Source organism: Neodiprion virginianus, chromosome 7 (genome assembly GCF_021901495.1).
Source record: "Neodiprion virginianus isolate iyNeoVirg1 chromosome 7, iyNeoVirg1.1, whole genome shotgun sequence".
Classification (NCBI taxonomy): domain Eukaryota; kingdom Metazoa; phylum Arthropoda; class Insecta; order Hymenoptera; family Diprionidae; genus Neodiprion; species Neodiprion virginianus.
The window spans coordinates 2,747,064-2,818,820 of NC_060883.1; the positions used below are offsets into that span (position 1 = coordinate 2,747,064).

At 38.3% G+C, this 71,757-nt stretch overlaps 4 protein-coding genes across 4 annotated transcripts; all 4 read right to left on the reverse strand.

Moving 5' to 3' along the window:
- Positions 1-28,104: 28,104 nt before the first annotated feature.
- Positions 28,105-31,396, reverse strand: LOC124309513 (UDP-glycosyltransferase UGT5-like). The gene is made up of 5 exons (XM_046773185.1): positions 30,779-31,396; positions 30,294-30,664; positions 29,989-30,211; positions 29,662-29,881; positions 28,105-29,571 (listed from the first exon to the last, which is right to left on the reverse strand). Exons 1-5 carry the CDS (start codon positions 31,254-31,256, stop codon positions 29,271-29,273), a joined length of 1,593 nt encoding a protein of 530 aa, XP_046629141.1. The 5' UTR covers positions 31,257-31,396; the 3' UTR covers positions 28,105-29,270.
- A 1,179-nt stretch (positions 31,397-32,575) lies between these two features.
- Positions 32,576-35,584, reverse strand: LOC124309512 (UDP-glucosyltransferase 2-like). The gene is made up of 5 exons (XM_046773184.1): positions 34,908-35,584; positions 34,445-34,815; positions 34,159-34,381; positions 33,237-33,456; positions 32,576-33,137 (listed from the first exon to the last, which is right to left on the reverse strand). Exons 1-5 carry the CDS (start codon positions 35,407-35,409, stop codon positions 32,840-32,842), a joined length of 1,614 nt encoding a protein of 537 aa, XP_046629140.1. The 5' UTR covers positions 35,410-35,584; the 3' UTR covers positions 32,576-32,839.
- A 391-nt stretch (positions 35,585-35,975) lies between these two features.
- Positions 35,976-48,061, reverse strand: LOC124309014 (uncharacterized). The gene is made up of 17 exons (XM_046772231.1): positions 47,505-48,061; positions 47,067-47,437; positions 46,753-46,975; positions 46,426-46,645; positions 46,059-46,355; positions 43,445-43,926; positions 42,752-43,125; positions 42,440-42,662; positions 42,152-42,371; positions 41,875-42,063; positions 41,783-41,817; positions 41,020-41,111; positions 38,787-39,297; positions 38,333-38,706; positions 38,021-38,243; positions 37,733-37,952; positions 35,976-37,644 (listed from the first exon to the last, which is right to left on the reverse strand). The coding sequence occupies exons 1-17, from the start codon at positions 47,980-47,982 to the stop codon at positions 37,347-37,349; spliced, it is 4,830 nt and encodes a 1,609-aa protein (XP_046628187.1). The 5' UTR covers positions 47,983-48,061; the 3' UTR covers positions 35,976-37,346.
- On the reverse strand, positions 41,191-44,071 carry LOC124309514 (UDP-glycosyltransferase UGT5-like). The gene is made up of 5 exons (XM_046773186.1): positions 43,445-44,071; positions 42,752-43,125; positions 42,440-42,662; positions 42,152-42,371; positions 41,191-42,063 (listed from the first exon to the last, which is right to left on the reverse strand). Exons 1-5 carry the CDS (start codon positions 43,917-43,919, stop codon positions 41,766-41,768), a joined length of 1,590 nt encoding a protein of 529 aa, XP_046629142.1. The 5' UTR covers positions 43,920-44,071; the 3' UTR covers positions 41,191-41,765.
- Positions 48,062-71,757: the final 23,696 nt, after the last annotated feature.

Here is a 71,757-nt window from a genome sequence, read left to right on the forward strand (position 1 = left end):
ACAGTCGATTTGGCGAAATCCTCACGTAAGGAGGAATAAACATGGAATGTAGTAGATGCATTATGGAAAGAGGATAAGAAGATCGAGAAAAATCTCTTGGAGGAATATTTTCTCGGGGACAACGTCTCAAGATTTCGAGACGATCGATCAATCTTGGTACACGTTGACGTAGTGTTGCTGCTTTCAGTGTTGCTACAGGACAGATTTACGCGAGTTTGAAGGATGAGGCAATGATAATGGCATACCAATTTGTTTATCGATACTATTTTGCATCCTCCTTTTCTCCGTAAATTTTGCCATAACGATGAAATTAAAGGGGAAAAAAGAAAAATTGAGAAAACAGAACAGCGAATGCCATTTTTTTTTTTATTTTTCTTATTTTGGATGATCGAGTACGAGGGTTTTAAAAATTCACGATTCTCCTCAAGTTTTTTTTTTTTTTTTTGACCGATTTCGAAAATCGGTTGTACAAATTTTAGTTTTTAACGTTTACTTTTATTTGATTATCTCTTACCTCAATTTCTCACTGCAGTTTCCAATATAATCATAAAGACAAATGAAAGATCTGAAAAAGATTGAGGTAAAGAGTTGCAGAGAAAAAACAACCCACGATAGAAACACGTGGGCTTTGTGACAGTAATGCCACGAAACTTCTTCGTAATCAGATAAAAATTGCCGTCTACGTCACGTGACTGTTAAAGATTTATCGATTGTACAGTCCAGTCGAAAGATTGCTTTTAGGCTAAAACAACAAACGCAGAAACGAATGTTGAAACATAGAAATCTAACGTCATCGAGTTGAACTTTATTTTTCCTGACCTTTGGTGGAAGAGAAAATAAAATGAAAATGCAAAATTAAAGTAAAGATATTTGAGGCTATCAAGATTTTGCGAAAACAAAATCGCATCGTTTTGTTTTGTTTTCGCAATATCAAGAATCCTGATATTTTTATATAATGCGATTTTACGAAAATTTACGAACAAAATTTATTCACGTATTTTAGTTAAAAATTTTGCTGAACCGCCAAGAATTTCTTTGTCGATTCTAATAAAAGCTTCCGAGCTTCTCTTTCATAACTTTTCGTTTGTTTCAGGTATTTTAACCATGACTGTACCGAAGACGCATCCTTAAAACAACGAAAGGAAACGAAAATGTGCGGCTATCGGGATTCTTTGTCGTCGATCGGTGCTCCAGGATCCATTTGCAATTATAAGAACGGTACGTGGCATCAACTCCCAGCCGGTCTGACCTCTCGAAGCATCATGCAAGTATAATGTCTCTATTATCGCGATTTGTCATGGGAACGCCGAACTGACTCGACCGTCTCCGGATTATCTCTTCTTTTATGCTCCCTTTTTTTTCGTTCTTCCTCTTCTTTTTCTTATCATACTGTTTTTCCTCTTCAGACGGCTGTCTCTGTTTTTTCTCTCACACACCCGTACTTCAATCGCCTATCAGGCCGTGTATTATTCATTTTATTCCTCGTTGAAGCAAGGCGATGAACATTTATCGATACAGAAAATTGCGTTCTTTGCGTCGTAATTCAAAGGTGACATTTTTATTCCATTTTTCGTACGTCACATTTCTCTTTGTTTTACCGAAGATTCTAAAATCATCGATATGTTTTACATGTACCAATTTATGTGCATGTATAATTTAGTCGTATTGTAATACTTTTAATTATCTTTCATCGAATCGATGGATATATATTTTTTTTTTCGCGTGCGCAGAGCGGAGGAGAAAATTTATACTGGTGATGAAAAAATTAATTAATTAATCGTCCGTCTTCTTATATCACAGAATCGGACCGACGAATTGTATTTCTCCTCTTCTCGTTCGAATTCTTCGAATAATTCACACCCGACGTTATTTTTCCACTCTCTGTGTTGATTTCCGTACAACAAACCCCAGGAACGATAAGAAATAGAAATAAAAAAATTCGCTTGTTGTTTTTAATTACGGATTTTTTTCAATCTGTTTCGCGAAACGAAGGAAAACGTGAAAGGTTTCAGGGAATCAGGTTTTTCCTCCGTCCTAGATCCCGGAGAATAACTGGATTTCCGTGTATATCCCACGCGCCGTTTCTGACGTATTTGCAGGATAAAAACCGAGTCGCGAGAAGCCGCTCAGAGAGCTACGGGATTTTATTAAAAATGGTTATATCTCAGCTTCGTCCCCGTTTTGAGTTGATGCTCGCCTGGCTCGCTTCTAGCCACTATCCGACTGCAATAAAGCCTGTAGCTTCAACTTTTCCATGCCGCACAGAGTTGTTATATGGGTATTAAATGTTACAGGGTGCAGGTTTGCCATGCGAACTTATCAAAGAGACGATTTCATTTTATTTCTGAACACGACGAATCTAGCCAAGGAAGAATATGTTCTTTGTACTCGTAAACGAGAAATGAACTGGTTGACAAGCCTTTGATGGCTTCTCGTAATTTTTGAAAAAGAGGATTTATACCGGAGAAGTATGGAGGAAATCTAGAATTGATTAACTGTTTTTTTTTTTTCTTTTTTTCGTGTGCGTGATCGGGGATTTGAAATGCGTTGAATTTGCTACGAAAATAACGTACAAACGTTGATAAGATAAGATGCTACATTTTATTTCAGCTGCGGTGACGATTCTAAGAAGTGACTGAAAATTTTGAATTTTAGTGTCGAGTTGAACTGTTCAAAAATGCAATGACGTAAATTCGCGACTCTTTTTAATCAGGACGAGTTGGATTAAGTTATGAACAAGCCGGAAAAACAGTTCTTGCAAAGGTGTTGAAAAGTAATTACGATAAAAATTCGAAGAAACGTTAATTTCTGGTTTGGGAAAATTTAAAAGCTGGCAAGCTCGAATCATTTCGAAAAAGAATCGAGCATTCAAAATTCACGCGTAGAATGTTATGGTTTTTTTTTTTCTTTTTACAAACTATAAGAGAGAGAAACAACGTGCTCGCAGAATCCGTGAATTGAAAATCGAATCGACGAATGGAAGTTGTCGAAATACGTTTCGAAGAAAAGAGAAAATGAATAAATAAATAACGGTCTTGTAATCTCGACTTGGAGAACGTTTCTTACAGTTGTTAGACATTCCGTGAACTCGGTACGTAATATATACCAGCCGTTAGCAATTTTCTATTTGACTTTCTCGTATTAAAGTATTAAACTGGGTAAATCGCTGGAGGCGGGAAGAGGGAGATTCTGTACCTGCTCAACGAAAAGCCGAGCTTACTGCGTATCTCAAGTTAGTTTCATTTGTATACACGAATAAATCCACCTCCGCGTCTCAAAAAGCTCGATTATTCGTTAGAAAATTAACTTTCTCTTTGATTATTAAAGTCTAAAACGAAGATACTTGGTTCTCTTTTCTTTTCTTTTTTTTTTCTCCCGCTAGCAACGATGAATTTTAAATTCCTCCGAAATTATCAAATCGATTCGGATAAAAATTCTGTACCTACAAAATTCTACAACAAGCAACGGAATTTTTGTCGATACCACGGATTTAGATCAGAATCTTGACTTCAGTAATTATTGGAATTTTTTCAAATCAATCGCTTCAAGGGTACGATGCGAGATATTTTTTATTCACTCGTTTCCAAATGTTTCAGTCACTTTTGAGATAGTAAAAACTTTCTAAATGTTTTGTTGAATCAACAGGTGATTTCTTTTCGCGGAATTTGTAATGTTTTTAATTTTTTGTTGCTGAATTCGTGACACAGCGGTGGCGGCGGCGAGATATCTTTGTATTATAGAGATAAATATACTAGAAAATGCTCTACAAACAATCGACGTGACGAGAGTTTTATTTTCAAAAAAAAAAAAAGGCTGAGAGTGTTTCTCGGGCGGATAAGTATGCGAGGTTTTTAGGAAACTCCGAGGTCCGCGAAAGCGCTGCAAGTTTTAAATCTCTGCAAGCTTTAAGCCCCGAGCGAAGTCCGCGTGCCGTCCCAGGCAGGTTCTTTGTTCGCCCTTCGTCCCCCCCTTTCCCCTTGAGGATTGGTGAAAAATGTACATTTATTTGATAAAAAAAAGTCTACCGCTAAATCTTGTTTAAGCCTTGTTAACTCGAGCCGCGTGGCACGGGATTTTTCCTCCCCCTCCCTCCCTTCCCGCCTCTTCGTTTCTCGTCCGTGAATTTTCGCCCTTTGGTTAAGCGAGGAATCAAAGTTTTTCGCCACAAATTAAACGCCGCACGTTTCGGATTCCGCGGGGTGAAAAAAAAAATTTGAAAAATAAAAAACAAGACAAGGCAAACCCGATTAAAAAAAAAAAAGTTGCGACGGAATTCATGCTGGCATCTTATCGGAAGACGAGAGGCGAGGGCAGCTTTCAAATCGTTGAGGATACCGAGGAAGCTGCCCGAGGATCGATGCCCACGCGGTGTAATTGAATTGTTCCCACTCTGCAGTTCGAATATCCGATAATTAAAAACTTTGTATACAATATTCTACCTTTACATGTATATATATATATATTATAGAAAGCTGTAACTAAACTCTCCGCGATATAATTCCGCGGACAAAAAGATTCACCCTTTTCTTTTCACTTTTTCTTCTTTTTATTCTCAATCTCTTGCCGGTACCGGGGTATAGAAATTAAATTAAACAAAAATGCGGGGAAAAAGAAAATCTGGGGGGGGGGGAGGGGTAAAAAACTAAAGATACCTTTGTACAATATATTCTTCAACTTCAACTTCAAATTCTTTGAAGATTTCACGCAGATGGTTGGCAGGACTCAGGTGAAACTTCGTTTTAAATTTTTGTAAAATATACATTTTTTGACTATCACTCAACGAATTTCTTCTCATCACTCGTCTAACCGAACCGTCGCGAATATCATCTGAATATAATTCTTTGGTCTGTTTGTTGGCGATCGTGTACCAGCTATAAATATATATACATATGTAAATATACATAAGGCATTCCGTGTCAACTCACTTTTTTGTTTCGGCATACGTTCTTGGAATTTCCGAAAGATGAATAATAATAGGAAATACGTATCTTCGGACAAGAATGTCAGTTTTAAAGGGTGTACAATTCGCTCAGACGGCCCGGCACGATGATGATATTAATTTTTTTTCCCAGATAGTATCACCAATAATCCAATAAAATCTTGCAATGACAAATTACTATTTTTAATTTTTTTTTTTCAAAATTATTACGCTTACAATAAAATATATGCAATCCTCTTTTTTACAGGCAAGGGATTAGAGTTGAGATAAAAATTTGAAAAAATTATGGAATTGTTGTTTGATTACTTAGAGCCGATTTTGTGGGGTAAGGGGGATGATAAAAAAAAAAAAAAAACTCGTCTCGTTTATATATATATATAAACATATTATTATAGAGCTTAGGGCGTTAAATTCCGAACCGCCAAAGCCGCGCGTCGACCGTGTATTAGATTAAGTTTTAATCAGAATTTTTCCCTCGCTAGCTCGTTGGCTCGTTTCACCCCCTTCGCCATCTCGTCCTCGTCATTCTCGACCTCCTCCTCGTCCTCGTTCTCGACGTCGTCGTATCCAGTAACGAAGTTAAGGGTTTAATTCCTTAATTTCTTCCTACTCCGGCAAAAGTCCGGGGGTTAAAGAGGGTGGGGGGAGAGGGGGTTACACTGCAACGTGGCAGTCATGGGTCGAGTAATAAAGTAACCCAATTTTATTCCGACTGTCTGCTTGATTCTGCGATGAACCCCGTTTCGTGGTTATAAATATGTATATTTTATACACGTATAAATATTTTTCACTGTCTAACTTTTATATGTACGATTATAAAAATTTTACGATTATATCGGGAAGATTGACGATTTTTCTTTTTTCTGTCACGTTTGATGTGTAATTAATGTACATCATGATATTTTCCAATTTTTATTCGGTAATCAACGTGTGTTTGCAAAAAAAAAAATTTTATCGAATTTTTACTACGGCTTATACGGATTTTATTGTATAATAAAATTATTAGACATTTGAGACTTTCAAATCGGATGAAACGAGGGTGAAATACATACCAGCATGGTCGATTTTAGGTACCTAGTGGACTTTTATATTTTATCAATGGTATCATTGTTATTACTTGGAAGAAAATTTTTTAATACAGAAATGGCGATCCCTTCGAAAATCTTATATTTTATACACAATTTAACGTGCTCAGAGAAAATTGAATTTAAAGTTACGATTATTTTGAACGTGTGAAGATTAAAAGCTTGAAATCTCGAGTATATATTTTTTTTTAAATTATGACGAGTAAAGAATGAAAAGATGTAATGAAAAAAGTAGAAAAAAAAAAAATAATAATAACTGTACGCATTTCGATAACACGAATACTGATAATAATTATTACACAAACTCTGTATGTAACAGATGATGTTAGAAAATGAATTTTCATGAGCGTAAGGTTTCAGTTGATAAAGTAAAGTTTTCGGTATCAGTGAAAAAGCCTCCGGTTGCTGGGATGAAGAGAATAGCCTCGAGTTACAACGCTTCGTGGATAATTATTTCCAAACCCTGGTTCAAATATTTTTCTTTACCTAAATCCGACGCTGGAGGGTGATTTTGGGAGGGAATTTGTACAGCCGATAATTAACCTCGTATAAAAACGGTGATTAATCACGCCCCGATTCCCCAACACCAACGAAATTATGTCTCGAGTCAGTCGCTCTCTCTTTTTCTCTCTCTCGCTGTCTATCTTGCTCTTTTCGCTGGCTTACTTTTCCAAATTTTATTTATTTTTCTTCAACAATGAAGGAGAAAAAACAAGAACAAAACTTAAAATGAAAAGAAATTATAACAATTTCGGCTTTCCAAAATCCCCGAGCCTTTCAGCTTTTATAAAGTATTTTTATTTCTAGGTATGTTTTTTATTGTTGTTTATTTTCACGTTTCACATGACATGAAATCTCCGCAAAATCAGCCGTTTCTTTTTTTTTTTGCCGTGGATAATTTAAATTGAAACAGAACCGGAAGAAAAAAGAGATTGGAAATAGCGGGAGTGAAAATTGAGAAAATTAATGAGGAGAGAAGAAGAAAATTTTTTTTTTACCTGGTTAGATTTTCCACCATTTGGAAGTGATATACTTCAGTCAATTTCTCGACGTATCATTCAATCATTTAGGTGTAATAATCGGTTATGGGTGTAAAATTTATAACTTAAATATTAAAATTATACCCTAATTTATACTATAAACGATTGTTGTACGGTTTCGTAAATTTTACTTTTACCCTGAACTTGACTCACCGGAATAAATTCGTAAATCGAATGAACAATGTTAACAATTTTATGTCTCTTACATCTTATTCTTGCAATATACGTACTAGAGAAATCGATCGATCGATTTCTGCATTATATTTTCAACGAAAGGTTTTGTTTTCTCTGAACACTTGCGTCAACTCTGCTGCTATGTGGAAACGGGCGAGAAATTTCTAGATAATCGGTTTTTGTTCCAAGTCGGTACTGAACCTCCGACGTCGAAGCTTCTTCCTCGAGCGTGGGAAGTTGGGAATATTATACCTACCTGTCTACACGCACAGACGTACGTGTGTATATGGAAGAGGCGTTATACGTGCAATATTCAGAAACTAACAGAATAGGTCAGCCACGCATAATGGGCATAGCCAGCGGCGGCTCTTCGAGCTGGGGTAAAAAATAAGCCGAAGTCGAGGAGAAAAAGAAAATTCCCCAAAATCCTGCCGTTGAAAGAATTCGAAAGTGGCCTCCGGTTTTTTCTATTATTTTGAATTATTACGCACACTTTTGGCAAGTGCCGTCATTCGGACTTGAAAGTATATCCAGAGAAAGAGGAAGAACGAATAATTAATTGTCGAACAATTTTCAAGGTGTTGTAGTTTGATATTTTATTTTTTATTTTTCTTTCTTTCCCCGCTTCCGAAAATTTTTTTGAGCTCTTCTTTTTATTTTTATTTTATTTTAATATACGGATCATTCCTAATCATGCTAAAGTTCAGCGAGAGAACCGTAATACGATTAGCACGATGTAATAAAATTGAGTAACGATGACGATGCCTGAAAGAAACGTGAATGTCGAAAAAGAGGGGGAAAAAACCGTAATAGAACTGAAAAAAATATATAATGAAAAAAAGGATAACGAAAGGGAGAAAGAATGGCAGACAGTTTGGATATTGCAATAATATGTGAAAAGGTAAGACTGAGAGGCGTGAGTGAAAAATGCGTGAAACTTGGAGCCATTATTTCTACGTCTTGATGGGGGGCCTGGACGCGTGGTCAAAGAGACCGTCTCTATTTTTTGCGTACCTCGTAGGAAAATAAAAAGTCGAAAAGTTTACGTGACGTTGAACAGGCGAATTAACGACGAAGGTTCGCGGCGAAATGGAATTTGTTCGAAATAGGAGGAGAGGAATGAAGTAAAGGGCCGCGGTTAGTTTCGCACAAGCAGTTCGTCCGTTGTTCCGATTTCGGAGAATATATAGCTGGAGGCATGGAAGCCTACTTTTAGGATTTTTTGTTTTTAAATAAAATGAAAGCACTTGGAGCAATTTGAGATTTATGGCTTTATTATTTATTATTTCAAGAACATTTTAGAATGGTTTTTTTTTTTTTTTTTACGAAAGTGGCATTTTTTTTTTTTTTTTGCGAATTTTGGCGTATCAATTTTTGAAGAAATCGAAAAATTATAGATTTGGCAGCTGAAAACATGAAAGATTGACCGAAGGAAAAATTCATTGGGTAAATGAAGAAATAATAATAAAAATAAAAATAAAAAGAAAAACAATCAAATTTCATACGTAGGTTTCGTAAGGTTTTACGTTAGATTTATTTTCTAGTTATTCGTCGAGTTTTAACTTTAAACTCTGGCTATTTCTGGGCTTCCTTATTCCGGCATGGATTTGAATCGAGTTTCTATATGACTGCGTCGTCATCCACATGCCGGAAATAGAACGTACCTACCTACAGGATTTAATCTGACCCTCGACGTTTGTCCAGCAGTCATGTATACATATGTAAGAAATCCCGAATATATGTCCTAGAAGCGTTCTGAAATGCGGGAGAATCTTTCCCTACAGATGTTTCCATCCTTCTTACCTTTAAAAATAAGAATAAGAAGTCGGAAGATGAGTGACACTATCTCGGTTCCTTCGTGCACAGACGTCGCGACGCTTATCGCTGTCGATATTGAAGAGGAGAATTGAAAAAGCTTAAAAGTACCGTTTTCAAAAAATTCTGTCGGCGCCATTTTCAAAAAAGTGTCCGCTTTTTGAAGAAAAGACAGAATATGAGTGACATCATTTCGATTCCTTTGTGCACGGACGTCGCGACGTTTGTCACTGTCGAAATTGAAAAGGACAATTAAAAGGGCTTCAAGTACCATTTATTTTTTCGAGAAAAAATGGCACGATTCAGCTTTGATTCAATTATTTCAATTGAATAGGAGAATCAAAATGGCCGCAAAGTACCATTTTTTCATTGAATAGAAAAAAAAAGAAAAAATGGCACCGACAGTCTTTTTTAATTTATAATAATTCAAAAGTAGAATCAAAAAAGACTGTAAGTGTCCATTTTTCTTTTCTTTTTTTTTTTCTTGTAAATGGCATGGACGTAACAATTTTTTCATTTCCCTCTACAACTATCCGCCCTTTTATCCGATTTTGAGTCAACGTTGCAACGATCGTGAGTAAGATAAAAATTCAAAATAATGAAGAAAAAAACGAGTAAAAAAAAAAAAAGAAAAGAAAAAAAAAATGGATAGAAGAAATGACCGCACGCAAGAGTGAAATATTTTCTTGGTGGCCCTCGGGGCGATCCATCTTGGCCTACCCGCGAAACAGAGACTCTGCACCGGGGGAACTTTTTTCTTTTTTTTTTTTTTCTTTCCCTTTTTTTTCCAAATCGGTACCACACCGACGCTCCGAAGACGCCCTCCACCCCTCTTGCAGCCGACCGGCCGCCGCCGCCGCCCCCGAAACCCACATAAATCATATCCGTGGTACTTACGCCTCCCGATCTCTCTAATCTCGGATTCCAATCCCGCATCCCCGCACATTATACGGATTCGCTCCCTCTTTTCAGCTCCACCCTGACTTTCAGAGCTTGCAGGCGTCCTATCTGCACCTGCCCAGGTCGTTAAAAAAAAAAACTGCCCCTCGCGAGGTCTGGGCAAAGAAAAGTAAAGATGACAAAAAAAAAAAAAAAATTCTAAAAAATTCTCAATTATTTGAATTTTTAAGTACAAAATGTCTACGGTAAAAATTATTTACAGAATTTGGAGAAGTCTGTTGGTTTTTTTTTTTTTTTTCATCAGTGAAATCCGTTGTACGGAAAACTTGAAAGCAGCGAAAAAAAAGTATGAAAGTTTTGGAGAATTCTAAAACACTCCGAATGTGTTTTTTTTTTTTTTTTGGGTTTAATTTCACTTTTGACGAAGTGGTTTGGTTACCATTTCAAAAAAAAAGGCTAATTTCACAATGTGAAACTTAAAGAGCGTAGCAATAAAAATTGTTTTTTCGGCTTGTTCAACATACCTATTTCATAACTTCTGTCACCGCAGTAAAATCGCGTTTAACTCGATACTTATATCCCGACAATCTATGACCGTAAACACTCGATGCGTACAAATTTCCGTCTAATTTCGCTCTCCGTCTTCCTCACATTTCTTTCGACCCGTTCCATCGGGCGTTTTGTTAATTTTCATAAACAGCGCAGTCCGGCGGTGCGTCTCAACAAAAACGTCGTCATCTCTCTAAGGGGGGTTTACTTGCATACGCGGCGGACTGGTTCGTAAATCCATCATTTTATGGACTATGAACAATCGTTTGTGCCGGGGAATCGGGCGATGAAAGCCGGCCGTTTGCTCGTAACCACTGCGGGGACTCCGTGGACCAGATGAAAGAGGCCCAGTCTGTCCCCCAAGGGGAACGGTGAACGGAAATAGACGAGCCTCATCGTCGTCTTCGGAGAGTCCTCCTCGGAAATGAACCGAAACCAAAGTACGAGAAGTGGGGAAGAGAGAAGCGAAAAGAGAACAGCGGCTCTATTTTTCTCATTCTCTCTCCTCTCTTTCCATCTCGTGTATTGTTCCTTCATCCAATTCCCTCGACTATTGTCGTACTTCGCAGTATCCCCGTGTCCTGCACCATATATATTTCACAGACACACAGACGCACATAGAATCTTGCCAACTGTAGTAATAAACTATAAACGCCGCTGTGCAGCGTGCGAGCTGCATGCGAGCGGTTATACCTACGGCTATAAACGGGACTAAGGGCAAAAATTTCTGTTCCCGTTTCCTCTCACGCTATTTTTTATTGTCCGCGTTATTTTTCTCAGTTAGTGTGTACATGTGTGTGCGGTTTTTTTTTCTTTTTTTTTTTTTTTTTTTTTAACTATTATTCTTGGTTTTTTTTTTACTTTGTCTCGCTTCTGCCTTCATATTTGATCTTTTATTATACCCACTCATGTATTACATATTTCGCGCGAAGTTCGCCGCTCGTTTTATATCGCTGTGTGTGTTGCATTTTATACGTGTATGTTATGTAAGTATAGACGTGTACTTGTTGGAAAAAAATCTTTATTTAATTACACGTCTTTGCGAGCAGATGCGTCAGATAATTGCTACAGTAATAAATTTTGATGAATAGAATTATAGATTCTTTTTTTTCAATCTTTTCTTCACGAATACGTATTTTACTGATTCTGCAGTTGGAAATTATTGACAAATTCATCGACAAGAATAACACACAGTTATAATCGTTGCACCTGTGACTTCTTCTATTACCTATTTCTTCTTTTGAATTTTACTATTTAATTCAAACAAATATATCATTATTATCCTCATCAGTTGCGAATTGAATAACGATCCTGGATTTTTTTTTTTTTTTTTTTATCTCGACCAACATCCGATCCACACAATTTCCGATTTTGTTTAAAATATTTCACGGAATTGTCCCAACTCTAAAACACTACCCCACATTTTTTTCAGATTTACAATTTAACTGTTCAATTGTTTATGAGTATTTAAACGGATTTTGGAAAGGGCCTTTTTAACATTCTCGAAAAAATTCTCAGAAACTGTATTTTTTTTTTAAACCATTTCAAAACTGGGACCATGATGAGCCGTTTTTTTCCATTTTGTACTTTCACACCTTCAATTTTTTTTTGTGTAGTTAAAACATTATTTAAACGGTCTGAAAATTCCTGGAAAATTCTGGAAATTTGTATTTTTCACTTAGAACATTTCTAGACTTGTTCTATTATGGCACGATTAATGTGAACCGATCTATAAATGTTACAAGCGACAATTAGAAGCTTTGAGAATTATTTGAGAATTTTCAGACCGTTTAAGCAATGTTTGAGTTGATGAAAAAAATCAAAGGTGCTAAAAAAAAGAGAGAAAATAAATGCAGTATGCTCGAGTTCAGTTTTTCGATGTAGGGGGGGGGGGGGGGATTTTTGAAAAAGCACCGACAGGATCCAAATTATTTATTTCACATTTCTGCTTTTCTCCAAATGTAGCGTCATCATTTCCGCGGAGTTTGGCACTGTTTTCAACCTCTGTAAAACGCCCTCGTTTCCTTCCAGTCTCATCCCCCAGTCGCGTCGACCGGCAAGGGTTGCAAGATCGCGTTCCGAGTATCCGCATAATGTGTCTGCCTTTTCACGTGCAGTTCAGCGATAGTCGAGTGTCTCGAGGTGTAGCGAAAACGCGGACTTTACAACCCCCGTAGTAAAATGCTTATTGCCCGTGGAGCAATGGAACCTCTTTCTTATTTCAGTACGAGATACGGACGTGCACGTATTATAAGCCAACCTCTCCCTCGGTCTGCCTTTGCTCGGTTAAATTCAAATTTAAGTCACCTGTGCATGCGGTAAGGGTGGTTTTTTTTTTTTTTCATTGTTATCCCTTCTCTTACCGTACTTTTCAACCTCTCTCGCTTTCACTTTTTACTCTTTTGCGTTTTCTTATTGCCAGGAAATTTCTTTCATCTTGAAACTCGGATTCTGTCAATTTGATTTCTCGCGTCAATGCTGTTTGCGAGCGAGAAATTGTTTGATTTTTTGAATTGCCGTTACAGGCTGCGTTGGGAATATTGTACTCGTGTACCTACTTTGATTTTTTATATTCTTCGGGTGCCTTGCAAATATTATATTTCTGATTATCAATCTCCGATCAATCGTTTCCTTTAAGGGGGAATTCTACTGTGAAATTATGTTCAATACCGAGTTTTTTGTTTTCGAAATCACAAAAAAAAAAGATTTAATCGTAAATTCCTGTTGCAAAACATTTTGTATTATGGTAGTACGTGTCCTAAATAAAAAAAAATAAATAAAATAAAACGTTAAGTCAAGATATTGATAATTGAAAAGAGAAAAATAAAATTGCTCGTCAATACGATCGTTTAAGATGATAATAAATTGTAGTGCTTCTCGGCCAATTCATTTTTCTCGTGGATCAGATTTCCACAAATTTTCTAAAAACATTCAAGTAATTTAACACTGTGATACAAGTCATGAGATTCATTCGATTTAATTAGCTGAAAAATATTCGCGAGTAAATTATTTTTCGTTTATACGTAAGTGTTTCACTTTTTTCTATTTTTTTTTTTTTTTTCTTTTTTTTTCACATAAAACTTCTTCCGTTTTCCGATTTCTTACTAATAATTCTTGTTGCTTGTTTTATTAGTTTTTGTTTCTTGTTCGATTTTCTGCTCCCATCATCCCCGTCCCTTGTTTCCTTCATCTTCGGCTCCCCCCCTTTAGAGCCGAGGACATTACAGGGGATGTGAAAAATCGCGAACTAAGACAAATTGCCAACAGAGAAGCGGGATACTTGAACTATCTACCTACCCCGCATTCTGCCATAACTCCCATCCAGCCGACGCGACGTACATCCCCACCCTTCGTCTTCTTCATCTTCTTCTTCTTCTTCTTCTTCTTCTACTTTCTCTTCCCCGACATTACCCACCTATTTCTCGTCCCGGCAAAGGCGAGAGGGTGCATTATGCAACGGCAGATGGTATAAAACTGAGCATATAAGCCACACACCACTCGTAAGCCCCGCGTTCTCTCTTCTTCGCAATCTCATATAACACACACACACATATATATATATATATGTACACCTATACCGGCCGCATATAAAAGGTCTCAGTACTAAAGTTTTCTCGAGATCTCGCACACGTATGTCGGGTGCAAAGAGGCGCTGAAGATGCACCACGTAACACGCGGAGAAGGCGTCGCTGCACTCGTAACTTCGCCCCCCTTCCTTCAAACCACTCACTTCATCTCGCCATTTACCCGATTTCGGATCTTCTTACTCTCTTTCTCTCTCTTTTCTTTTTTATTTTTTTTGTTTATTTTACTTTTTACTCTTACATGTGTATACGAGTCAATTTTTTCAATACGAATTTTTATTAAAAAGTTCACCGTGTCTTTGAGCTTTCAGTTCAAAATACACTCAAATCACTAAAATATCCGCTATGTGTAATTTTTAAAAATTTTTAAACTCAGTTTTTTAGTTGTGCCGTTCTTTGGTTGTTTTATTTATTTACTTTTTTTTTTGACAAGGGTTTCGAAATTATTTTTGAAAATTGTGTCGTTCTTGTAAACTGGGATTAGAGGAAGATTGTTCATTTAAAAATACGTGTTCTTTTCCTTTGAACACAAATCTTAGCCTTACATTTACAATATCGACAACGATTCGTTGAATATAATGCTAAAAAGGCTACCCGTTGAAACAATGAAATAGTATCCGAAAATCTATTTCTTTTTTCGCATATAATGCAGATACAAAACGCTAATATTAAAGTCGACATTCTTCCCGGATTAGTCAACATTTTATAAGCATCACACGAAACTTTTCACACGCTTCAAAATTGAACGAATTGAATTATTCTACCGATCATGATTACGATTGTTATTATAAAAAGTATCAGGGTTAGAAAATTAATTTTGAGAACGCAATCATAATACTTGTTTGGATTGGTTAATCAGAATTTGATGGTATATTCCACCCTTATTACTTCCATCGTTATGGGAACGACGTGAATCTCTTCAATATTTCATCCCTCTGGAATGATTTTTTTTTTCTTTTACGCTAATAGGGCGAGACAGAGAGATGGTATAAAATGGGTAAGGGAGAGAAAGAAAATTGGGTATAAGATACTTAAACAAGAAGCGTGGGGCCCCAGGGATCGTGCTAAGGGGGGTGGTCGGGGGGGGGGGGGGGTTCGAAAGCGTTTAATCGGCAAACCGAGCGACTTCTTCTTTGCCCTTCTTTTAAGGGACGAGAAGCTGGAGGCAAAGAGAAAAAGAAAACGAAAAAGGCAGGAAAAAGAAGAAACTCGGTTAAACAGAGGCTGCGGGAAATCCGGATCTGCGAAAAAAAAGAGACAGATTACTTTCGGCGAGGCAACGGTCACGGGGTTGCAAACAGAGACGCAAACGTCCCCCTCTCACCCCCTGATATTTTTTCGAGAAGCCAAATCTTCTCTCTGTCAGGCCGCGAGTTGAGAGCTTGAAACTTGTCGACCTTCGGCGAACGGACGTTTTATTTTTGTGAGAATTTCAACCCCTAAAAAACCGGTTTTTCAAACCTGACTTTACTATTAATTTTCCTCACTGTTCCGGGCGATGAAATAAAGATCGTTGCGATATCATTTTTCCTTTTTTTTTTCATTTATTTATTTCTACTTTTACAACAATTTTCGGTAGTTACTTTATTATTCGATTGAAAGAACCGAGTGAAATATTTATCGCTACAATATTATAACGGTTTGAATATTGTTGAGATTGTTGACAAAAGTTACGGTAGAATTGGTAAAAGTTTTCAGTATATTGTGCAGTTTCTAATTGTTGAAACATTGATTTTGTTCAGAGATCACCGGGTTTCTTCAGTTTTAAATAAGGTCTCGATATCGATTTAATATTTACGAGTGATTATAATTAACGAAAAAAAAAGTAAAAAATAGTCACACGTTACAGATTTTATAATTACAGTTACAGCACTGATTTTGATTTTCTACATAATTTCACTTTTCGCCCTAACCGAAAACCGCAGTTCCGAATACAAAATGAAAATTAGTTTTGTATCCGTTACCGTTATTGTTTTCGATGACGCTCGCTCTTGCTATGTTTTCTCGTAAAAATGAGGATAATTTAATGTTGGTAGAAGAATAAATCAATGTCAAGACTTTGCTTGGCGAGAAAAAATAAAATGGATATCGTAAACCGAAATGAAATGATTTTATTTTCGGAAGATTAACTATACATTTTCGAGTATAATGGTAAAAAATAGTTACCCGTGCCTCTAATTTTCTTGTTACAACGTTAAACAAATCGTTGTAACTATGCCCAATTTAATAAAAATTTTCCGGCATCAGTAAAGAGTGAAGTTCTCTTCCCGGTCTTAATTTTATGCAGCGTACGGTGAACGATGCACAGATTGTATGGGTGTTCGGGTTTAAAAGCGGTGCAAATCAACAAACACGTGAATCATATTGTATATAGTGGGCTGGCTGCTGCTGCTGCTGCTGCACCATGCAGCGGTTGAGAAGGAGGCTGTGTAAACGCTCGTAGAGGCGAGATCAAGGAGAGTGCATGGAGAGAGAGAGAGAGAGAGAGAGAGAGGGAGGGGGGGGGGTCTCTCCCAGTCCCCCGGCGTCATTTTTTCCCCCGTGTTCTTCTACGCGTGCATCTGATTTCGAAGAATCAGCTGCGCCTTCGTGACGCGGAAGGGTTTACAGAACGTAATGCGCTGCGTTTCGTTTCGTTTCGTTTCGTTTTGTTGCGTTTCGACGAGGGTGGGCCTTTTCACGTCCCGCGGCGACCGACCCCGAGGTTAATATATGTTATTTCGGCGTTTCACCGAAAAGAGAGATGTAAACCGTTTTTTCATGTAAACCAGAGTGTCACTTAGCCGCGAGCCTCGTGTAAATATTTATATTCATCCTTTCCCCCAACCCTCCGCCCCGCCCTCCCCCGGGAGGAGTGGGGGACGAGACAGAAGCAGAGAAGAAAAGAAAATTAAAACAATAATAGAATCAGAGTAAGAAAATGAAATTAAAAATTTGAAGAAAAAATTTGTACGAAAGAGAAACCAAGAAAATGATAAGAAAAAAAAAACAGAAAACTCGTTAAACAGGCGTAACTTTCTCACGTGTGATACCTTCTCAATTCTCTTTCAGCTTCCTTTTCAACTTTTTTTCTCCTCTTTTTTTTCCGAAATTCGGTCTTATTTAATTGGAAATAATATCACGTAGAGAAAGAGAGAGAAGGAGAGATGCGATGAGGACCAAAAAAAAAAAAACAAAAAAGTAGTGAGGAATTATAACCGATTGAACGTTTTGTGCACTTTTTTTTTTTTTTTATTTGTCATCCTTTCGCAAATAAAGGAGACGGAGGAAAAAACAAACGGTGTAGAAGAAATTTTGAATCAATCGGGGAGGCAAAATTCATACAGGAATTTTCGAACTGCGTTGGTCACGTCCGAATTTTTTTTTTTTTTTGTCGCTTCTGTCCCTGTTATTTTTTTATTTATGTACACCGAACGTGACATATAACGATAATGATGATAATAATGATATTCTGTCGGGAAGTCGGTAAATTGTGGACTCGGTTTGGTATCAGGATTAAAAAAGTGTATTTTTCGATCTCCTTTTTCTTTCATCTTCCGCTTCGATACGGTATCAAATTAGGTGAAATATTGTACACAGAACGTGGATAATGATGTTATATCAAGCGATATTCGACGAACCGAAGCTAATATTCCAATTACCAAGAGCTGCGTATTATGGTCGCTGTGAAGAGGAGAGAGGAGAGAAGGGGAGAGAAACAGCGGGTGGAATATAGCTTGGGAGCATTAGGCCATCGAGATTAAGAAGAGAGTGGGTAGCCGGATAGCGAGGAGAAGGACGAGGCGAAGCGAGAGGGAAAAATGGGACACGTTGGACCTTCTCAGAGCCCTAATTTCATTAGAATTTCCCTTGTCGTCTTAAACCGTACCCTCGGAGGGTTAATATCGCAACCGGATGAAAAATGAAGGAGTTATGTGGGGAGGAGGAAGAAGAGGAAGAGGATAAATACGAGAAAAGGCTGTAAAGTCAGGATTCAGGATACGGGATACAGGAAAATGTCACGGCATTGTCGAACGATCTTTTTAGAAAATTTCTGTACAAGTTGTAACGTTTTTCTCTTTTTTTTGTTTGTTATTTTGACAAACTTGATCGTTACACTTTTTTCGACTATCGATCAATTTACTCGGAAAAAGAATTCAGATGTTATTCTCTCGATTCTAGAATATTCGGAATACCTTGACACTATTTTTAATTAACTTCGCGATGTTTTGTACGATTTTCGAATCTTCTCAGATTTTTTCCTCGAACCGTTAATTTCGTATGATTATTAAGACTCATCTCAAATCGGCCTTTTTTTAAAGATTTCAACAAAATTCTCGAAAATTTTATGTTTCATTTACACAATCGTAACACCCTCTCTCATGATGAGACGATTTCTTTTTTCTACTTCGTTTTAGCACTTGGAAAATTTTGAACAAACAAAACACTGTGCTTCAATGTATCAAAAATTCTCATAGAACTAACGACAGTTCTATCTTATCGCGTCAAAAGATTCAGAATTAGAGTGCTTCTGTGTGATCAGAGAATCGAACAAAGGATCAATTTCCGTCTCCCAGCGACTTTTCAAAAGCCGATTATTAAGAGTGTGTGTTTTAGCAGGGAATAAAGATATTTCAGATTTTCAATGACTGGAAAAAAAAATAAATAAAAATTAATAATACTGACTTTCATTTTTAACATATGATTATAATAAAGGCCGAAAAATATCTATTCAAAGAGATATTGCAATGAGACTTTTTACGTTCATTCTTATGTCAAAAATGCAATCCAATAATAAGAATAATAATTTTTTTTTCTACATTTTTCTTATTTATCTTTTGGAGTTATGAGATCTCCATCTTTTAATACGTGTCAAAAATTTTATTATACTTTATAAGATTTTTAAAATTCTTTTCAGATCTTAGGAAGTGCGGTTTTTTTTCAAGTTTTTAAATCATACTTCCGATACTTTGTGTCGAAAAATTGTGAAAAAAAAATTCCAGTCGCGTTTCTCGTCATGTGCTTTCACAGAAAAAATTCTAATTTTTTCTTCGCTTTATAAAGCCAACTTGAGACATCGACGTGTAAAGTCTCGATCGAGATGTCACGGAATGCCCGATATATGTGTTCTTACTTTCTATTCTCCGGTTAGAAATTTCGAGCCGATCTTCAGAGGGAAGTCTCGACGACTTCCGGTTCCGGATTCGCGACCCTGAAAACTAAGCAGATAAATTGCGGCTTCCACTTTTGCTCGTTGTTCTTCGTCTTCTTCATCCTCTTTTCCTCATTCTCACGCTTCTTCTTCTTCTTCTTCTTCTTCGCCTAGTACGGTTTCACTTCTCGCTCTCAGTATCTCCTCTTATCTCCACACTCCATGTATCCATGTACATATTCACACACGTATGCACAGGTATTTCCATTCCCTCCGGACCATTTGATACGCCTGAATTGGCCGAGAGACAGCGGCGCGAAGATTTGCCAACTCTGTATAACGCGTGCGACGGGATTAATCGAGCGTGGATCCCCTTTTCGCGCACTTCTACAGTGCCCTTCTCCTTTCGTTAAACTTCCCCTCATCCCGGTCTAGCTTCTCTCGAAAATTTTCTCGCTATCAACTCGGAATTTTGGCGTCAAAGAGCCAAACGATAGTCAAAGTTAAAATTTTCATTCAAATAGCCAAATGTTAATAATTTCTGGCTCGAAGTTTCTTGCGAATGAAATCGATCGAATATAATGGATTTTTTTTTTAATTTGGATGAACGTTGAAATGAAAAAAATTATGTCCAAGTTATTGTTTATAATTTTTATCAAATGTCGTTAATAGCCAATATGCGGCTATTGCGTGTGGAATTAATTTAGAAAAAAAGGAAAATTAGATACTCTTACATGGAGTACAAGTTTTCTTTTTCATAATGTTAACGGAATATTTCTTGTCTTAGACAGCAACCGTAACGTTACACAAGTCGACAAAAAAAAATTTCCCATATAAATTTTTTTAGTTTCTATTCAAGCAAATAAATTTCGATTCTATGCATCAAATAATAACCAAAAACTTTATTTGTTACTTGTAAAGTTTGCTTTTGTCTTTTGTACGTTGGTAAATAAGTCTTGAAGTTTTTGGTTGATCTCTAGTGTGGGAGCCTGTTCGGAAGAAAACGGTAAACGCTTTCACCAATATGTGATAGACTTTATCGTTGTTAACGTTATCAGGGTTAATGTAATGAAGGCATGACGGGAGATTAAGTTTCGGATTTGATACGATCAAGTCCGTACGAAAATCGAAGAAGTACCTACGAAAGAAATTAATTTTTAAACTTTGTTTATCAATACTTTTACGTTTCTAGTTTATTATTAATTATTATTTTTGAATGCGATGATTTAGATGCAAAGCTGAAGTTTTTTTAATTGTTATTTACAATAAATGTTTGAGTGAATAGATGATTTTTCTTGAAATTCGAAATATCGTTCTTTGTTTCTAAAAATGCAAACTTCGTCCTATGAAATTAAATATTCTTTCATTAGTCACGTGGAAGAAATGAAAATTTAACATCTAGAATTCAGACTCAAAATTCGCATTTATCAGGTATCATTTGTTTCCCCTTACATTTCTAATGACGATACTTTTTTTTTTTTTTCTCTCATCACGTCTGTTTCGACTAACACTTCGATGTCGTTCAGTTTTGCAAATTGAATGCGTTGCCTCGTTACAACACGTGGACACACGTACAAGCATTTCAGGTACACACATGATGCGTGTGTCGTGTGTGACGCAAACTAGGTAATGGTACTCTAATTAGCCGTGTATTCTCCGCTGCATCAACCCTTCCCCCACCCCCCGCCCCTCTCTTTATCTCTCTCTTTATCCACCCCTCGTTGCCCCAGATGCTGCTGTTCATCAACTCTATATTCTCCGGTATTATAATACCGTACCGGCAGCTATTCTATTAATCTACCCACTGTAAAATACTCCACCGCACGATGCACTCTCTCTCTCTCTCTAACTCCACCCTTATTCAAACCTGCATAGGGCGTATAATCTGCAACCGCGTAACACCCGGATGAAAATGTAAAACGTACGACGGTAGCAAACGAGCGAGCGAAATCAGACGATGATTATTGTGAATGGGGAAGAAGAGATGAAGAGAAAAAAAAAAAAATGACAGGGGGGGCGGGGGGGGGGGGGGGGAAACAAACTAGACGGATGAAAAAGGAAAATAATTATAATTATAGTCGCTGTGCGAATGCGGTTGCAATTATTTTATTTTTTTTATTTTTTTCAATGAATTTCTTTATTACGGCAGACATTTTTTTTTTTCTCTTCATTGCCGGTGTCTGTAGGGTCTGTCGAACGGGCGAATTAAAATCGAATTATCCTTTGGAAAAAAAAAAAAAAAAAAACGAAAAACTCGGAAAGATTGGCAACCTTTTTTATTCTACTATCGGGTTTCCTGTAAGGTTATTATATCGAACTTTTGTCACGAAGTGGATGGAAATTAAAATTTTTTGTACATTCGTTAAATAATACGTATGATAAAAGTCTGCGACTTTCTTATTATAAAAAATGTTGAAACTAGCGAATTCGAAAACTCATCGGGCAATGTAAATTTCGAAAATTTCATTTGTACTTTTAATATTTCCACAATATTTCCAAAGGTATAAAAAATATTCCAATATACGTAAATTGCATAGATTCTAAAAAAGAAGAAAAAATATAATCCAACACTTCAATCCCCGTGTAGATATGAAAGAGTGTTGGAAAAAGAACAAAAAAAAAAAAACTGTTATTACTTTGTCAATCTCCCTGAATTTTCATACATCCACATACAAGGTCTTGTAATATCGATTGAGGAAAGAAAAAAAAATTGTTTTTTTTTTCTCTACCCCAATCTTCTCCAATACTCGGTTTTTTTTTCATTTCATCAAATTTGTTTACCCTCAATTTTTACCTCCAGACCCAGCGCGTCTTTTTTGCTCCCGCGGACCGAACGACAAATGCGGCTCAGTTTTTGACTGACGTCGTCTCTTCGTGTCGACGGTGTCGTTTTCCATGAGGCAGGATGATCTTGTCAACGACGACATAATCGGGGGGGCGGGGAGGATGTCTGCCTGATAAAACAACCGTGCAACAACACTCCGCTCCTCTCCGACGGATACACGATATTTTTCTGTTACCCTTTGAACGCCACGCACCCGGTTTATAACCCTCACACACACACACACACACACACACACACACATATATATATATATAATATTATACCTACATATGTGAAAGAATATCAGGCAAAGGGCACATAAAATTTTTTCATGCATATCATCCGCGTAAGAAGGTAAATAATAAGCGCTTTAGAGGGGGACGACAATTCAAACGGTATCTTTCTCCCCTCCCTCCCACCCCCCCCCCCCCCTTTCTTCACTAAAAACCACGTGCATGATATATTTATGAAAATACACCGTTCCCTTCGACGTTGAAGAAATTAGAAATGGTGGAAGAAAGAAGAAAGAAATTAAAATATTTAACATTTTATAGTATGAATTTTCCGTCATGGGAATTTAGAAATCATTTTTTGAGGTAACAAGTTAACTTTTTTTCGTCGAGAAAACGAAATGGCCTAAACTGACTTTTGTTGTACATCATATTTTTCTTATATTCGAATTGAATTTCAACCGAATATAGAATTAATTAGCTGAACGAAGGAAGTATTTGGAAAAAAGTAGATTTCAGGTCGTGGAATTTATTTCTTAAATCCTTATGGCCACCCTGATACGTTTTCAAAAAGATAGGAGATCAAAGAGACTGGTTTTTCTTCATCGAAAAAAAGGTTGGTTAAAAAAGAAAAAGAAAAAAAAAACCAACATGTCGGAAGTGGGCGAGCAGTAAAGCGTGCAGAATGACGAATTTTCCGTGCGATATTAGTTTCAGGAGTGAGGTAATGTAATGTAATGTAATACGATGCGATGCGATGCGATGTAAGGTGAGGCAAGCAAGGCGGATGGGGCAAAGTGGTGTGTAAGAATGGATGGAGGGGGCTGGTGGAGAGGCTTCTTGGCTGAATATTACACCAAGACGAATGCCGGGTAATAAAATAAACTACACAATAGGTGGCGGTAACTCAGTCGAGAAAGAGAAAGAGAGCAAAAGGGCATTGAAGGGAAAGGAAAAGGCGGTGGGGTTGAAAGAATGGGTCTCCTCTGTTTTATGAGGAGGAGAAGGGGGTTGAAAGAAGGAACCGGAAGAGAAAAACGGAAACAGCCTGCAACCAGTCAAGATGCAGCGGTTGGATATACAGAAACGGAAACAGAAACTGCGACGAAAAAAAAAAACAATCCGTATTTATATAAAATCAAAATAAATCTTTCGATTTTTTTTCAATTTTACATTTTTTGAATTACAATTTTTTTTAGATACCAATTTATTGTTGTTGCATTATGTTGAAATCTTACTTTTTTCAAATTGCTATCTACACAAAATTCTTTTTTTTTTTCGTTTTTAATTCTCAACTTGTTAATTTCTTATGCTTTAATTAGGCTTTACTGTTTTTATTAATTGAAATTCGTTCAGAGACACTTGACCAATTTTTAACAGAGAATTAAAACCGATGTTCTGAAGAGCAAAAAGATAAAAACACGAATAATTTAAAAAGCTTGAGGAACGACGTAAGTGAATTGCACTAACGCGTTTGTTACGACTTTCCCTTTTACGTGGCTCACTTTGTTTTTCCCCGTACGAAAGTTGGAAAGATAAATCACGAAAGACCAGAGATAAAAGAGTTGAAAGAAAATGAGAGAGCCTCGGTTTTCCGTTTATTAAAAAGCCCGAAAACCCCGACGTTGTCCCTTTTTAATTCTTCTTCTTATCCTTCCTGTAATTTGACTGTTATTTATTACTTTTTTCTTCGTCTTAATTTTACCACTTAACAATTCTTTCGCCGAGTTTTAATTCCCTAATTTACGAAATCCAGAAGCAATTGTCTAATTGTTGGTGCTGGGCTGCTTTTGCTGCTTTTGCTTCCGGTGCTGCTGTTTCTACCGTTTTAACAAACACACGCCACCTGTTTATATCCTAAACAAATTACAGCCAAGCCAACCGCGAATATCTTGCAGAGTTATGCAGCATCACGAGGTAAACGTGTTCGCGTCTTACGTTAATTAGAATAACATCCGCAGTTATACTAGTTAATTGTCAATCATCGAATAATCTCACTGAGATAATCGCGTCAGCTGGAAAACTAGAATTTATCGTAATCGTTATATTGTCTTATTTGTAACGCATATTTTTTTCCCCCCAAATCAGCGACAACGGGATGTCAATTTCTAATTTTTACATTTTTCTAATTCCTCTTCTACCATATGGGTGAACAAAATAAATGAAACATTTGAAATCACAATTTCATTCTAGGAATAAATTCATTTTGCTCGAAGGAATCAAACTTAATAGTGATTTAGTGAATGGTGAAATATTTTCAACGCACAATTCTTTATTAATTTTCTTTCTTCTTTACGTCAGTCTGTCGGGAATGGACTATAGATGGTTTTCATCCATTCGCAGGTCGTAGCTTGACTTGAGAACCGTCAGGCATCCAGCGTTAATTACCGTCTCGTAACTTTCTAGGTGTTTGCTTACATATGTATAATATCTACACAGGCACACATATTTATACATATAAAACATATGTTATATGTTATATGTATATGTGTACAACAGGCTGCTTTCGTACTCTCTTGCCTTTCCGTGTTTACAGTAATGAGGTAATTACAAACAAGACCGCCGTACGAGATAATAACGGATGTAGGAACGTCAACGACGGTTGTATTATACGATTGTCTGAATGCGATAATTATTACAGTCACCGTACGTAATAATTCAAATTTTGATTACACTATAACAATTTGTAATGTGTCGCAATATCGAATTCCACGTGGGAAGCAAAACCGAATTAAGGTGAAATAAAAGTTCCCTATGCTCGTTGGTTTTTTTTTTGTTTTTTGTGTTCTGGTCTTTGTTTTTTTATATAGGGATGGTTAAGGGTTCGAGAAAATTTCCAATCATTTCCAATTTCGCCTTGGGTTGTTTTTATTTCGCAATATCCCGAAACAAGGCCGAGGAGGTCAGGAATACGAAGCCGACAGTTTTGCTTTTTAAATTTTACATAATCACGGAAAAATGTTAATTCGTTCCACTTGCCGCGGCAACGCGGGCGGCATACCAGTAATTCAATGAGCAAGAGAAAGAGAGAAGAAAAAAGCGGAGGTCTTGCGGGGGTGGCGGAAGGGAAAGGAAGGGAGGAAAAATTGAAAGCAGCAAAGCTGGAGAAGGAAAAGAAGAGACACGTTCGGTACCATTGAGTTGGCACTTGCGGAGGAGAGAAAGAGAGGGACCTAGAGATGAGGCGGGAAATTCTCATCCCTTGGCCCGTTTTTCGTCGTCGTTCCCGTTGCTGAGGGAACGGAAGGAGAGAGGTGAATTGAATTAATGCGCGAAAGAAAAACATTAAGGTTAAGATATGGCTCAAAAGAGGCATTCCGTGAAACGTGCGGAGGCAGAGAAGCCAGCAGCAGGCTTCGGAGTATTCGCACGCCTGCCTCTCTCTCTCTCTCTCTCTCTCTCTCTCTCTCTCTCTCTCTATCTCTACCTTTTTTACCCTATTTCCACCACCGGTCGTTACAACTTGCACAGAATAGGTGTACGTGTGCACGAGTTTATACAAGTTTTTACCTGCACGTGAACTCGGACACACGGAAAGGTCTCCTTTTCAATTTCTACACTCGCTTTTTCCGTCCCTTCGCGCCAACCTTGCGTGTATATGCTATATGTGAAGCTAAATACAGCTAACCGTCCCGAAACCAATTTTACCTTGAATAAAAAGTACAAGTAAAAGATAAGAGAGAGGTAAATAAGCGAATAAACAACGGTGGAGAAAATCGGCAAGGGAGAGGAAATTAGGGGGTGCTCGGAGGGAATTGGGAAAAATGAATTGAACGGAGATCGGACGAAGAAAGCTTTAGGAGGATATAATGAATTGTGTTAGGTGTAAAAAAATGTTGAAAACAAAGACAAAAAAAAAAATCTTTCCGCGTTTCTTGTTTAACTGATTTTTCAAACATGTTTATTAATTATATTTTAAGATCTACGGTATAAATCAGACATTGTATGGTGATCGATCAAGAGAATAGAAACAAAACGACATTGGAGATATTCGGTAAACAGAAAACAGGCTACACGATAATAAAGCCTTGCAAAATTACAGCTTTTTCACGTTATCTATTTCGCTTCGTTTTTTTTTATACATCAAAACTGCAGTATTATATTATTATTGGAAATAATATCTGCGAGAGAAAAGAGCGATTGGGAGAGATAACGGATTTCATAATCCATACTTATGATTAGTTTAACAGGGGATTCCCAACTTCCGGGTCATCGCTTCAAGTTTCGCGATCACGATGTAAGCACGCGTGTCGGTGTAGCTCGGGTGGCTATGAAAATGGAAATACATAATGCTAATCCAATTTCTCCTGCACAGGCACCGTTCAGGTTTACGAGATGATCAGACGCCCCCGCAAAGTGTAAAACAGATCTTAGCTCCGCATTAGAAGCTCATCGAACTATTTGCCCAACATTTTTTAGTTATTTATTGAAGTTCCGAAAGTGAGAAAATGAGAAAATTTAAAAACCTGAAACATCGAAACTCTGAATGATCGAAGATTTTCAGTTGTATGAATTTCTGGCTTGGTGAAATTTCACCACTTTGATCTGACGTTGTTTTCGGTTGTCTTATTTTTTAAAGTAACTACACTCTGTGAGTATATTTTAAATTTCGGAATTTTACTCTATCGAAACTTTATTTTTCGGAATTCTGCTCTATCGCATTTTGAATCGTCGAATTCTTGCATTTTAGAACTTTGAGCCGTCGGTTTTCCGACCATTCGAAACTTTGTTAACAACAACAAATAATTCAAAATTAGGCGCTTTCAGAACTTCAACCTCACCCCGATTCTTTTCATAATTTTTTTTATTTGCAATTACAGTTCGAGAAGTTGATTAAAGACTTTTTTAAATGATGTGTAGTAGCCAATTCGTGTTGAATAATTTGATATCGTTTTTATCCACGTTTTTTTTTTTTTTTTTTGTTTGCGTTTCAGAAAAAGGAGAAAAATAAAATTCAGGTATACACGTGCGGAATTGATATTGAAATTTCAGTTACTGTTTCGTACATTAGGAGATACTGTCGCCGGTATGAAATTAAGCGTCCAGACTGCAACTAGCTAATGAAACCATTGTTTCATGCACCAGGTGCAAACGCATCGCGTTTTGCAATTACACACACACATATTAAAAATATATATATATATATATATATACTGTACGTATCAACCTTTCAACTCGATGCTCAAATTCAATTCATTTCAACTTATTGAAACCCAATGTGTCTGAAGTTAATTATATCGCTTTCCACACTTAACACGTTGGTCGAGCGAGGGGTTCGAGTTTTTACGATTCGCAGAAGGAGATTGAGGATCTAAAAATGAAAGGAATCTTCTTTTTTCAACACCGTCAAGTGTGCACAGAAGTATAATTTGGTAAAACCGTTAAAAATGACTGAAGGAGGAAAAAAAGAAGAAGATAATATATTTTACGATCGCCAAGGGGAAGAGAGAGGATGATAAAAAAAAAGAAATACAGAATGTCGAAAAAAAATCGCGACTCATTGCATATCCGTTTATTGAGTGTAGCTGGTCGGGTATAAATCCGCAAGCTTCTCGATTCGATTTGAATTTATATTTTAGTTGGCATAATAAAGTGGCGAATACGCGGAGCTGATAGTTTTTGCGTTCGTTCATTATTAATTTTTTTACGAACCTCACGTTCTGCCACATTAAAGTATAATAAAACACGGTCGATAAAATGAATTTTGTAGCCTGATACTGAATTTTTCAGACTTTGAAGTCGATACATTCGATACATATTCTGCTATGGAGATCCAATTTATTATGCTTGAAAATGTCATCTTGATTTTATTATTTTTTTCGTGAGTTTCTAATTTTTCTGTGTTGGAATTGGAGTTTCTTGTTTCTTTTTCCCAATCTAAATAGAGCACGGAATCATGAAAATAATGTGGTTCAGCAATCTATTTAGATGAAGGTATATAAAAAATAAAAAGGCAAAAACAATTACGATATGGAAAAACTGTAAAGTTGTGAAAAAATGTTAAATATTCAGATCCCATTATCGTGTGTTGCTCAGAAATTACATTTTGAATCATAGAATGAGTATCAGTTTTTAAAGGTATTTGAAAAAATGGCATTTTTCGTAATTGATTTTTCGATTTTGTATAAATTTTACCAGTGGCTGACGAAAATCTGAAGAAATTGGTAAGAATATGTTATTAAAAAATTATCAGAATCAAAAGGGGTGAGGTGAGGTACACGGGCTGATAATTTGACGTGGAATGCTCCATACGTATCTGCGTATAGGCATACAATTAGAGAAAGGGACGCGAACGGCGCCGTGACTGGAATTTTGTTGACGAAGATCAAAGGGCTGAGGGCGACTCGTCGCGTCGCGTCAGTTCGACTCTAGCTAGCGATTTCTCTCCTTTCTCTGTGACCCTTGGGCAGGAAACATACCCGATACGTTCATTTGGCAGGGGACAAAGGGGGCTTAATCCGACGGTGGAGAATCCCTCCGGGAAACCGGAAGAGCTCAATGCGAACGAGCTGTGGTAACAGGGTCTCGGTATTGGCACAGGCGGGAAATAAACATCGGACATCCGGACGCGGTCGGAAGGCATCCTCGTTTCACAGAATTCAGATGTCTTTGAACATATGAATTAGCTTCTGCTCTACCTTTTCCGACGAAGCTCTTATCATTCGGGAGTTTTTATCAAAACAGGGCAACGTAGTTGAAGTCTCGATGAACTCGATTGAAACATCCGTTTGGAACTTGTGTGACTAGATTCTTCGATCAAGGTTGCGTGTGCAATTAAGGGAAGCGAGGTCGATGTCCACAGCTTTGGTATGTTACAGATTAAGAAATGTCACTTTGTACAGATTCCCATTATTCGTCGTTATTTTTACTGCTCAAATACACTCGGTTATTATCGTTGGAGTAGTGACACTATTGGGTTATCAGTTGATTGATTTGGGCTGATATAAATTTGTAGGAATTTCACTTCGGTCTAGCTTGATTATTTAGTACATGAAAACGTTAACTTCTCTTTTTCTTTTGCTTATCAACTGGTCTGTGATTAAACATTTTGATACCGCGAATCGCGCACTTGTACAATATCAAAATTGCCAAGATCGAAATAGAGACAAATCCTGCGGTTAGAAACGCTATTATGTCCATGTCTTGACGTTGGTACCACGGGCTGTCAGCGGTTGTCGAATGCAGGTACGGAGCGCCTTTGTGACGTATCACATGCTCTGTCCACCAAATCGCGTTCTGGAGGGTATTTTGTGGCTTGTCCTTTAACAGCGAGCCCAAATTCAGCATCCTCTGTTTGTAGCTGCAATAGAAACATGGGGATAAACTCGTCTTCAATGTCCCAAGAATATTATTCAAAAGCTGACACATGATTTGACCTCAAGAGTCTTACTTATTGTCAAGTGTAACGGTGCGTATTGCTTCGAGCAAGTCATCCACATTTATATTGAGGATGTCTAGTTTCACGGCAACGCCTAGAGACACCATTTTTTTCACGTTCATGTCTTGGTCACCCATTACCGGTATCCCAACCAGAGGCACACCGTGCGATATGGCTTCCTCGGTACTCTGGAGTCCACCTTGGTAGATGAAGAGTTTGATGTTCGGATGAGCTAGGCAGACGTGATTGAGAATTAAAATCATGGCGAGATCTATCAATCTTACATTGCGCCTGTTACAGAAGGCGTTCATTCGTCCAATCCGCAGTGAATTTCAGTACCCAGAATTGCCTGTTGCGGCGCCCACTTCAGGATAATCACGTTGTCCGGTTTGCCTTTGAGCTGGTCATCCTCAAACTTCCATATCACCTTGTAAGGAAGCTTTGAAAACGCGGTTATGAAAGCGTCCCGTGATTTCTCCGACAACATGTTGCTCTTGACGTTCGATCCGAGACTCATGTAAATGAAACCTTGGGTAGCTTCGTCCAGAGTCTTCTGAAGATCCTGTAATAGGAAATGAAAACACCGTATCGTTAGCGAGAATCGTTGGTTGAAGCACATTATTATGAAAAATATTGCACGATACCTTGGGCAGAGGTTTGATTTTATCAGACACGTGAAATCCACCGATTTCAATAATGTTCGGAACATTTGGCCTGGCGAAGGAAATCGGACCTTGCTGATTGACGAATATCAAGCTGATGTTTTTCTCCAAATCATGAAGATCCGAAACCTCAATTCCCAGATATTGTTCCGCGATCTCTTTTTGTTTCGGTAGGGAGACAGTCCTATAGTAGTAAATCATTCTCCAGCACTGGAAGAAATCTTCCAGCCGTTGCCATGGTGTCCATGAATTACGAAATTTGACGTCCTGTTCCCAACTCGATGGATGAGAAGGCAGAATGGGATTGCCGATTCCGTATTGCAAACTCAGCTGCAAACTCGCACTTGCAATACCTGACCAACGATAATATTGCAGAGTTATTGATAGTTCTTAGATAGGTATATCGAAACGCAGTCGAGCTACCGAATAGCTTGAAAAGTTTTGAGATGAGAAACTGGATTACTCACCAATTATCGGAGCGTTAAATCGTTCAGCCAGAGCCATGAAACCAGGTGTAAAGAAAATTTCCATCAGTATAAGGTCGAACTTTTCTCCACTGTTGGGTTCGTACACTTTCTTAAACTCCGGATGACTGAATATCCGACCCATTTGTTCCCACACCATTGATTCAAACATTGTGAACTGCACATACCAATTCATGTTACCGCGAAAATTTATGATATTTATGACCTCCTTTGCAATATCATCGTATAAAAAGCTGACATCAATTTCTTTGTAGTTTTTTATGCTCGTATCCTTGACCGGGTCTGTTGTAACAATAACGAGTTCGTGACCTCGTTTATTCAGCTCTAAAGTCAGCGTCCGGAATACGACTTGATGACTTATTGAAGCGGTGGGAAATATGCCCAAGATTCTCGCGCCATCGCCGCAGTTCAACCAAATAACAATTAACGCCAATACGGCGATATTAAGACACCGTGACATTTTCCTCGTGCAATTGGAGTCACGCACTGCACTGACTTGTTTTTCTTCTATCAACTCGTCAGACCATGCGCACCAGCAGACTGACTAGCAACTGCCCAATACACTCTACTATTACGTCACGCGACCCACTATAAGTTGTTCATTATCACAACAAATCGTGTCGATGTGTCTTTTAAATCTTGGAACTGTCGGACGGGTGGAAGCAGTAACGACGTGAGACAGCGTTTTTCACCGACGAATCAGGGATAAGATTGTAGATTAGCGTAAGAAAAACGTAATACCCGTTTGTCTGAGATTATTATTATACTATTAGTGCGTCGGTGATTCACGGAACACAACCTGAGGTAGTGACCATCGATGTTGAGCACAGTACGGCTTAAGTGCTGCTCAAGGAAGGTTAAAAATTGACTAGAAACACACCTGAACCTTTACTTTTGACGTTCGATCCCAGATTCATGAATATAAAATCTTGCGTAACTTCATCCAAAGTCTTTTGAAAATCCTCTAGGAGGGAAGAAAATGTTACGTTATGCATGAAAAGCGTTAATTGAATTAAATTTTGATGCGAATAACTGTACTCTTATATGCATGAATGCGGATGTCATAAGCATCTCTATTATCGAGAGATTAAACTTAACTTTTGTCCACTGTCCGGTTCGTGGTTTTTTTTTTTTTTTTTGTTAAACTCCGGATGGCTGTGTATACAAGCAATTCGACAAACTGAGCTGTGTTTGTTTCGGCAGTTGGCCTCTTGGTCTACGATTTGGTTAATGACGGTGACTTGCAGCCAAGTATAGCTTACAAATATGTAAACAAGGTCTAGCATAATCGATATACTTACCGTCCGAATAGTGATATTGTAAAGCACGATACTCTTGAGTAGTCTGTGAAACATATCTGAAAAGAGAAAAGACAGGATGGCATTTCTCGTTTCAGTGGTCACAGATAAGAATTTCATTTGTCATACCGAAAGCATGAAGAGAAGTTGTGATCGCATTAAAGTATGATGAGTCTAAGAAAACTAATGGATCAAGATAATGCCGTATCACGTTTGATAAGTCAACGCACGGTTCTTAGCCACTAGCAGTTACTGGCAACGCTGGGAGAATAAAAAGATTATTCACTGGTTGAATCTAGTAAATTGAATGGTTAAGTGTTGAATTACTGATTGATTAAAAAATCGTTGCGATCACAACCATGTTTCACAATGATTTATCTTATGTTCATTTCGAGCTGATTTACTGAATCAAGTGCCTCGTCATAATTAGAGTCAACTTTTGAAGGACTGGATGAGGATACCGAAATCAAATTCGACCAAGAAATGGGTATTGCAAGTTTATTTCTCAAAAGACTTCAGTACAGTAAAGTAAAATGAAAATATGAGTCGATAACGTGAAAGTGTTCGGTATTATGATGGGTAGGTTTAATTATTTGTATCGCGGCCTGGCGAAAAATTCTAGAGACATGTTAGAATTTCATTCGTGCCATTCCAACTTTGACTGATATTTCAAGAGTTGATAATATCAAAAAAATATCATTGCGATAGAACATAGCTAATTGAAACCAACGCAACGTCTGGGAGGTTAACTTCGTTTCTTCTTTTTATCAACCGAATGAACAGCGAACGCTCTGATAGTGTAGATTACGCACTTGTATAATATGAGATTAGTCAGGATCAAAGCGATAACGAACGCAACGGAAAGAAAGGCGATTACGTCCATGTCCTGACGTTGGTACCACGGCTCCTCAGCGGTAGTCGAATGCAGGTATGGAGCACCTCCGTGTCGTATAACGTGTTCCGTCCACCAGACCGCACTTTTAAGTGAATCTTGCGGTTTGTCCTTCAGCAACGAGCGCAAATTCATCATCTTCTGTTTGTAGCTAAAGCATGGATAGATAAGCATGAGGTATTACTTGTCAGTTGATACCAGGATTCAGAGAGAAATGTCATACCAACGAATTGAAAATTGAGAATCTTACCTCGCATTACGTGCAACGGTATTTATCGCATCCAGTAGATCATCCTTGGTGACGTCGGTGATCTCCAACTTCTTGGCTACGCCAAGAGACACCATTTTATTCACGTTCACATCTTGGTCCCCCATTACCGGCAACCCAACCAGAGGCACACCGTGCGATACGGCTTCTTCCGTACTCTGGAGTCCACCCTGGTACACGAAGAGCTTGATGTTGGGATGAGCTGTGCCAACGAAATTGAGGCTTCAAATGACGACGTACATCACATCTATCATTGCTTGCGTACAATCGTTTTTGCCGTAAGAATTACACAGGTCTGCAACCGAAAAACTGCACAGGTTTTTTTTATACTGTTTTTTAAATAGATTTTTGCTCACTGGAGCCGGAAAAAATAATCTAAAAATTCCATCACGTCACGTTGTTTGTTCAATTCGTGTTTGTAGTTTCATTCAGAGTGAAACTCCGGTTTAATTCGAAATCAGATATCCTGTTCTTGATTTTAAAAACCCTGAGCAAAAGTGATTTCTTACTTCCATTTGATATGGATAAGAATGAGATTCGAGAATATATACAAACAGAGAAATAGAAAATGGAAAGCTGAAGCGTGTTCGGTCAAGCATTGATATAACGCGTATTTCATAGGCGAAAAGAATAAATACGGAATGTTAAACACACTTTATGAAGAAATTTTTTGTTTGATTTTACAAGAAACATTATTCAGTTCGTTGTAATAAAATGGTGATTTTTGTCATTAATGTTATGGTTTTTGTTATGCAAATACCTTGTATTTTGCAAGAACACTGTACGTATTGGAGGGAAATGGAAGTCATTTTTAAATTCAGCACAATCGAAAACATAACATTTCTCAAAAACATCCTGTGCAGCTGCAAAAAAATATTGCTTTGCAGACTTGTGTTGTCAGTACCTAAAATAGCCTGTTGCGGTGCCCACTTGAGGATGATCACGTTGTCCGGTTTGCCTTCGAGCTCATCGTTCTCAAACTTCCAAATCACTTTGTATGGGAGCTTTGAAAACGCGGTTATGAAAGCGTCCCGTGTTTTCTTCGACAACGTGTTGCTCTTGATGTTCGATCCAAGACTCATGTAGATAAAACCCTGCGTAGCTTCATCCAAAGTTTTCTGAAGATCCTGTCAAAGGGATTGAAAAATCTTATTTGTTACCAGATTATGATACCATAAAATGAACGTTACCTTAGGTAGAGGCTTGCTTTTGTCAGACACGTGAAAGCCACCGATTTCAATGACCTTTGGAACGTTCGGCCTAACGAAGGAAATCGGTTTCTGCTGATTAACGAAAATTAAACTAATGTTTTTCTCCATTTCGTGAAGATCTTTAATCTCAATGCCGAGATACTTTTCGGCAAGTTCCTTGTGTTTCGGTAAAGTGACAGTTCTGTAATAATGAATTATCCTCCAACTGTAAATGAAGTTTTGAAGCCGCTGCCACGGTATCCATGAATCACCCCCTTTCACGTTCATTTCCAAAATCGATGGGTGAGACGGTAATATAGGGTCGCCTATTCCGTATTGCACACCTAGCTGCAGATTCGCACTGGCGATACCTCGAATAGATGAAAAAAGTTTATATGTCAAAAAAAAAAAAATTAACGCATAGGTTGACAGAGAATATTCTAGATGAATATACATCGCTCACCAATTAACGGAGCCTTGAATCGTTCGGCTAAGGCCATAAAAGCAGGCGAAAAGAATATCTCCATCAATACCAAGTCAAACTTTTCACCGCTGCCTGGTTCGTACAATTTCTTGAACTCCGGAAAACTGAATATCTGGGTAACCTGCGAGCTCATAATCGTTTCAAGCATCGACAACCTTGAATACCAATCTATTTTTCCTCGAAAATCCACAACACTACCGATGTAGTTTTTCTCCTTGTAGAGGAAGCTGATATCGATTTCTTTGTAATTTTTCAAAGTCGAGTCTTTAATCGGGTCTGTCGTCACAACAACGAGTTCATGGCCTCGTTTATTCAGTTCCAAGGTCAGCTTCCGAAATACCGATTGGTGGCTTATCGATGGTGCTGGGAATATGCTCAATATTCTCGCTCCATCACCGCAATCTAATCCACACCCAAGTAACATCAACGCCGTGAAAAAAGTCCACCGTGGCATGTTGCTACTGATCTTCCACAATTCCATACTTCACACTCTGTACTTCGTTCGTCTTAGCAGTTAAACTTTTGTACCCAGGCTGCCAGGCTAAAGTTGATTACTGCTCTCAACTGACAATTATGCGTAAATACACTTGCTTAGATAACTGAACTCTTCGCATTCTGGAGTTTTTATACGGACAGAAGACAAATCCAGAAACCGACTGAAAGTAAATACAGTAATCGTTGCCTATTAAAATATTTACCCCAGCTGCCGATGTTGATTACGGCTTCCAACAATCATACGTAAATACATTTGCTTAGATAACTGAACTGAAAAAGATAAGTGTAGTGAAGACGCTAATCAGTCAAGCATCGATAACAAAAGATCAAGCATTGGTTATGTATAATATGACCTTGAGTAGCTTAACTCCAGGATTGATTAAATAAATTGGATCACTTGATTAGTATTCCATTTTTCGGGCATGCCCTATTTTTCACAGCCACCAAATTTTGCAAATATTGTTTTGGTTTATGATTAGATAATCATGAAAATCTGGAAATAATTTTTTGACAAATCAGTACAAATCTGTGACAAAAAGTTATCAAACTTCGTAATTTTCAAGCTTACGAGTTCATTATCAATTCATAATCATTTACATTTCAGTTCTATTCGTAATATTTCACTACTTTCACACATACATGTTACATGAACGGGAATATAACAACAAGCGCTTAGATTAGACAATATTGAGTTGACTCAAAGAAGTCTGTTGTTAGACTGAGGCTCGCTAGTGCGTCGCTGTTAATGACCAACATGACGTGTGTATACATTCGTGTGAATACGACAATATCTTTCTATGAGTAGATTCATTTTCGACGTACCGCTTATTTATACACGCTCTGTCATTTATATATGTATGGGACATTAGATGACATCACCATCAAGATTTCACATCGATGTCTCAGATTGGCTTTAAAATTTGCTGTATGAAAATACATGACAAAAAACGCAACCGCAATTTTTTTCAGAATTTTCTGACCCAGCATATCTGAAGTATGATTTAAAAACTTGGAAAACAACCCACTTTCTAAAATCTACGAAAGCCCGGGAAATGCTTATGAATTTTTTTTTTAAATTTGACACGTATTTGAAGTGGGAGATTTCATAACTTTAGAAGATAAGCAAGATAAATGATGAAAAAAAAATTATCAATATTATTAGATTGGATTTTTGTCATGAGAAGAAACATAGAAGGTCATTTGGGACGTTGAAGCATGGTGTTTTGTTTCTTCAAATTTTTCCATCTTCTGATAGGTGTTAAAACTTTTTTTTACATGTGGGCCGAAAAATTCCTATTCATCGATATTATGATGTGATTTTCTGTTCATACTTGTGTCAAAAATGCTATCCAATAATAAGAAATAATTGTTTTTTTTAGCATTTTTCTTACTTATCTTTTTAAGTTACGAAATGTTTATCTTCTAACAGGTGTCAAAATTTTTTTTTATACTCGATAAGATTTTCATGAATTTTTTTACAAAGTGGGGTGTTTTTCAAGTTTTTAAATCAGACTCCAAATAAGCTGGGACTAAAAAATTCTGAAGAAACTTGGCATTCTCATTTTTCAACACGTACTTTCATCTGAAAAATTTCAAATCCAATTTCAGATATCGACGTAGAATCTTGATCGAAACATCATGGAATGCCCCATATACATAATTTTGATGAGATTTAGTAATCCAGGTTACAAAAATCGCCAACAATTGAACGCAGGTTATCCGTCTTTCTTCGTGGATGAGGTGTGATGACGGTTGCACAACGAGAATCGAGATCAGCCTCGATTAGTGTAAGCAGAATTTCGTTAATAGCTTTGACTAAAAAGTGGACTCACTGTTACATATTCGCGTCAAATCGGAATACTTATCAAACTACCGACTTGCGTCAGCAAATGAAAATGCATTATGTAAACTGTAGTGATTAATCTAATTACGCTTCTTACTCTTCTCGACTGTCGGGTGACTCGCTAATCTAATACTTAAAATTACACACTTGTAAAAAATGAATACCGACAGAATTGATAAAATGACAAACATGGCGGAAAGAAACGCTATAATGTCCATATCCTGACGTTGGTACCACGGTTCGTCAGCGGTTGTGGAGTGCAGGTGTGGAGCACCTCTGTGTCTTATCACGTGTTCCGTCCACCAAACCGCGTTCTCAAGCATATCGTGAGGTTTGTCTTTGAGCAGGGAACGCAAGTTCAGCATCCTCTGCTTGTATCTTTAAAATAACAAAGGGTTCGTACATATAAATCATGGAGACAAATGGAAACATGGATAGGGAACTCGTGAAGTTTCAAGAATCTCACCCGTCGTCACCTGCGACAGTGCGTACCGCCTCAAAGAAATCTTTCTCGTTTATGTTAGTAATTTCCAGCATCTTGGCAACACCAACAGACACCATTTTCCTGACATTCATGTCCTGGTCACTCATAACCGGCAATCCGATCAAAGGAACACCGTTAGAAACGGCTTCTTCTGTACTCTGGAGTCCACCCTGGTATATAAATACCTTGATGTTTGGGTGAGCTATTGGAAATTATTGTGAATATTAATTTAGTAGTCTTATCCAACGGGGTTCAGTATATTTTTCTTACCGAGAACAGCCTGCTGTGGTGTCCACTTCAGGATAATCACGTTTTCCGGTAGATTTTTAAGCGTATCGTCTTCAAACTTCCAAATCACTTTGTAGGGAAGCTTCGAGAACGCGGTAACGATATCTTTCCGTGCTTTTTCGGGCAACATGTTGCTCTGGATGTTGGATCCAAGACTCATGTACACGAAACCTTGCGTGGCTTCATCCAAGACCTTCTTAAGATCCTGTCAAAATAATGAGAACAGTTTCATGGAACTATTCAAGAGTCTACCTGCTCAAAATAATTTTTATAAATGGAATTCTAAGATTATACCTTTGGCAATGGCTTTATCTTATCTGCGACGTGAAAGCCACCGATTTCAATAACCTTGGGCACGTTCGGCTTGGCAAAGGAAATCGGCCCTTGCTGATTAACGAATATCAAGCTGACATTCTTCTCCAAGTCGTGGAGGTCCGGAATATCAATTCCTAGATATTTCTCAGCGATTTTCTGGTATTTTGGCAAAATTACGGTCCTGTGATAGTGGATGAATCTCCAACTTTGGATGAAGTTGTCCAATCTTCTCCACGGTATCCATGATGACCCGGGAGACTTCATGTCCAGCTGCCAGTTCGACGGATCGGAATGCAATATTGGATTGCCGATCGCGTACTGCACGCTTGTTTGCAAACTTGCACTGACTATACCTTCGTTCAGAATTACAGAAATTTCGAGTTACGATTTTGTAACGGCTACAAAATAATTTTCATAAATCTGGCTCACTCACCAATCATCGGGGCCTTGAATCGTGCGGCGAATGACATAAATGCGGGAGTGATAAACATTTGCATCAATATTAAATCAAACTCCTCACCGCTGTTAGGATCGTACAGTTTCTTGAGCTCTGGGTGCTCGAATATCTGAACTGCATGCTTGCTCAGCATCGGTTCAAATACCTTTAGGAGCCCAAACCAGTCGACGTTTCCCCGCAGGTTTATGATATTTGGCAAAGTATCTTTGTCACTGTACTGAAAACTGATATCAATTTCCGTGTAGTTTTTCAGAGTTGGATCGTTGACCGGATTCGGTGTAACGACGACAAGTTCATGACCTCGTTTGTTCAGTTCCAGCATCAACTTCTGAAATACGACCTGATGACTTACAGAGGCTGTAGGAAGCACAGCCAATATTCTTGCCGCATCGCCGAAGTGCCAATCACTCGCTAATAGCGTAAACACGATGAAAATAACACGCCACGACATCTTCGCACTGACGACTTCACAGACTGAATCGCGTTCCTACCAAGATCTCGATCTGCCGATGCCTGCAATTATTATTATCACTTCTTAACATTAAATTGCTAGTAACAAGAGTTAGCCTTGGTTTTGATAACCGAGAGATTGTCTATCAGCGAGATATTGCAAATAGGTTCAACCATTGTATCTGATCGGTCAAATAGAGGATTCAATGTGAGACGACATATATTCAGTGTATGACGTGTAAGTACGGAGGCGTTATGCGTAGGGTCACTCTGTCGATAAAGAAACGGTCACTCATGACAACTTCGCGTTTTCTCTTTCTCGAACTGGGAATATTTGTACAAACATTGACAGGATTAAATTATTTGGTGTGTGAACGTCACATTTTTGAATTGAATGTTCCAGTGTGACGTGGTTGCTTCGATGCACTTTTCGAAGTAGAATAAAATGGTGTTAATCCGTTCGTTTTCCGGACCATTAGCTTGTATTACTCAACGACAATAAGTTGCCGTGAGAGGAGAGAAAGGGAAAGGAATAAGCAGAAAAAATCCAAAAATCTCTCTCTCTCTCTCTCTCTCTCTCTCTCTCTCTCTCTCTCTCTGTTTGTCTCTTAGCTTTTCTATACACCATTTTCTCAGCCTGTTTTACCACGGTAAAAATTCTCGCTCGTATCCCGGCTGATCTTGCGATGATGGTAAGGCTGAATTTATGTGTGTGAGTGGGCTGGTATACCGTTGAAAGGGATGATTAATGACTGGAATATTGAATCGAGGGAGGCCCGACTTCCAATGGTGACTTTGTACACCATTATATACTCCTCCTGCCTTTTCGAATTTTCGTACAAACATAAAAAGAAACCGACGTGCTGTACGATCGGCTTAACACGAATTTCATTCAGAGCTGATCCATGGTTCGGTTTGACTCAGTCTTTCAACCTCTCGCTAACTGATCCTTTGGCATAATTGCGAAAATGCAAGTCACAGTTTCATTAATTACACTTTGCTCCACCGTGTCCAGTCCAATTAAAAACATCACAATTCCATTCGTGTAACCTGGTAACTATTGATTTTCCCATCATCTGTTGAAGACTTCGGTGATTAAAGGATCCGGAGCAGAAGATCCAGAGCAAAAATTGCAAAACAAACAAACGTTGTCATGAACGGGTCTAATTAATGTTGACTCGTTGCGCAACGGCGAAATACCTCGGGACTGGTAACATTCCGCTCGCGAATAAATCCCGATGCTTTGATTGTTCTGACGACGCCTATTTGTGAAAAAGTCACTGACAATAATAATAAAGAATATTTAAAGATTTCGGTATATATTACAGTGCATTAAAGTCTGTCGTTACACAATCTGAGTGAAAAAAAGATCTGCCACTGTGTTCAAAGCTTTCGATAAAGTTAATACAACGCCCCAGTATCCATGATCTATGATATTTTTCGCTTCTTTCTCGATACTAGCAAACTTGTAGCATTAAACAGTGTCTAATTTTTACAGAACTCAAGAACTCGGATGAATTATAAAGGTCTTCGATGTGGGAACACCTAACACACTGATGACCAGAGCCAACAACATTTGGGTAAGTGACAAACCTCTTTCAATACCAAGTCGAACTTTTTTCGCTGGCCAGTCTGCTATATCAACGAATTGAAAATTAAGAATCTTACCTCGTACCATGTGCAACGGTACTTAGCGCATCCAGTAGATCATCCGTGGTGACACTATTTTATTCACGTTCACGTCTTGGTCTCTCATTACCGGCAACGCGACCAGAGGCACACCGCGCGATACGGCTTCTTCCGTACTCTGGAGTCCACCCTGGTACACGAATAGCTTGATGTTGGGATGAGCTATGAAATTTTTCGGCCCATATTATAATGAGCGTTCATTTTCATCCATATGTCAAAAATGCAATCGAATAATATGAAGTTTTTGTTTTTGTTTCATCATATTTATTATTTATCCTTCAAAATTTATGAAATCTCCATCTTTCAATAGGTGTCACCATTTTTTAAAAATATTTTATACAAATTTTCTAAATTTTTACAGATTTTAGGAAGTGGTTTTTTTTCACGTTTTTCACGTTTTCATACCTCAGAAATGCTGGGACTAAAACATTCTGAAGAAAATTGGCATTTTAATTTTTAGTCACGTACTTTCACATAAAAAAACTTGAAATCCAATTTGAGATATCGACATAGAATCTTGATCGAAACATCATGGAATGCCCCAAATATATTCATTTTGATGAGATTCAGTAATCCTGGCTACAAAAATTGCCAAAAATTGAACTTAAGTTATCCTTCTTACTTCGTGGATGAGGTGTGATGACGTTTGCACAACGAGCATCAAGATCAGTCTCAGTCAACTTCAGCAGAATTCGTTAATAGCTTTGAATGGAAAGTGAACTTACTGTTTCATATTCGCGTTACAGCGGAATATTTATCAAACTACCGACTTGCGTCAGCAAATGAAAATGCATTATGTAAACTGTAGCGATTAATCTAATTCCGCTTCTTACTTTTCTCGACTGTCGGGTCACTGTCTATTCTAAGACTATAAATTACATACTTATATAAAATAAATAGCGATAGGATTGATAAAATGACAAACGTGGCGGAAAGAAATGCTACTATGTCCATGTCCTGACGCTGATACCACGGCTGGTCAGCGGTTGTGGAGTGTAGGTATGGAGCACCTCTGTGTCTTATCACGTGTTCCGTCCACCAAACCGCGTTCTCAAGCATATCGTAAGGTTTGTCCTTAAGCAGGGAACGCAAATTCAGCATCCTCTGCTTGTATCTTTAAAATAACAAAGGGTTCGTACATATAAATCATGGAGGAAAATGAGAACATTGATAGGGAACTCGTGAAGCCTCAAGAATCTTACCGGTCGTCACCTGCAACAGTGCGTACCGCCTCAAAGAAATCTTTCTCGTTTATGTTAGTAATTTCCAGCTTCTTAGCAACACCAACAGACTCCATTTTCCTGACATTCATGTCCTGGTCACTCATAACCGGCAATCCGATCAAAGGAACACCGTTTGTAACGGCTTCTTCTGTACTCTGAAGTCCACCCTGGTATATAAATACCTTGATGTTTGGGTGAGCTATTGGAAATAATTGAGTATATTAATTTAGTAATCTTATCCAACCGGGTTCCGTATATTTTTCTTACCGAGAACAGCCTGCTGTGGTGTCCATTTCAGGATAATCACGTTTTCCGGTATATTTGTAAGCGTATCGTCTTCAAACTTCCAAATCACTTTGTAGGGAAGCTTCGAGAACGCAGTGACGATATCTTTCCGTGCTTTTTCGGGTAGCATTTTGCTATGGACGTTTGATCCAAGACTCATGTACACGAAACCCTGCGTAGCTTCGTCCAAGACCTTCTTAAGATCCTGTCAAAATAATGAGAACAGTTTCATGAAACTATGCAAGAGTATATCCACTCAAAATAATTTAGATGAATGGAATTCTAAGATTATACCTTTGGCAATGGCTTTATCTTATTTGTGACGTGAAAGCCACCAATGTCAATAACCTTCGGTACGTTCGGCTTGGCAAAAGAAATCGGCCCCTGCTGATTGACGAATATCAAGCTGATATTCTTCTCCAAGTCGTGGAGGTCCGGAATATCAATTCCTAGATATTTCTCAGCGATTTTCTGCTGTTTTGGCAAATACACGGTCCTGTGATAGTGGATGAATCTCCAACTTTGGATGAAGTTGTCCAATCTTCTCCACGGTATCCATGATGACTCGGGGAACTTCATATCCAGCTGCCAGTTTGACGGATCGGAATGCAATATTGGATTGCCGATCGCGTACTGCATGGATGTTTGCAGACTCGCACTGTGGATACCTTTGATCAAAATTACAGAGATTTCGATTTCAATCAAGGTTAGGATTTGATATCGGAGATATAAATTTGAAAATCAGGTGAATTCGAAAAATTAACGACGGAGCCAGGAATCGAACCTGGTATCTAGAGATGCTTGACCGGAGCCTTACTCCACTAGACCTCCTAGCCGCCCCGACTCTCTTGTCGTTAATTCCTCTCATCACCAGCAAGTTCAAATTTGTTTTTTTGTGCTTGGTATGTGTGAACAGAAAGTTTTCGTCTCTTTCGTTAGGATTTTATAACGGATACAAAGTAATTACCATAAACCTGACTCACTCACCAATCATTGGGGCCTTGAATCGTGCGGCGAATGACATGAAGGCGGGGGTGAAAAACATTTGCATCAATATTAAATCGAACTTCTCGCCGCTGTTAGGATGGTACAGTTTCTTGAGATCTGGCTGCTCGAATATCTTAGTTACTTGCCTGGTTATCATCGGTACTTGAACCTTCAACCACCCAAACCAGTCGACTTTTCCTCGCATGCCTATTATATTTGGCAAACTATCTTTGTCATTGTACTGGAAACTGACATCAATTTCCGTGTAGTTTTTCAGAGTTGGATCGTTGACCGGATCCGGTGTAACCACGACAAGTTCATGACCTCGTTTGTTCAGTTCCAGTGTCAGCTTCCGAAATACGATCTGATGACTTATAGAGGCTGTAGGAAACACAGCCAATATTCTCGCTGCGTCGCCGAAGTGCCAATCACTCGCTAATAGCATAAAGACGATGAAAATAACACGGCACGACATCTTCGCACTAATGAATTCACAGACTGAATCGCGTTCCTCTCAAGATCTCGATCTCCCGAAACCAGCAGCTACTACTATCACTCCCACAACCCAAATTGCTGGTAACATCAGTTAGCCTTGTTTTATAATAGCCGAGGGATTTTCTATCAGCGAGATATTGCAAATAGGTACAGCCCTCCTATCTGAACATCCAAATAGAAGATTTAGAGTGAGATGGCATATATTCAGTGTATGAGATAAGTACGGAGACGTTATGCGTAGGGTCGCTCTGTACACACACTGTAGATAAAAAAAAAAAAATACGCTCACGCATTACAACTTCGCGTTTACTCTTTAGCAAACAGGGATTATTTATACAAACATTGACAGGATCCAATGATTTGGTGAGTGAAGGTCGGAGTTTTGGATTGCAATTTCCAGTGTTACGTGGTTACTTCGATGCACTTTTCGAAGCAGATTAAAATGGTGTTAATCGATTCATTTTTCCGGACCATTGGCTTGTTTTACTCAATGTCAATAAATCGTCATGAGATGAAAACGACGATATCGTTGAGGGACGTGAAGATGCACGTTATATGGGGTTGAATTTCGTCAATAGTAGGGGGATTAAACCGGGCGACACTGCAGGACTCGAGAGGTAGATAAATAGTGAAAGGAAAAGAAATAAGCAGAGAAAATCCAAAGATAAATGCCTTATAAAAACTTCTCTTTCGCCCTGTTCCCTACGAGGAAGTTCTGACTTCCAATAGTGACTTTGTACGCCATTATATACTCCTCCTGTCTTTTCGAATTTCCGTACAAACTTAAAAAAATAAATAAATTGACGTCCTGTGCGATCGGCTTGGCACGAATTTCATTCAGGGCTGATCCATGGTTCGGTTTTAGTCAGTCTTTCAACCTACCGCCAACTGATCATTTGGCAAAATTGAAAGAATGCAAGTCACAGTTTCAGTAATTACACTCTGCTTTACCGTGTCCAGTCCAATCAAAAACATCACAATTCCATTCGTGTCACCTGGTAACTGTTGACTTTTCCATCATTTGTTGAAGACTTTGGTGATTAAAGGATCCAGAGTAAAAATTGCTAAACGAACAGACGTTGTCATGAACGGGTCTAATTATTGTTGACTCGTTGCGCAACGCCGAAATACCTCGGGACTGGTAACATTCCGCTGGCGAATAAATCCCGATGTTTTGATTGTTCTGACGACGCCTATTTGTGAAAAAGTCACTGACAATAATGATAAAGAATATTTAAAAATTTCGGTATATATTACAGCGCATTAAAGTCTGTCGTTACACAATCTGAGCGAAAAAAAGATCTGCCACTGTGTTCAAGGCCTTCGATAAAGTTAATAAAACGCCCCAGTATCCATTATCTATGATATTTTTCGCTTCTTTCTCGATACTCCAAACTTGTAGCATTAAACAGTGTCTAATTTGTACAGGACTGAAGAACTCGGTGAATTATAATGGTCTTTGATGTCGGAACGACTAACAGACTGATGACCAGAGCCAACAAGATTTGGGTAAGTGACAAATCTCTTTCAATACCAAGTCAAACCTTTCCCGCTGGTCAGACTCAGCTATTTTTCAACCAAATTTTTAATGATGCGTACGTTGACGATAGAGTGCAACGCAGTCTCGAGAAACGCCGATGCAGCGACAATAAGAGACGGTGACATCTTGATACAGGTAAAGTCACACACTCGATAGAGCTTGTTTCAAGAGTCTAATTCGTATGGGTCTCAAGTCTTGCGTTATGGACGATCACCCAATGCCAACGTACATATATTCATACGTAAATGAGAGACAATGAGCTTTTCATCAGTAGGAAAAAATGGTATCGGTACGGATACGTTATTTACGATTAGCGTACAATGGATAGGGGCTGATTCCGAAATTCGTGGGATCATAAAACTGGTTACTTCCTTCAACTTGATACAATCGAGTAAATATTTTGCTATCAAAGTCGACTTACGCAACTCAAGATAAGAGTATACTGGACAGATATAATCGATTTATTACTACTAAAGATTTATTTGATGAAATTAATGACGTGGAATCGTGAAATTGGAACCTCAATATTGATTATAAAAGTGGTTCAAGTCATCGTAAGCGTGGATTGCAAGATGAGGCTAATTTCTTTTCTCTTTCTTGTTAACTGGCCGGTACCTGAAGGCTTTGGTATTGTAAATAATACATTTGTAGGTTATTAGTAATACCAATATTAAAATTGTAACGAATGTAGCGGAAAGAAACGCTATTATATCCATGTCCTGACGTTGGTACCACGGATCGTTCGCGGTTGTGGAAAGGAGGTGTGGAGCGCCTCTGTGGCGTATCACGTGTTCCGTCCACCAAATCGCATTCTCGAGTGTATCGTAAGGTCTGTCTTTGATCAGGAAGCGTAAACTCAACATCCTCTGTTTGTAACTGAAATATGAATGTGAACGGTAATGTGTGTTTAGGAGAGGTTGCGCACTCAAAGCCAAGATCATCTCACCTGTCGTCAAGTGCAACGGAACGTATTGCGAGCAGAATATCGTCTGCATTCGTGTCAGTGATCTCTATGCTCTTGGCAACGCCAAGAGATACCATTTTTTTTACATTCGTATCTTGATCACCCATGATTGGTATCCCGACCAAAGGAACACCGTGTGAAATTGCCTCTTCTGTACTCTGGAGTCCACCTTGGTAGATGAAGAGTTTGATGTTCGGATGAGCTAGGCAGACGTGATTGAGAATTAAAATCATGGCGAGATCTATCAATCTTACATTGTGCCTGTTACAGAAGGCGTTCATTCGTCCAATCCGCAGTGAATTTCAGTACCCAGAATTGCCTGTTGCGGCGCCCACTTCAGGATAATCACGTTGTCCGGTTTGCCTTTGAGCTGGTCATCCTCAAACTTCCATATCACCTTGTAAGGAAGCTTTGAAAACGCGGTTATGAAAGCGTCTCGTGTTTTCTCCGACAACATGTTGCTTTTGACGTTTGATCCGAGACTCATGTAAATGAAACCTTGGGTAGCTTCGTCCAGAGTCTTCTGAAGATCCTGTAATAGGAAATGAAAACACCGTATCGTTAATGAGAATCGTTGGTTCATCCACATTTTTGTGAAAAAAAAAACAGCAACTATTCCATACTGTAGGCAGAGGTTTTATCGTGTCTGGCACGTGCATGCCGCCGATTTCGATAACATTCGGTACGCTCGGCTTAGCAAAAGATATCGGTCCCTGCTGATTGACAAAAATCAAACTAATGTTCTTCTCCAAATCGGCTAGATTGGATACACCAGTCCCGAGAAACTTCTCTGCCATTTCCTGTTGATTTGACAAAACTACAGTCCTCATATAGTGAATATGTTTCCAGCATTTCACGAAGTTCTTCAACCGTTCCCACAGCATCCACGATGCTCCAGCCGTCTCTGTTATTCCCCAGTTCGATGGGTGTGATGACAGTATAGGATTGCCGATTCCATATTCCAAATGTATCTGCAAAGTCGTGCTCGCAATGCCTGCCATAAGCATATACGCTTACAGAAAGTTCAATTTTCGAAAGGTCATTCGGACCAAGTTACTTACCGATCACAGGAGCCTTGAATCGCTCACCAAGAGCCAAGTAGATGGGTGTAATGAATATCTCCATCAATATCAAGTCGAACTTTTCACCACTGTTCGGTTCGTACAATTTCTTCAACTCCGGATGCCCGAAAACTTGAGCGATCTGAGGGCGCATCTTTGGCTCATTTGCTAAAACCATATCGAACCAGTCAAATTTCCCCCGGTAATCAACTATGTTACCTATCAAGGTCACTTTCTCGTAAAGAAAGCTGATGTCTATCTCGGTGTAATTCTTCAAAGTTGGATCTCTGACCGGGTCCGTTGTCAAGACGACGAGTTCGTGGCCTCGTTTGTTCAATTCTAACGTCAGCTTACGGAACACGATTTGATGGCTTATCGAGGCGGTTGGAAATAGGCCCAATATTCTCGCGCCATCACCGCAATGGTAACAGCTTACCAAAATCGCGAAAACAACAAACACGTTACACTGCGACGTCATCACACTTCTGATACCAAACTCGGAGACTCACTTCGCTGAGTTGCCAACGTAACTGAGCAAATTATTATCCGGATGATGGATAGACCGTCAAATCTCGGCCGTAAAGTGGGAGACGCAAGTGAAGTAGCTTATCCAGTCGACTTGGATTCGCATACGTTAGTTCTACATTTAGGAATTACTGAACCGTGCATTCCGAGTATGCGAGATAACCTCGATTGTTAGTGAGCCGATAACAAAGACGTCTTTAAGCCCGTTGAAAAATAATGCAGACACAAATTAGGATATAAAGTGAAGTGACCATTAGTACGATTTTATCTGATCGAGACTATTACCAACTTGTTAGTTCTGAATTACAGTGACTTCACTTGGTCTGGATTTGTATGATTATTGCGCCAAGCTGCCACTTGACTTTCAAAGCAATATTAACCAAATGCTGCACTAACATAATTGACTTGTCAAATAATGGATATGATCATTATTCATTATGTTGCCGAATTAGTTATCGACGGACCGTCATTGAAAGTTTGTTTTGAAACAGTTTTCGTTCGTTAAAATATCGATACCGCTCAATTAATGTGACATTTTTTCTCGACTTTAGACAATTATTGGAGAAATAAGACTCGTGGGTATAAATCGTCCTCAAGTATACTTTATTAGTTTTAGCTGACGTTTCGGTCAAAGCATGCTCGACCATCTTCATAGCCTATGATATAATTTAAAATGTTTGTACAAGGAGACTTATGAATCATTATTAAAAGGTATGAAGTTTCATCCAATGAAAATTTTATTGTTACACTTGTTCGAGTGAATTACTAAAACAAATGTTGGATTGGAGGTCATGATCGTTTGGGCAATTAAATGTGTACTTTAACGTTCAATTTACTCGATTCTAATAATTTTAATCAAATTCGGTTTGATATGTTTCATTGCAAGGGTGTTTGCCTTTGATGAAAATTGTTAGAACTAAGTAAATCAAACGTTAAAATACACATTCATTTTCCAAACGATCAAGACCTGGAATTTAAGTCACGTTCACCCACTCCAACAAGTTTGATAATAAAATTTGAACTGGACGAAATATTTTCCCTTTTAATAGTAGTTCATACGTCTCCTTGTACAAACATTTTTGAATGCTTCGATAGAAAGGTTAGTTAAAATTAACAAAGTATACTTGAGGACCGTTTGCACCTACGATTTTCATTTCTTCGATACCGTTGAGGTCAGTGAAATCGGGACAAATTCGAATTAACCTGAATGATTTATTTTTAAATGACAGATAAAAATTAACAAAAAAACACTGTATCGAAAGCTCACGATTTCTGTGGCACGAAATTGACCGAAAGTTAAAAAATTGTGGTGATCCGTAGGCATACCAATGATTCACGTACTTGGAGTTTGTAATTTTGTTTTTAGCGTTGTAATGTACATCGGATGAAAAAGCGAAGGGACTTTTTTTCTTGAAAACGAAACGGCGAAAAATCAGAGCCTATGCAGAGTTGATTTATGTTCACGGTCAAGTCGGCCGATGGTTCGGCAGCCTGGAGTTAGTAACCCTGGGTTTCCTACTCGCGAAGTAACGTATCGCACCCCCGCCTCTAGCCTCTTTGTACCCTCGTAAATTACCCCGTATATATACTGATTTTCGTTTACGAGAACTGCCAGAGGGATCCGTAAACAATCTACCTTACACTCGTATAAGTACTGCATCTCCAACAACTTATACAACCACCCTTCACTGAGGTTTTTCCTATTCAGAAGCGGAAGTAACGCACATTGCCCGAGGGAATCCATCGTTGGTAGGTATACAATTCGTGCAAAAGTTGAGGGCTTGAGGCGGACCTGCACTACGGGTTGATGTACACACGGTAGTATTTGACGTGGTATTCTGACGTTTACACGACTTCAAATGAATCCAAATTATGTCAGGTGTACGGAAAATTGAGCCGTGGTGATCATCGCATGACTTCACATAGACTCGAAATTACCTGTGGTAGCGGATTAATTCCAAGCGAATGAAACTCGGAAAGCGTTCGTCCGTTTCGCATAGTTTATTTATAATTTTTTCGAACGTGTTTGGTTACTTTTCCTGATTCAGGGTGCAGCAGCGAGTGGCCTAAAAGTAGGAAAATCGCGCGATAGTCGTGATCACTTACAATTCAGTCTCGTGGATATGTACGGTTGTCGGAATCAAGTGAAACATCCCTTTCCACCGACTTCCGACTATTTCTCTTTGTCCCTGCAGTCCCCTTGTGATTTTCTCACCGCTCGGGCGCTCGTGCTGATTGCACAAGTTTTGGCTCAGCTCAGCTCGATTTTCTTCGATTCCATCTCGAATATTATAAACCCCCGACACCCCGCGACGACGCGTAGAGAGAGGAGCGGAAAAGAGTGGAGAAAAAGATGGAGCAATATATAGGGATGATAAGCAGCGAGGCGCGTGCCAGAAATGGCATTGGTATTCCTTTTTTTTTTACCTTTTTCTTTTGCTAGCTCTCATTTTTTGTCGTTGATTTCTTTCGTTCTTTTATTTTTCTGCGTCGTCTTCTTCTTCTTCTTCTTGTACTTTTTTTTTTTACATCCTTCAGAACGTTTTTACATATTTCACATTTTGGCTTTCAAGCCGTACGAACTTTTTTTTTTTTTAACCCCCCACAAGCCTGTTTGAAAGCTGACTAGGGGAAAGAGAGACAAAAATTTTCCGTCAAATTTTTTCTTCTAATAATATATATATATATATGTGTGTGTGTAAGAGAAGAATGGTTTTGTTTGGGCACGTGTACGGTTGTTTTATTTTTTTTTTTTTATCTTCTATATCTTATACTTCTTTTTTGTCAGCTACTTCTCGCTTCAAAAACATTTCTTTTTGCATTTTGTTCGACTCGACGTCGGTGTTGTTTTTTTTCTCTCTCTCTCTCTCTTTTTATTCTTCTTCGTCTTTTCTTCTTACCTTTTTTCATATATACAAGGGCGTCAAAGCCTCTTATCTCTGGTCCTAATCGGTAATTACCAGAAGGGCGGACGAGCGGAAGAAGGGGAGTTGGAGATTTGTGGGCACCGGTATACCGATTCTTTATTCACTCCCCACCTTTTTTCTTTTTTGTTTTGTTTTTACCTCCTCACGCTCTTTCGCTCTTATGCTTCTTTTTTCCTATTTCATCCCCCTTATTTACGCGAGACGTTAATCTCTGCGGCGTAAAGATTTCTCTCCCCTGAAATACGGAACTGTTGTAGAAAGAGAGGAAGCGAGAGAGAGGGAGAGAGCGAAAAAAGGAAAAAGGCTATCATGCCTCACGTCCTTCATTTCCAACTCTTGCATGTACATATCGAGTCAAGTTTTTCACTGCTGCGACCAATCTACCAAGTACACTTAATTTAAAAATGATTTATTATTTACCGAATATGCTGTAAAATTAATTTCGAATTCGCAGGAGACGGAGGTTGAAAGAAATGGCATACGGAAAACTTTCGGAATGAATCGTCAGGCATTGTTCTGTTTTTTTTTTTCTTTTCGTAAAAAATTTAAAAAAGAATAAGCAATTCTTTGTAATTCTAACATTAATGTACTTATCGAGGTATAATAACTCAATTTGTCGAATGAATCGAAAAGTAAGGAAATTATGCGAGAGTATACTTTGAAACAAGAACGTTAATATACATGTGTATGTATATAAGAGTGCAAAATATTGTGCTTGAATTTTTATGCTCGGGACACGGTAGATATTTGCGGGTTGAAGTGAGCGAATGGTGAGGGAGAGAGAGCGAAGAAGAGAGAGAGAGAGAGAGAGAGAGGCTAAGTGGGTACCCAACCACCATCCATCATTTAAGTATGTATAATTTAGTCTGGCGGCAAGCAAGCGGGGGTTGAACACAGAGTAGGCCGGGGGTACGACGCTGGGTGCGACGTGAAGGCTCACGGATGAAAAGGGTGAAGGGTGAACTTTATCAGAACGGCATCCATTACTTAACCGAAAAAGATTAGGTGCGCCTAACTCGGAACCTCCATACAGCCTAGCTTTCCGATCCGAATAACAGAACAGCCAACAAGGCTGTTCTCTAAGAACGACTAAAGAGTAATCGATTTATTTTTCAAATTCGATAATTTTTTACTCTCAATCGGTTTTTGGTTTTTACTACCATAAACGATGCATCGCGATGGAAATTTATGCGATTAAGGGATGATGACGCCACTCCAATTGCCAAAAAAAAAAAAAACCTCTTCTTCGGAGGGTTTATTTAAAATATATTATGAAGTATGGAGAAAAAATTTTTTATTATCATTTCGGTGCAAAATTGCCGCGACAGAGCCAATCTTTGAAATCGATTTTTTTTTTTTAAACTCCTTCACGGGAGGACGAATTTCTCGCGAAGTATAAGACCTGGCATAAAGAACTGAAAATTTTATAATCTATGTATTGTAGGCTACGGAAGTGCGTAGGATTTTTTTTTTTTTTTCTTAATCAAATTTTGTAGATATAGTACACTTTTAAAACAATGAATCGGTTTTTAACAAAAAAATAAGCAAGTACATTGTTTATGTAAAAAAGTTTACGTTGAATAAAAAAAAAAAAGGTTACACACTTCCATAGAAAATGTAATTTCGAAGCTACTGTCAAAATTTCAAATCGATCCATGCAACGGTGTTCAAGTAATCTGTCTTGAGAGTTTGAAAAACGTGTTTTCGAAAAAAAATTCGTTCAAATTTTTTTCACCATACGTCCAAACGGATATTGTTTTTATAACCCTGAAATATGGTGTAAGCAAAAAAAAGAAAAAAAGAAACAACTTGATAAAATTGTTGTGCCCGCTCTGATAAAAATTTAATTTCGAAAATTGCATATATGTATATATACGCTTCCGAAATTTCAGTCTACAAGTTTGTGTCACACGTTACTTTGCATGAGTACAACAGACGAGAATTTTCCCCTTTCCATTCTTCTACGCGTTTTCTTTTCTTTTTTCTCTTCTTGTTGATCTCCTTTTTTCCATGTTCTACTTTTTTTTTCACCCTGACCTTGACCCTTGGCGGGCCGAAAAAACTTCTTATATGTTATGCACGACCCTTACTCACTCGCTCATTCCCCTTGTCGTGTAGTTAAAAGGGTAACAAGTCACAAGGAGACGAAGCCGAAGAAAGATTGTTCAGGTTTTGTGTTTCAACCTGCGGTGAGCTCTAAGTGTACGTCGTTATTCAAGTCAGAAGTCTTGGCTCTTTTTTTTCTACGAAAGAAATGTTGTCGATAAATTGTAAAATCATTATCATTCGTAAAGAATTTTTATCAACTACACGATTGTTTGTCAAGAAAACGGAAATTTACAAATTAACCATCAAATCATGGATTAAAAGTTTCTTGTAACTATGCACAGGCATTTTCAAATAAATAATTACCTAGCCAAAGATACCGTCGGAAAATTCATTACTGATTTAAGATTATAAACAATAATTCTAATAATATGATGGGAAAAATTTTAGCTTGAATAATTACATATAATATACCTATTTTTGAAACATATTTAGGTGTGAATTTCTAAATTTCTTGCCTCGATATTTTCTTCTCTCTCTTCTACCTCTTCCCTATATTTTCATCCCCTTTATCTTTTTCGCCGTACACACGTCCCGGGTTCGCTTCTCGTTCGGAATAATTTCGTTACTCCTGCTCCAAAACACCGAGAATTAATTTCATTGCTCGGCGAGAGCGTCGAGGGTAATTCGAATGTTTTAACACCGAGACCCGCCACCAGTGTTCTTCCTAAATTCTCTCCAATTTAGTTTCCTAGACTAGCCGGAGATAAAACAAAAAAGAAAAAAGAAAAAAAAAACAAAAAACAGTAAGAATTATGCGAACACGAAGGAAATAGAAATTGCAAGAAACAAAAACGCCGTAGCGATTAAAATTTTTCTCTTCAATTATCAGACCGAGAAACAAAAAAACTCCTCTTACCGAACAAAAATATTCTCCAAATTCACATAACGAAATAAATATAAATTTACCAATTGTTTCTATAAGCAATTAAAAAACAAAAAAACACACACACACCCACACACACAAGAAAATGTAGAATAAAAATTTATCAGTTTGTCAATATTTATACTTGAAACGTTTTTTTAGGTATAAAAATTAAAAAATTCATCCCCCTTTATTATCAATTATCGCACGTCGATAAGGTTCGAAATTCTGATAGACTCATATTCGGATTTCAGTTTAATCCGAACAAATATCATTATCGGCTTATACCGATTATTTGAGCGTAATCTCGAATTGCAAAACAGGATTGAAACAGGGCGTCGAATTGGCCGAGCGAGTGGCCGGTAGTTTGGTACTAGGATTTGTTTGTGCTCAGGTTAGCTGCGGTCACTCTTCCCGACCTTCAAATGTTTGCCAGCGCTTTCCCAAAGTGAGGCGGTAAACACTCCCACATTTTCAGGTCTCCTCCAGGGTTCGACGGCATTCGAGGCGGGCCGTTTCATTCCGCCATGCCTGTCCGCCGGCCGTCTGGGCGAGAGATTGCCAAGGGAAAACACGAGTGGCGTTCTTGCCCCATCCTTGCCATCCTGGCCATCCTCGACCTCAAATCGCCCGTAACACAGTAGAGAGCATCCTCCTCCCCGATCGCCGCCACGCCGGCCGCAATTACCGCCGGTCAATTACCATCCCTCTTTACTTCCCCGTTTTTAAACACTTTGCCGAATCTAAAAATGATTCGGAATTCCACCTAGGATTCTTCGATTTCCTTCGCAACGTCTCGAAATTGCGAAATTTTTCCCATTCTTCAAGCTGCGACAAGGCTGCGTGATTTTTTCATTTCTTTGTTTACTTTTTCTTTCGTTTTCTCAGAAATTTCAAGGGATGCCAAGAAAAGCATGAAAAAAAAAGCAAATTACACACATATGTGTAATGTATATATTTGATAAATTTACAAAATATGACGAGAGAAAGAAATATTTTGTAGGATTTAAAAAAAAAATTAATGTCCAGTTTTACTTCGTAAATCGAATTCTCTTACACGAATGAAAAAAAGCGAACACAAATTCCTTCTCTCTGCGTACGGTTTATTTCTCAACGAAGATGGGGATATATAGAAATGAGCGATATTCGTTCCATTTGCCTTTTTTTCTTTAAATCAACGTGCGGAGTTTGATCAATTTGCATATTTTACGTCCACCGTTGACAGTAAAAAAAATTTATCAACAATACGATGAAAAATCAAGGGAAAAAAATACAGCGCTGGAAATCCCTCGGGAATGAACCCGACTATCACTTATCCTAACTATCCCATCGCAGACCCAACAAGGGACTGACTTTTATCCTGAAATCGTGGAACCGGATCGAGGTTGAAACCAATAGAGTAAATTTAAAAAAAAAAGACTAAACAAAAAAAAGGTAAGAAAACAGGAAATGGAAATAAAATTTATGAAAATTGGTTATAAGTACCTAGAATACATGAATTGTGCAATTCACCCTTATTCGTTAGGTACTTATAAAAAGCGAGTAAAAGAATAAACGATGCAGAAAATTATTAACGGAAACTAAAAGGGAGAATTTATACATAACAGGTAATTTTTTTGTTTCTTTTTTAATTCAGAACAAAATTATTGTACCAACATACGTATAGGGAATTCCATGCAACGTCTGGACCTCACCAATCTTGATTTTGTGCAAATTTTTTCTGCTATTCTTCCAACTCTGAAATGTTACCCTGAATTTTTCATGTCAGTGGTTTATTATTCATAAATATTGCAAGGAATTTTGAGAAGGACCTTTGTTAAAATTCTCTAACAATTCTTAAAAATTCTTAAAAATATTTCAAGACTGTCCTCGTGATGGGTCAACTTTTTTCGGTTTTTCTTTTTATCACTGTTAAACGTTTCGATCAACGAAAACATTATTTAAACAGTCTGAAAATTTCACGAAAAAATTCTCAAAAGTTCTATTTTTCACTTAGAACATTTGAAAATCGGTTTCATTATGAAGTTGATACAAGAAAATTCAATTTACATAAAAATAGACAAACTCGCTCTATATTGGAACCGGTCTAGAAATGTTCCAAGTGAAAAACAGAAGTGTTGACAATTTTTCCGGAATCTTCAGGCCTTGCAACCGATGTTTTAGTTGACCGTAAAAATTGAAAGTGCTGGAAAAAAAAATGGAAAAAACAAATCGACACATCATGGGCCTGGTCTTGAAACATTTGGAATAGAAAATAAAGTTCCTGAAAATTTTAAGAAAGGTCCTTTCTAAAATCACTTTAAATATTTGTATAGAATTCAGCAGTTGAATAAAAAATCTGAAAAATTCAAGGTACTTTTCCAGAGTCGGGACAATTGCAGAAATTTTTTTAAACGAGATCAGAAATTATCACGATCAGACGTTGGTCGATTTCGCATGGAATTCCCCATGTATACGTTATATATTTCATTACAGTGACAAATCGCTTACCTCCGTTGAATTCAAAGGAGAAAGAAAAAGGAAAAATGTTGCATAGGGGGAGAGAGAGAGAGAAAATGAGGTAGCTATAATCCTCGAATCTTCGCCGAATTGGAGATCATGATCTAGCCGAAGTTGCACTCGGATTTCTCAGCTCTGAAAGCAGCTGCTGACGCCGAATGAATCAAAGAGGTGCAGAGCTCGACGAGCATTCGAGAACCGCGAGTTTCTTCTCCTTCTTCTTCGTCTACTTTTTATTTCTGCCGTTTCTCGTGTTCCTCTCCGAATTCAGCTGTTTCTTTATCTTCGAAACCGTTTCGCGTTCTTTAGTCGGTTCGAGCTTCGTTTACCGATATCACCACGTGTACGGATAATTGCACCTAGCCACCGCCGGTCAGATAAGAAGAGCGACTCCGCTGATCGGGAGGAAGAGAGAATTGGGAAGGCCAGGCGGAATGGGCTTCCTAAGACATCGAATACCACTCCTTGCTGCAAACTCTTGCTGTTTGCTAATCTAAATTGCGACCCGAAAATCCAACCGAGCACCCGGCATATCCTCTCGTCTGCGTCGTCAGCGATCCTTGTTTCTGATCCTTTCCTCGATTTCGTCCTTGTTGAGAAGAAAAATTCAAGGAGAATTTTTTTCCCTCTTAATTCAACAAAAGTTAGGGAAAAAAACCTTTCGATGCGACAGCTCGACATATTTTGGTTTTCTTTCTTTCTTGTGTTTTTTTTTTTTTTGAAATTTTTTGTTTTTCCATCGCTCTCAAAATTTCGAATTAGCCGAAACGGTAGGAGGGTATTCGCACTTTACTCCGGATCTCCCTTCTCTTCGTTTTTCATCTTGTCTCTCAACCCCTGCAGGTACACGTGAAAAAAACAAAAAAATAACTGCAAAAAAAAAACAAAAAAAAAAAAAAAACAGCTCGAGTAAGATAAAGAGAGCGGAAGACCGTCCTGAACGCGCGTTTTACCCCATTGGGAACGGTAAAGAGAGAAGAGACGAAGAAAATAAAAAGAAACAAGGATAAGAAAGGTGGAAGGTGAGAGGCGAGGAAGGTAAAAAAGCAAAGCAAAATAAAAGCAAAAAGAAAAAAAGGCTACCGGAGAATGGAGCGTCGTCCTAATCTCTTTTTATTGGCTGTAACTGGCTGTGACTCGCGGCCGTGACTCGAAACCCTAAACACCGTCATCTCCTCTCCTCTCCTCTCCTCTCCTCTCCTCTCCTCTCCTCTCCTCTCCACTCTTCTTCCGCTATTGCTTCCGCGTGTGGCGAAGGACCCCTCGGATATATCCCGCTCGCATCCCTCGTCATCCCTCTTCGTCCTTTGCGCCCATCTTATACCCCGAGACGTTTCAATACCACCGCCAAGCTCGCCGTTCCTTCCGAGCCCTTCGACGCCATTTCGTATTCCAGCCACCTATAACGCCTCTCACGCTTCTCGCGAATCTCCGCGAAAACAAATTTTTTCTTTCCGGGACTGTCTCCGTCTCTCCGTTTTTCTCTCTCTCTCTCTGCTTTTTTTTTTTTTTTTTACATCCTGTTTTTCACCCTGCGCGTGTTGATCTTTGTTTTTATTTTTATTTTTTGGTTTGCTTTTCACTTTTTTTTTTGTTTTTATCTTATTCGTCTTTTTTTTCGTACATGTGATATTCGCGACAGGCACGCACATCTGGCTATGCGGTTATACGAAGCGATGGAGAAAAAAAACCTCACGAATCGCATCCGCATTCCTTGGGAAATTTTTATTTTACCTGCAAGTCGGAAAGTTGGCAATTTTTTTTTAACGAAACTCGCGATTCAAATCATTTAACACAGTATTTACGTGAAATTATACAGACGGTGGTTTTTTATTATACACGCTCATCGAATATTCAAAATAAAGTAAATGAAAAGTAAACTGGAAGTCTAAATTGAACAGGACATGGCATTTGTTCATGCCCATCATTTGATTGTAAAATCCTGTAAGTTCCTAATTTTTTCAACCAGTTTTTTTCAGGCAGTTCGATGTTTTTGTAAAAACCAGTTTTTCGGACCCTGGAGATTCGTTGAAATGAGAAAAAAGTGGTTTTCTTGCATCAACAAAGCTGATGAAAGGTAAAAAGAAATAAAGAATACCGGATCACCGAATCACTCATCTTCGTGTATTAGTTTTCATAACTAATAAATAATAGTTTGTCAAAGCGATGTGACGTTTTCTGCGTAATCGTAACCATCCAACGAGAGGTTAAAAAAAGAAACATATAACTGGTAAAAGAGAAATACATACGTAAACCGTAGCTTGCAATCAAATAATAAGAGAAAGATAAAGAAAAAAAAAAAAAAAAGTAAATTCGTACACGTATAACATCGGGAAGTTGATCAAGGGCGCGTAGCAAAAAAAAAAAAAAGAAAAGAGAACGAAGAACCGAGTCGGCCACGAGGGGTGAAAAAAGGCAAGGGAAAGAGAAAAGGAGTAAAAAAGAGTAGAACAGCAGTTATATACGCGTCTCGCGGAGCGTTAATTAAAAAGGCAATCACTGCCGGAGTCCGGTGCGCTATGGCGATGAAAGGGGTTCTAATATATCAGACGGGGGTGGAGGGGGATGCAGCCGGTGGAAGGACGAGTGTCGTTTTGAATTTACATATGCAGTTCGTAGCGTTATAACGTCTATTTTCACATTTTTCTATTAACTGGCATTTTCTTTTTGTTGTGCTTTTATTTATTTATTTATTTTTTTTGCAAAGTTTCACAATCAACCAGGTATGCCAATGGCAATTTTGATCATTCGAGACTCGTGTATAATTCGATGCCGTGAGAAGATCAATATTCGAAGAAATTGAATTCTCGGATAGAAAGGACGAGGGAAGAAGAAATCATCGTTGCGAAATTAAAATAAATTATAAAAAATTGAAAAAAAAAAAATCAAACGTATATAATAATAATAATAATAATAATGATAATAACAATAACAGCAACAACAGAAATAATTTCCCGTTGAACCGAGTGTAAAGTGCAAAAAGGGTTGAAAGAGAGAAATCAGTAAAGTAAAGGGAGAAGGTAAGAGAATGGGAAACAATTTTAGAATTTTCGTACAGATATATACGTGCATACGTACAAATTGTATTTGAAACGTCATGAATCAATTAAATCGCATGACAAATGTTTCTCTACAATTTGATGCGTTTAATTTTTTTTCTTTTTTTTTTCTTTTTTTTTTGCGGTTCGTTTCCTTTCATATCTCTTTTTTTCAAACCTTTTAGTGGAAAAAAAGGTATCAAATGGTAATAAATTGAAAATTATTTTTAACCGGCACGTATGTATGGGTATAGTTTATTTTTACCCGAGAGCTTTTATCAATTCATCTCTTCTCTATCTCTCTCTCTCTCTCTCTTGCCTCACCTTTTTCACTTCATCTGTATTCACAACTTCTCGCGTATAAATTAATTTCAGGCACATGTAACACAAGTGTAATCTGCGAACTCGATCTACGCGGATTAATGGACTTTTAATATCAGGCATCCTCTCGCGATTCCGACACTCGCTTCACGGCCGGCTCTAAGCTAAATATAATACACTCGCGATATCTTTTGCTTGCTCTGTATAAACACCGTCTATTCTATTCCCAGCTGCCTCACACGCACCTTTGTAATTATTCTGTCTACAACGTTATACTTGTTATGCGATACAAAACTAATGCGAATATAATTTCGTCTCGCTGTTGGTGTAACACAGAATTGATATATGTTGGAGAATTAGACGTATTATATGTAACCTTGGGTCGATAATAAAAACTCGAGGTGTTTCAAACTTGTAATGAAATTCACAATCGTACATCATTATAACCTTTGTGTTACGGTAATATATTTATGAATATCTGGAAAATAACTGATCCATCGTAATAAATTACACGTCTTAACTCCGTTCGTTATTGCACGAGGAATATTTTAAAAATTCGTATCATGTGTATTTAACACATGGAATTTTACAAACGTGGTGTAGATTTAGTTGTTTTTTTTTTTTTTTTTTTGCCACCTGTTGTAAACGTAGTAGGCAATGATACGAAAAGTATTTATATACAGTGGAGAAGAACGATGTGTTTTTCATTGACTCAATCTAGAACTGTGATTATCTAATATATTTTTTTTATTTTTTTTTTTTATTGTAATTGATTGATTTCTACTCTTTTACGTTTCTCGATTGTTTTCAAAAACTTGCATCGAACGATAGAGAAACTCTGTGGATAGCGAGGAAAAACGTTGAACAGTTTTAACGAATACCAAAGAAGATCGCAATTTTTTTTTCTATTAAATTTACTCGATACGTTATTGTTGTAGGGATTTTTTCATTTTTTATTTTTTTTTTGAAAAATGTTTGAATTTTACTTCCGTTTCTTTTACCCCCTCATAAATACGAAATTTATTCAAACATAAATATCAGCTTGTATTCTTCTCAAATAAAAATTTACAATTCAATTTTCATACGTTATCAGAAGAAAAATAAAAAAAATAAAATGAAATAAAAATACAATCCCCGGTTGAAACAACAAATTGAAAAGGACGAAAAACGACGCATCCTTCGTCCTGATGAAAAATTCGGCTTAAAATCTCTCGGAAGAAAAGGTGGGGGGAAAATAAAAGAAAAAAATAAAAAAAATGTGGAAAGATGAAGAGGTGGATGAGGAGGGAGTGGGGCTCACTCGAAGTAACAATATGAAGGGAGGACGCGTCGCGTTTGCGGTTATCCAGATACCGAAGAGGCGGCATTGGCACTATTTCTTGCGCTCCATGACCGCCGGGGCAGCATTTCTGTGTAGTCGAGGGTTTACCAAGATATGAGAAGGGCGGAGCGAACTCGACCGGAAACCGCGGCGGGCTGCCGGGTTTCCCTCGGGGAAAACGGTGCAAAAAACCGGGTCGCGTTTGTGTTTTTCCCACTTTGCTAGTGTGCGAGTTAAACTCACCCGGCTGACATCGCGAATTATTATATAACGTCGCATCATCGAACTTGCTGGAATAAATATTATTTTTGCTACCATTCGGCAGTCGGCGAATTTCTATTGATATTGCAATACCCGCGCTATTTCACGAGCTATTTGACCAACGTCCAAATATATTGAAATTTTAATCGGTTTTACGATTTCGTTGAAAATTAATCTGTAATAGAATGGAAATTTTAAAGGTATGTGTGTGGAAGAAATTTTATCTATCTCTCTCTCTCACTCTCTCTTGACCCAACCCTTCCGAGAAATGATTAATATTATTTTCATCCGTTTAACGTTATTCTTCGTTATTATACTTACGACGAATAATTAAATTAGGCACGTAATTGAATCAAACTTCATATTTACGGTATTGTATTTATCGCATTCTTATACGTGTAATATATACATATAATATTGTGAAAGGCAGAATTTTAATTAGATTCGGGTAAGCCTAACCGCAGACAAAAAACGAAAAACTCAACGTAAATGAAAAAGGAAAACGAAACCGTACAAGCAATGAAATTCATTACACGGTGAGGGGAATCCAAAAAAAAAAAAGATGAAGAAGAAAAACCGATGAAAAAGGTACAAAGCCAAGTAAGAATGTTAGACGGAAACAGAGAGCAAGCGAAAAAAAAAACGGGCAAAAAACACCGAAGCTGTAATGAAGGTCAGCGAAGAATGAGAAGAAGGGTGAATGAACAAACTTGGTCCAATTGGCTTGAACTTTACATGTAGATACACGTTATTTACGCGCGTATATGTATGCATATTACATTCGTATCTGTTTCCAGGGATAACTCCTGGATATACGAAGCAGATACAAACGGGGTGAAGAGATAGAATGGGGGGGGGAAGATGGCGTCATATTTTAGCGTGTTCAGGTGCGGCAATCTCGGTGGTTTGGTTGGGACTTTCTATTTCGCTTGGAAAGTTCGGTTTAATTGGGTCGACGTCGATCGTTGTAATGAGAAAAGTTCCCTCTCGCTTCGGGGGTGGTGGAGGGGATGGCAAGGAAAACTCTTCTCTCTTTCGCGACTTTGCCCGGTTTCCTACAAGCCTGCCCTCGCATCCCTTGGGGATACAGCAACGTCCGTTCCGAGTCACACACTACAGATCGTTCGTGGAAGATAAGAAAAACTGTCAGCAAGTTGCTCGATTATCGAACGATTTCGCAATAATGAAGAATCGGCGAACCGTTGTGTAAGAAAATCGAGGAACGATGGAAAAAACCTTGATACTTTACTTTGCGTTGTCGAATAATAGAAGCGACGTAATTTTTAAATTGAAATTAATGTTTATTGATAATTTTTTTTCAACGAATTTTTTTTTTTCGTTACAAATTTTGTCGATAAAAACAAAAGAAAGAATGAAGAACAAATGTCGAGAATGATACAGGGAATATAGATTTGTGACGAAAGATCGTTTTGTACCGAATTGCCGGAAGCAATTTTTTTAAGTAATTTTAACAATTATTGATTACTCTTAAAATTTCAGGTCACAGCCATTTGATATAATTGTTTTCAAACTTTTCGTTGATTCGATTTTAGACCACGGCTGATTTTTGTATCACATTTACAACGAATATCGAAAGACAAAAGGGTTATTGGGAGGAAGAAAGGAAGAAAAGGAAGGGAGGAAGGTAAAAGGAAAGCCTAATTTCACAGTTGAAAATTTAATGCCGCTTTTTATACCTCGTTTCCTCTATTAGCGTCGAAAATAGTCGCGAGTCTGCTGGGGAAATGAATTATTAATTAGATATCGCAAAGGAAACACCGCCGCGGGACTCGAGGCGCACTATCTCTGGCTTCTCTCTCTCTCTCTCTCTCTCTCTCGAGCGTAAACAGAACGCAAAGTTTGTTACAAGATAAGGTTTGTCTTCTGAGAAGTCATCGCACATACGAAAATAATTTACAACCAATTTCATTTAATTTCATCAGAATCAAACCTTGGGAAAACGTGTCAAAGGCGTTTTAATTCAGAAATTGTTTTTTAGTCTAATTCTGATTTCGCTTTTTAAAGATCCGCAGGGTGGTTTGAAATAATTTTAATCAACATTTATTATATTTGAATCATTTTGAATAAATACGAATGATTGTTGAAACAATTCTGAACAATCTTCATAAAACTTTAGTATTTTTTTTTTATGCATTGCAAAAATTCTTGAATCCTGTTTAGCAAGTTAAAAGTGATTAGGAAAATTTTTTTTATCTTGCCAAGTGATTTTCAAAATTTTTCAGCGGCTTTGATCGATTGGAGGGATTTTTTTTTTTTTGACTTTTGAAAGGTTCGAAAAATTTTGCTTAAAATTGACAGAAAACCGAGACGAAAACGAAAATTTGAATTATTCTTTGTTCCTTAGATTCACTCTTAACGTGACCGTGGAATGAAATCGATTATAAATGACGTTTTTAAGCAAAAATAAATTAAATAACGCGCCTGTCTGAAATTGTTTCTTTTTTCGTTTTTCTTCCAACGAGAACTCCACGATTATTACTTTCCGCACGAGCCTGATTTCCTACAATGTTCGCAAGCTCCACGTTTTTCGTATTCGACACCCGCATCGTCCTTTGGAACACGGAGCTATTAGCGAGTCCTGCAGAGAACTATACATACATACATACCTACATGTAACGTACAGTGGCAGGTACAGCACTACAGATAGCGATAGTACAAGCTATTTGCTTTGCCTCGAGGGTGCAGGTTTGAATTTCGCTGCCGCGTTGGCGCTAATAACACCAAGGATGATGATACCTGTAATCGGACACATCGTGATCCGAATTCGAAACTGCTCTTTGAGTTACCTCCGAACAAGCAGCCCCAGCCAGGCGATCCAACGATGCAGTGTATTGCTTCATCCGGCAGGAATACCGGCTATCCTACTGCATGCTGCTCGCTTGCGACAGGATTAAACGAAGCCAATGGAGGAAAAAAGGATGACAAAAAGACGAGCGGAACGTTAAAGGAGCTGAGTTGGATCTGGAGTTTCGAAAGAGAACGAAGCTCGGGACAATCATCAAGGTTTCGTAGAGAAACGGGCAATTGTCTCGCCGTTTTCTAACCGCGAACAATGAAACAGTCTGCACTAGTTCAGATATGTCCCAAACGGTCAAGATTGACCGGCGAATCTGAAATTCAAGAAGAACGCGCTGTTGTCAGCTTCTGTAAAACATCATGTCGATCTTACTCAATCCGATGTTGAATTTTTTGCATGACCAGTAAAATCGAGGAGCTATCGGACTCGTGAAATCGCAAATCACTCTTGATTAGGTGCGAACACTAAGAAATTGCGTAAAATCAGTTTCAAATCATTTGGCATCGCTCGAAACTACTTTGAAATCGTTTAAAACTCGTTGAAATAAATTCAGAACCATTTATAATCGTTTTCAACGGACTTTCACCCGCTTGAAATCGTTCTGAAGTGATTTGAAACTGTTTGAAATCGCTTTGAAACAGTTCGAAACCGTTTGGAACTTGATCCGCGGATGAATGGCCCTTCTACGTGAATTGTTCCATAGCAGCCCACAACTACCAATATTGATCAATCTTGGCACCGGCACTTTTCACAGCGGCATGAAATACCGTGAATGAGACCATGAGCGTGATGATCCGAACACAACGTCAGTCGAGTCAGGATGGAATGGTGCATACAACATGGACACCAGCGGTAATTCAAACATTTTACGAGCAGACTAGGAATCTCATATATATATACACAATAAATGGTGGAAATGCAGGGTGCATAGGTGGTCGAACGAACGTTCGCTGGCACAGCAAGTGCTCCGCACTGCATGGCCATATCTCTTTGTTTAGAGCCGAGGCTGGACGACAGGACGTTTGTCACGCGTCGCGGTACCGTTGACGTTCGGTGGTCATGCGGGGCATCGATTCGCCGGGTTTCGCCTGCTGCAGGTTTCGGTATACGGTGCCAATTTTGGTGCCAATTTGGGCACCAATTTCGGCGCCAGGTTACCCGTAAACAAAGTTTCGACCACCGCCCGAATTAATAGCACTCTCTCTACCTCTCCCTCTCCCTCTTTTGCCCATCCGCTCTTCCCCAAACCCAACGCTCTCTGCGTAAGTACACTCCATCCACACATTCAAACATCACAGTTTACACACGTTGAACCCAGGTGCGCATTTCAAATGTCGAAAATCGGAATGAGTTCACCATCGAATGGACGTTGGAAACGTTTTTTACGTTTGCATTGAGGCACCAATCGTCAACAAGTTGATTTCACGTTGGGAATATGGTTTATACCGGCTTGAAGATTGGTTTCTTCAGAATGGTTAGATGTGAGTTCAGCCTTGGACTCGATGGAGCAAGTCTTCTGTATTTTGAAACCGCATAATGGACTTGGAGATGATCGTCAGTTGTAAAATGTTTGCTGGATATAAGTTGAATGGTGTGTCAGACGAAATTGGGATTGGTCATTGTTTTTATTCTTCATCACGAATCAAGTGTAAAACTAATTTCAAGCCTTACGAATTAATCTACCAGACTTGGAGCAAATTGAAATGAAGAAACTGGATTCAAATAACTTCAACTCTGGTTGTGAACCTCTTCGATTGCAGATAATAATCAATATCACCGGACATTCGTCCGTTGAAGAACACTGCGTGATAATCTCAAAATTGGAAGAAAAGCAGGAAAGCAATTTCTGTGGTGGATTATATCTCCGCATCTTGGTTATCCTTCCGCGTCTCGCTAAAGCGAGGAAGGAGAAAGGAAAGAAGCCTGGAGGGTTGGGGCCTTCAGTGATTGCGAGGATCACTTGATTCTCCTTTCAGTAAAGTTTCGCCGTGGCGTTACTAGCTTAGGCGAGGAAATGAATACTTAAGTTGGTGAAATCCACCGGGCGGAAATGCAGCTAAAGAGGAACGAGGAGGCAACGCGGAACTGAGCCGAGGGAGCTGGAAGGTAAGGCCCCAGTTGGCAGCTGGTAACGAATGCAAAGTTATGGAACAAGTAATTAGCCGCGAGGCAAAGTCAAGTCGAGCCAGGCTAATCGAGCTCCAGCCGCTTTTCCTGTGACCATGTAACCGATCCGCTACCTTTCATTCTAAGACTACCGAATATATTAACCCTTGACAATCACTGTGCATTATACAAGTGACTCTACCTCTCAATTTTGGATTATACATCACTTTATGGGTTGAACCACGGCCAGAGACGAATCAAAACTCAAGGCTTATCTCATCAAACGCAAAACTTATGCAGGCTACCTTGTAAAGCGACTGTTTTGACAGACCCTTGGAGCTCGGGGAGAGTGGAAAGTAACCGAAAAGTTATGTTCAACTTTCTTTACCTACTGATGAATTGATGTAAGGTTACGCGGAATCAGGTTAGGATAAAAGTTTGTTGAATTCACTTAGTGTGTAAGTGTGAAGTCTCTTGAGTCACCTCAAATGGTTTTAACCTATCATTTGAAATGGTCTTAAGTCGTCCAAAGTCACTTCAAGGCTTTGAAATGAACGAAGTCGTTTCAAGTGGCTTCAAATTTTCTAATGTGTTCTTGTTTTTTATTATTCAATTCTTCAAAGTAATCTCAACTCAATAGCAGTCGAATCATGACCTTCTCAAGTCGTTTGCAATTATTGTATACTCAATGTAAATTTATCCGGCGTTATTTTGTAGTCACTTAAGAGATGTCATTTGAAGTTATGTGAAAGCCTGAGTGGTTCATGAAGTTGTAAATTTTTGGATTTCGTTGGGTAATCTCAACCTCGTTTGCCTTGTCAAACTGAATAAAAAATCTGCATCCTGTCAGCGTTTCAAAAAACCACCTAAAAGTGTCACACCACATTCAACTTCGAAACGTTCAGAAAACTTGAAGCAAAATTGTCGCACGGCTGTGCAAACAGTTTTCTTCATCTCTTGCCTTCGCTGAGCGCATTATGAAGTATAGTGCAAGCATCCAACCGTCCACGACGTAGATTATACCGAAAGTTTGAGAGTTGGTCTGCAGCGAGTAGACAGATAAAAGCCCTGGCAAACAAGCGTAAGCTCACACCTTTTGACCCCAGAAAATTTTCGTCCAAGTGTTGTAGGTACGGTTAGATTATGGAAGGTAAAAGGTAAGGAGAAGTATCTCATATGGGTTTTCAATTAAACATGTGTCCACCAAAAAGCAAGAAACACTGGTTCAACAAGTCACCAGAATGGCGCTCATAAGCAATCAGGGTTCAATCTGATCGGTGCTTTCCCTCTACTTTATGGACATGGTCTAATATCATATCTGTTTTAGGAATTTTTTTTTTTTTTTAAGAAAATGAAAACAGTTGGAGCAATTTGAGCTTGAGGGCTTTATTATATCTGTAGTTTCCGAAACAGTTTAGAATTTTTTCATTGAAATTAATAACAGACCGGTGAACATTCGGAGATGGAAGGACTATTCGAGACGATTTTTATTTCACGGTAACCCAACAGTGAAGAGCCCGTGTTCCGGCACTGCATAGCGACTGCCATCGACCTGCCATGCATCATCAATACCTAATCCATACAGTGCGCTACCCACTGCACAGCTCGAATAATTACCAACCCCGCGACAACGCGGAGCCCAGTCCTCGATGCTCGGGTTCCTGTAACTACCTTGTATATCGGTAATTCGAATCCTGTTGTTACGGCCGCGGAGTACACCAGATACACGCTTCCGGACTGCGCGAGACCAACTCCAAATCCCAAATGTCCTTCACTCCCTGATGCCAAGGCCGTCTATTTGTGTAATACGACGTGGCGACATCGAGTTACTCCCATTCGGATCACGAATGGTCCTGGCCGACTTATGGCAAGGATTTTGATTTTATCCTCTGTGATTCTTAGCGAGGAACGTGATTTGATGCCACTTCAAACGATCTGACTCGTACATTTTACCTCAGATCATTACGTATTCCATTTACATTTCGGTTTATTTACAGATCTACGTTTCAAATAAACCTACCCGATTTCTGAGAAGGATTCCGATTTTGTTACCGGTCATTCTGGGTTCGGAACACATTTTCGTGCCACTCTATGATTCGATGGACTTTCAAACAGTTTAAATCATTTTAAACGTGTTTCGAACATTTCCAACAACTTATCAAGGATTCCAAAAGATTTCATCAGATTCCAAGTTCATTCCATTAGTTGGTAATACTCGAACCAAGTTTCAACGATTTTAAGTACGGAATTTATTAAGTTTGGAGTGATTTTGACGAATTTTAATTTCATTTTCAAACTATTTTAATCAATTTTCGATCGGTTTGAGGTATCTTACCTTTCAACTTGATGTTCAATAGATTGTTAAAAATATTTGCGAGGTTTCAAGATGTTTCATAATCAACCGCATGTCTCAATTCGCTTTTAAACAATTTCAATTTCAAACGATTTTCAAAAATCTAATGGATTTCCGAGAAAGATTCGTCCTGAATCAAGGATGACTAGGACAACAACAATACTTGATGAAGCTTCTGAAGTGAGGTGACGAAAAAAGGTGTCGAACGAGATTGCGTAACAAGTTGGATGTAACGATCCTTAAATCCCGCGTCAAACTCAAGTGCTTTTTTATCCACCCACCAGCCGTCTGCGGACTTCTTCTCAAGCCTCTCTGTGTGCGTGCTAAGCTTCGATACCGCGACCGAAAATCCACCTCTTGACTTTTGGACGAGTATCGCATGGTGGTGGCTCGGATTTCAGTCGGTAAAAAAGTATACATCGCAACATCGAACGCTGGGAAACACACTCTGGTTTCTGATATCAAGGCAAGCGCAAAAACTATGTCACATTAGGTAACTTGCGATATGATACAAGCTGGTCTCAAGATTATCGAAAGCCCCATAAAATTGAATTGTATATTTGAAATCGGCGTTTCGTATCATTAGAAATAATATTTAGACACGAGACTGAAACGAGAATGAAAATTGTCAGTCCTCGTATAACCAAGCTTCAACCATCTGGTGAATATTAAAATTTACTTTTATTTATATGCGAATAATTTTCGTACAATTATCCTGACGAAAATTTCACGAGTACGTGTATGAGATGTTAGCCTGTTCTTATTGATATTCTGCTTCTACTACTATAAAATTTTTTAGAAATCTGGTGATTTTATGAGATTGAAATATGGTCTTTGAATTTTGAAAAAAAAAAAAATTGACGAAATATCGAGGGTAAAAAGTATCCTCTTCATTCTACCTTCCGCATTTCCTCAAGTTCTTCGCGTGAATAGGGTTTCTTTTTTTTTTTTTTGTTACGGGACTCACTCATCGCTTTTATTGGGATCTTCCGCTCATCTCTCCCACCGTTCTGGAGGTGGGCGTCGGATAGAAAAAAAAATTCACTATCTTTCGTGGAAAATTCTATTTACGCCGCGTTAGTCTGGGGCAGCTAACCTTTTCCCAAACGGCAATGCGTCGCTCATACATGTACCTTTATATATATATATATATATGTATACATACACACACCTAACCTGTGAATATATATATATATATATTCACCTGGCTACTACTCCCTGCAACTCCCTGATGGTCTCCTGAGACTTGATCTCTCCAAAGGTTCGGCGTCTCTTCTCTTCTCTTCTCTTCTCTTATATCTACAATACAAACGTGTTGCGAATAGAAGCTTGAAAGTTGAAACCCCTCTCTCCTCCCCGTGTGAAAAACAAATAGAAAATCGAACAGAAAAGGATGCAATAAATGGGTAAGCCGAAGAATTTGCGAATCGTAGAACGAATCGAGAGACACGGTAGACAGTAAAATTGCATGTCATTTTTCAATAGAATTTTGAGTATAAGAGGAGAGAGAAAAAAAATTGTTTTATGAACGTGTTGTGGATCCAAACGAGTTTTTGGCCGTTGAAGTAATAGCTAGAAAGCGGAGAAATTAATAACGATAAGAAAGAAAAAATTGTACTTGGTATATAAATACTAAAATTATTTTCCAATCTCTTGACGTCGATAATTATATGAAATACTTGCGATTTGAACAACCCCGTGCAAAGAATAAATATGCGAAGATAAAAAAAAAAAATGAAACGAGCAGAAGCTTCGACTTGGCGCAGTTCTTTTTCTTCTTTCCCGTAATCGTTGACGTGTACCCTCATTAAGCTTTTCGTACAAAGCGAGCTGGTGTCGCGCTAAAAATATATAAATTACTTGTCGCGGGAACGGTTGATAATTAGTAAGAACCCCACCGCAAGCAAGAGAGAGAGTAAGAGAAAAAAAAGAGGTGAAACAATTTAAAAAGGAAATAAAAATACAGGAGAGAATTATGTTTATACGTATGTCAGAGAGAAAGAGCGAGAAAGAGAGGGGGGAGGGGGGGGGGGGGGGGGGAATAATGAAACATAAAAGAAAAAAAAAAAAAAAAAACACCTCCAGGGCTGGAGGGGAAGGAAAATATTTTTGCTTTGCATCGTGTACGCACCTCTCGCTAATTAACTCCAACTCGTTATGTTTATATACTGCACGAACCTGTTTCCGGGCCCCATTCATAACCATTTAGTGCAATTAAATGTACTCTAACTAAATAGACATGAATGACGCTGTGTTTTAACACTCAAATCTAACACGCGTATCGGTTTTTTTTCTTTTCTTTTCTTTTACCAGGATATGATTAGTAGCCGTACGCGTAAAACATGACCATGTTCTTTTTTCCTAATTTTTTTTTTTGTACCTACTTGTGTCACATTTTTTGTCGTGTCAGAGATCGTGGCACCGTCAAGCTATCTTGTCATGGTGTGATTTACCTTACAGTGTTTTAGTTTTAATGCTAGATGGTATTTTTTTTTTTCGTTTTTTTATGAAATTTAAACCGAGATAATTTCACGCAAAGTTTAGATTAAATTTCAAACGTTGTGAAGCGATTTTAAATGTTTGAGATATTTCGATTCGGCTGAAGGAAACTTCAACACTAATTCAGAATCATTTTGAACTATACGGATTCACGATATTCAAGTTCGCAAGGATTTCAAAACGATATTCTTAAAAATCGGTTTGCAAAATTTAGTCAAGAAGATACAGTTTTTTGCATTTGTTTCTGAATTTCACAAGAGAGACAGAAACTTTTCTCTCATGTTGATTTTTTCCAAATCCTCGTAATGCAAAAGAAAAAAATGAAAAATGTTGAAACTCTTCGGCTGGTATCAAAACGAAAAAATTCTGTACGATCGGTAATCAGGAAATGATCTATTTCTCTGAGATATTTACGTGCGGGTAAATTTTCTACGCGAAATTGACTCCTCGGCTCGTCGTTTTTGACATTGGCACAGTTTTTACGATCGGGTTGAGACGAGTTGCCTCGTAGCTCTTGTTTCTCGGGATAGAGTTGTTGCTCCCGGTTTACGCGATGATTAGAAACACCAGTTTACAGTCTCTCTCTCTCTCTCTCTCTCTCTCTCTCTCTCTCT

Excerpts from the sequence above, each read along its gene's own strand:
- LOC124309513 (XM_046773185.1), bottom strand. The coding sequence starts at position 31,256 with ATGTCACGGTGTCTTAATATCGCCGTATTGGCGTTAATTGTTATTTGG. Across the intron at positions 30,665-30,778 it reads ATTTAACGCTCCGATAATTG|GTATTGCAAGTGCGAGTTTG; the intron begins GTGAGTAATCCA and ends ATCGTTGGTCAG. Across the intron at positions 30,212-30,293 it reads AAATCAAACCTCTGCCCAAG|GATCTTCAGAAGACTCTGGA; the intron begins GTATCGTGCAAT and ends TTCCTATTACAG.
- LOC124309514 (XM_046773186.1), bottom strand. The coding sequence starts at position 43,919 with ATGTCGTGCCGTGTTATTTTCATCGTCTTTATGCTATTAGCGAGTGAT. Across the intron at positions 43,126-43,444 it reads ATTCAAGGCCCCAATGATTG|GTATCCACAGTGCGAGTCTG; the intron begins GTGAGTGAGTCA and ends TTTTGATCAAAG. Across the intron at positions 42,663-42,751 it reads AGATAAAGCCATTGCCAAAG|GATCTTAAGAAGGTCTTGGA; the intron begins GTATAATCTTAG and ends TTATTTTGACAG.
- LOC124309014 (XM_046772231.1), bottom strand. The coding sequence starts at position 47,982 with ATGACGTCGCAGTGTAACGTGTTTGTTGTTTTCGCGATTTTGGTAAGC. Across the intron at positions 41,112-41,782 it reads TGACCCGACAGTCGAGAAAA|CTCATCCCAACATCAAGCTA; the intron begins GTAAGAAGCGGA and ends AAAATTTCATAG. Across the intron at positions 38,244-38,332 it reads AGATAAAGCCATTGCCAAAG|GATCTTAAGAAGGTCTTGGA; the intron begins GTATAATCTTAG and ends TTATTTTGACAG.
- LOC124309512 (XM_046773184.1), bottom strand. The coding sequence starts at position 35,409 with ATGGAATTGTGGAAGATCAGTAGCAACATGCCACGGTGGACTTTTTTC. Across the intron at positions 34,816-34,907 it reads ATTCAAGGCTCCGTTAATTG|GTATCGCCAGTGCGAATCTG; the intron begins GTGAGCGATGTA and ends CATCTATTCGAG. Across the intron at positions 33,138-33,236 it reads ACCGTTGCACGTAATGCGAG|CTACAAACAGAAGATGATGA; the intron begins GTAAGATTCTCA and ends TCCATGCTTTAG.